A 67,987-nucleotide genomic window follows, 5' to 3' on the forward strand; every position below is an offset into this window, starting at 1 on the left:
TGAGCTAAATCCCCGGCCCTACCCAGTGCAGTTTAACAAGACATTAACGTCTTCTTGTCTTACAAATTGCACATAATCTTCCTGGGGGAGAAGTGACACAGGGCGGTTCCCTGTCACTAGACCCCTTTGTCCTCCTCCTAGTGTCTGAGGATGCACCCAGCCAAGCCCTTAAATTGAATCCGGAGGTTCGCTTGAGCCACGCCCTGTCCGGTGTGGTCATGTGACCCAGTTCTCACCTATCAGGCCCAGCGATTGGCTCACTGCTGGACAAATGGCCAGGGTGGTCCCAATCAGAGTGAGCTTTAGGGGCTGCAGAGGTAGCTCCCCGGGAGTGATGCCCCTTTCATTTCTAAGGGACTTAGGTCTGGCCGGAGCTCAGCTCCTGGAAGCTGAGCCTCAGGCCCCTACCTGAGCCGGGAAGTCGGTCTTCTCCAGGTGCACTTCACAGTCGGCGTGTTAATCAGTGATCTGTTCACTCTGCCCGCCGCTCACACACCCCAGCCGCCGTCCTTGGAGAGTACCAGGCTGCGTGCAGGCACCTGTGTGCCTTTTTCTTAGGCACTGTGATCTATCTGCGCCATAATGTGTACTTCAAATGTTCCTTAGGATTAGATTCTTTCACCAAGTTTAAGGTAACTGCCTTCCCGGCAGTGGGCCCTTTCACACATGATTGTTATCTTGTTGATTCCTTCCCATGCTTTGGTTATGGGAGTGTTATGGCTTAGATCTAGGATGTTCCCCCAAAAGCCTCATGGGTCTGGAGTCTGGGCTGAGCTTTTGGAAAGTGACTAGACCACGGGGTGCCGTACTCATCAGGGGATCAACCCGCCGCTGTATTCACAGCTGCTGAGAAGCGGCCTGGTAGCACAGGAGGGGCCCTGGGCTGTGCCTTGGGAGGGTACATTTCTCTGGTTTTCTGCTTTCCTCTCTTGCTGGCTGCCATGGTTGAGCAGCTCCACCTGCTGTGCCATTTCTGCTTGGGGCCCTGTGACACTGTGAACCAGAATGAACCTCTCCTTCTTAAAGTTGGGGATGTCAAGTGCTTTATCCTAGTAACAAGAGCTGACCATGACATGTAGGTTTGTTTTTTCTTTTGCTGACCAGGCGCAATTTTTCAATCCATCTTTTTCAGTTTATAATACATTTTATCCTGTGTGTTTTGCTGTTTCCTTTATTTATGTTTGGTACTAGGATTCGAACTCAGGACCTTGCACTTGCCAGGCAGGCACCCTGCCACTGAGCTACACCCTTGGCCCAGGATTTGCTGTTTTAAAAGTTGTGTGTCATTTCTGAGAATAACAAACATTACAAGTTTGTTAAATACTCAAGATATGTTATTTGCTGTTTATGGTTTGTCAGGCTGATAGCAGTTCTAGAAGAACTGACGACTTAAAACTGGAAATTCACAGCTTTTAAACTTGAAAACTTTATTCCCACCACTTCACAGAGGGAAGAACTCGGGTATGGGGCAGGAATCTCTTAAGTTATAAAGACAAGAAATACAAGAATGCATAGCCAACTCTGAACACCCAAATGTGTGCCTGTGTGTGGGTGATATCCTGCAGTCCCTGGTCACAACAGTGAGCACACAGACTAAGCACTCTCCTGGGCATACTCAGAAGTGCTTGCTTCAGGTCTGCAATCTGTTGTCTGCGTCCGTACTCGTAGCAGTGGGTCAGGGCTGCTTCTTTCTAGGTGAGGAAACTGTCAAGGATATTTACTGGTTTGCACAAGCCCCGGATGTTGGTTTCAGGTGATGCTCAGCTGCTGTGTCCAGGGCCACCTCCTCCTTTAAAAAAATACCCACTCAATTTTACTTCCTTCATATTAATTTCATTCTCAGACAAGTTCTGCATAGTTTTCTCCCACCTTACAGGCTATGGTCAAAACAGGGAATTTGTTGGTTTTTGATACAGGTCTCTCTGGCCTCGAATTCATGGTGATCTACTGGGGTCTGTCCCAGATCCCCAGTCTCCCAAACGAGTGCACGGTGAAGGCCCAAACCAATGAGACAAGTGGTGTGATCTTTAGGGCCCCGGGAGGACCAGAACCCTTTGCAGAGTTCTCAACTTTGGTGGCTGAGACAGACAAGGTCTCTGGGTGGCCTGTAATTATTCAAACAAGAGGGATTAGAGTGGAAAATGCAGGAAACCTGAGCGGGACCAAGGGGTTCAAGGATCCCTGGAGCAACAGATGATGCTAATTAAGGAGAACTATCCAGGAGAAAGTCTCCAGCTGTGGTCTATCTCCCCTTCCCCCAGGCAACTCCTCGTTCTCAGTTCAGCCATGCCTGAGGCAAGCCACAGCCCTGCACGTGTAATCAGCTTCAATGGCTCCAACAGGGATCCTCCTGCCTCAGCCTCCTGTGCGCTGTGAGAACAGGCGTGTGCCACCACGCCTGGCCAAAATGGAGAATTTTTGTTCAACCTACATGCATGAAATAGGGTTTTAACTGATGAACAAACCTCACAATGATGAAGTAGGAGGGGGCAAATCTGCCCCAGCACACCCAAAGTGGTCTCTCCCGGCTGTCCTGGTCTCAGCGTCCCTGGTCCTTCCTGTGGCCTGAACTCTGTCCCCCTGCAGAGTCCTCTGCCGAAGGTGGGAGGCCTGTCTGCACGGTGCCGATGGAGCAGACCGCCGTCCCGGGCGTGGCCTCTGCACTGACCCGGAGGCCTCGGCCAGCCTGCCCCGCCCCCTCACGCAGCGGCTACAGCGGGAGGAGGAGGCCGCTGGCCGGCCAGCCCCGCCTCTCCCCTGTCCCTCTCCGCCCCGCCCCGCCCTTGCCCCGCCCCTTCCCGGCCAGGCCCCGCCCCTCCCGAGGCGCCTCTGTGGGGTGGGGCTTGTGAGCGCGTCGCGCATGCGCAGCGCGGGCGCTCGGTTGCCGTGGCAGCGCCGCCGGAGGGAGGGCGCGGCCGGCCGGGACAGTGGCGCGCTGAGGCAGCGACGCGGCCACTGAAAGCCCGCGGCCGGGCCAGAGGCGGCGCCGGACAGGCCTGAGTGGAGGGGCGCGCCGCCCGGCCGGCGGGGATGCGGGACCGGCTGCCGGACCTGACGGCGGTGAGCGGCCGCGGAGGGGGCGCGGGGATGGGGAGGGGGCCCTGGGCGGGGTCCCGGGCGGGGCTGCGGCAGGGGCGGAGGCTGCTGGGGCTGGGGTCCCCCGGGGTGCCCGGGCAGGCGAGGTCCCAGGGCGCAGGATCCTGGGCCGGGATCCTGGGGGGGGTCTGGGGAGGGGCGTCTTGAGGATCCCGGGGTGCGGCCTGTTGAGCTCCCCTTGCTGGCTGGGGGGCGCCACGCGAGGGCCCCTGACACCGCGGTGGCTCCCGTGTGACCGTGGGCATTTCCACGGTGGGGCAAGGCGCGGCCCACAGTCTCCTGGGAGCAGCAGGGCTGATGCTGCCTGGGTCTTCGCTGTTATCACAGCCAGAAAGGGCTGTGCCACTGCCCGCCCCACCCTGGAGAGTCCCCTGCCCGTGTCCCAGGTCTGACCCAGGTTCTGCACCGTGCAGTGGACGCAGACCAGCGTAGGCCCGTGACCCCTGTGCTTCCAGGAGCGGGTGTGCTGGGGAAGTTAGGCCTCTGTGCGCCCACCTTGTCCCAGCCCACCCTGGGTGGCTGCAGGCCTTGCCCAGGGCCGGGAACCTGGGGCTTGTGGCCTGCTGTACCCTGAGCCACACCTCCCGTCCCGGGGTATTTTTCGTGTTTAATTGACACTTAGCAGCTGTGCCTGTTTGTGGGGTGCAGAGTGACCTTTCAGTGCATAGGCACTTGGATCAGATCAGGATGGTGGCGGTGTCTGTCACCTTGGTTTATCAGCTGTGTAGGGCCACTCAGCATCCTCTGAGCTGCTGGGAAGCATGCAGTGAGCTGTTGTCCACTCTGGTCCTGTCGTGTTGCTGCAGTGCACGGGGAGTGCTCCCTGCTGTCCGGCGGCACCTGAGTCCTGTTAAGTCTTTTCCCGTGGTGCCCGGTGGACCCTGTTCTCCTGGCCTCTTCTGTGCGATCAGCTTCTCCTCAGGATGAGGGCCCTTAGCGCTGCCCTTTCTAGGCCTGGCTTCTCTCCCTCGCGAGAAGGGCCTCCAGTTCCGTCCACTTTTCTGCAGATGGCAGAATTTCATTCTTCTTGAGTTCTGTTAAAAGCAGAACGACTTCCCGTGCATTCCACGTGTGCCGAAAGATGCCAGTCCCGTGACTGAGGCTGTGAAACTGGGGGGGGGGGAGGTGCTTATGGGCAGTGTAAGAGTTAAAACTTTTTAGGCCAACAGACGTAATTGTGTGTTTTCCGTCTCTGGGAAGACCCAGCACGGATGTGTGCTGGCTGTTCACTGGTTTATTCTTCCAAAACACAGCCGCAGCCCTCCCTGGCCGCCACTGAGGCCGCCCGGGCCTGCAGTGAGTCACCCTTGCTCCCTGCCTTCTAGAACGGGGCTGGTCGAGCCCCCGGGTTGGGAGAACAGAGCTAGTAGCCGTTGGCCTTCTCTGGTCTGCCGGTCTGGCGAGGATCCTGGGGAAGGCAGCTGACCCTTGGGACTGGGAATGAGGCGTGGACCCTTCCTAAGGAGGCTCCTCCACCCGCTGCTTCCTTCCCTCTGTTCATGGCGAACATTTCCACGCTCCCAGCAGAGGGACAAGCAGTGTTTCCTGAATCGGCGTCACCGTCACCTTTGTGTCCTCCAGGCCCTTGGAAATCTCCCATGCGGCAGGGTGGGGGTCCCGCCTGTGAATATCACACAGCTGAGAGCTGTCGCTGTCCTGCGGAAGGACAGCAAGGTGGGCGTGCCACAGGGAAGCAGGAAGACAGACTGTCAGTGAGAGATGTTCCCTGCTCCGTTCGCAGATTCGCAGATAGCGCTCGGGGTGTTTATCAGTCACTTCCCAGCCCCCGCTTCCTGAACCACCGCGGGAGGACTGGAAGGGAAATGGGTTAGCTCCAGAGCTGGGCCCAGCCGAGACCGTGTGGGTCCCGGGCCTCTGCTGCAATGGAGGAGCTGCCCAGGCGGGAAACAGCTGCGGAGGGTGCTTCCGGGCAGTCTGACCTGCATGGGTGTTTGTTTTTGGGGGGGGTCACGGAGAGGCAGGTCTCGAGATGTAGTTCAAGGCTGGCCTTGAACTTGAGGCGATCGTCCTGCCTCAGCCTCCCGGGTGCTGGGGTGACAGGCGTGCGCCATCGCGCCCCTCCTGTCCTGCACTTAAGCAGAGATGACAGTGCCTCTCTTGTACCTCATAAAGGGAGTTTTGAAGCAGCATTATTTAACATGCAGAGCTCCGTGAGAAGGTGGTAGAGGACGTGGTGCGCAGTTACACGCACTGTTAACATTCACTACTCTTCACGTCTTCAGGAAAGTCTCAGAGCAGCCCTCTGTGTGCGAATAGTTAGCCCTGGCTTCACATCCTTCATGTTTGATCGCTTTAACGTTTAAAAGGCTGCCTTGATGCCACCAGTTGTCATATCCTTTCCCGATATGTCATTTCCAAGTGGTTGGGAGTCACTGAGTGCCGATTAACGGCCAGGTTTCTCTGTGGCTGGTATTTCTGTGAATTTAATGTTTGACTTTGAAAGTCAAAGTGGCTCATCTGCAGTGACCAATGCCTCGAGATGCCGCCAGAGAAGCTTTCTTTCCTGGGCTTCCGTGCGTCCTGCTGAAAGACAGGCACCACCGAGAACTGCTTGGGAAGGAGAGAGCTGCGTTTGTCTGACGCGGTTTGCATTTGCACGTTTTGCACTGACAGGTTTAGTTTCTGGGTGCAGACAGCTTCTGGGCGGTGCCTGCGGCCCCCGGACTCCGCAGCCAGCTGGGGTGGTTGCTGCTTCTGGTGTACAGAAAGTGGGGCGAATCCATGGAGCAGACACCTGGAGCACGGGGTCCCTGCCGGGTCCCCGCCAGGCCCTGAGTACCCAGGCAGAGGGAGGCTCAGAGAGGAACCAAGCACTCGGGGCAGCAGCCAGGGTGGGGGCCAGGACCACAGTTGGGGGAGGAATTGAGAGCAGGTAGCCGGTCCGCAAGCAAAGGGGCCCGGGTGGCCTTCTGGTCACCTTTCCAAAACAAGTTCATCACTGCAGATGGTTATGTCTGTTAAAGTCGAGCAGATTTCAGCCATGGGAATGGTTTGTCTGAGAATAAACAAATACTCTAGCTGAGTGGCATTCATTCAGAGACCTATGACAAGTGAAATGTTGCTTTTCCTCCTCGGGATCAGGTGGTGAATCACAAGCAGTCTTTTTGAGAGCAGGAAACACTACTCAGATGGTTCTATTTTTTGTAGCTTAAAAAAAGTTTTTTTTTTTTTCCTTTTGGTGCCGAGACTGAACCCAAGGCTTCCTGCTTGCCTGACAAGTGTTCTACCACTGAGCTAAATCCCCAGCCGGTTTCTATTTTTTGACAGCTCATATTTGTACAATCGGTGCAGAGTGTTGTCAAGATTGTAATTCATGCAATAGGAACCTTTGAGCAGGTACTTGGGAGGCTGACGCAGGAGGATCGTAAGTTCAAGGCCAGCCTGGACAACTAACTTAGCGACTTAGTGAAACCCTGTCTCGGAATAAAACAGTGAAAAGGGCTGGGAGTGTAGCTCAGCCCTCCTTGGGCTCCATCCCCAGTGTGACGGGAAAGAAAGGGGCGTTTGGAAACGTCACACTTACCATTTCATGTCTAAATACGAGACTTTATTTGTGGATGTACTTACGGTTTAAAATATGCTATTCAGTGCGGAACTGTTTTATGTTTAATTTTTTTTTGAACAGCCTTGGTATTTGATGTTTAATTCTTTCTCAGCTCCTCCTGTGGCAGCCAGCAGGTTCTCTGTGATTAACAGTCATACGTACCTGTTTGCATGCTCGCTTCTTGCTCTGACATTAGATTTGCTCGAGCAGAACAGCCAGGCTCTGAGAAGGGCTGAGCCCCGGAGCCTCTGCCGGCTCCCGGGCTGTGGAAGGGCGCTGCCTGCCCTGCTGCCTCGTGCCTCTGCCCAGCTGCTCCTGCACCTGCCCTCTGCTGGCCTGGCACCTCCCTCCGTGCCTGGAGGTGGCTACTGTCTGGAGCGTGGGCCCAGGAGGCCGATGCTGAGGGGCACTTCTCCCCCGGCCTCTCGGATCTGGGATGGACTTGGTGCCTGCACCGTAGCCCAGCAGCCGGGGAGGCAGGAAGGTGGAGAGGCTGTGGGAGCGGCGCCTGTGGGCTTCCTGTGCTCCCGGTGACCCTGTGGGCGCAGCTATCCCTGCCCTGCATCTACAGGCTCCTGTCAGGCCCTCTTGTCCTCCTCTGTCCCTCCCAGGTCTGGTCCTGGGACCAACATGATCGCCCCATAGGGGTGCAGCCCAGTAGGCCCCGCCTCCGCCCCTCGACCTTGCTGGGTTTAGGCTGAGGCAGCGGAACCGGGTGCTGTGCAGCGGCCCTGAGCCCAGCCGGGTCTGTGGTGCCCGGGGAGGGTGGCGTGGGCATGGTGTGTGTGGTACTGTGACCCCTGCGGCTTGGTGCTTGCGTGGAGGCCAGTGGGCATGGGGGACTCTAGGTCTCTGGGCCTGTCAGAAGACGGGAGCACAGCGTGACACCGTGCACAGGATGCAGGGGGTGGGCATGGGGAGCAGAGAAAGCTGACCATAGCTTTGTGAGAGAAAGGAGTGTCCCAGGGGCCAGCCACACCCTGACAGCGGCCCCCAGGCCTTCGTCTGCCTGAGTAATTGTGTTTGAGAAAGCACTCAGTGCACCCGGTAGGATGAGACCGTTTACTCCCAACTGCTGCCTATGCAAAGCCCCGCCCCATGTGGCACTGGAAGGATGGCCGTCCCCAGGGCCCCACCTGGGTTCCGCCTGTGCTCTGCGACTCCTGGCTCAGTGCGCACAGCACATGCATATGTCCATGTCCCAGGCTGGCCTCAAACTCGAGGTGATCCTCCTGCCTCATCCTCCCGAGTGCTGTGGTGTGTGCCACGAGCCTGGCTTGTCATGCTGTTTTTAAGAGTTTTTCTTTTGGTCTTTTTCTTTAAGACAGGTCTCCCTACGCAGCTCAGGCTGGCCTTGAGCTTACTCTGTAGCTCAGGCTGGTCTGGAACTTGCAGTGATTCTCCTGCCTCAGCCTCCCGAGTGCTGGGATTACAGGCATATGCCACCATGCCTGGTTTCCATAAATTTTTTTTGAGGAGAAATCTTTGATATTTAGATGAAATGGAAAGTTGAATCTTGAAGGCTTTTTTATCTGACTCTGGGGGTGAACCAGGACTCCCGCTAGGGAAATGCTGCCTCAAGGCCTGGCACTGAACGCAGCCCTCGATGTGGCACTGGAGGACTGGGCAAGGCCCTGTCATAGCACAGCTGTCCCGTGATCGTCACCCGTGTGGGAATGAGGGATGGGACAACAGGAAGCAGCCCGGGGCAGGCCCAGGACGGCACCTGGCGTTTCCTGCTGTCTGAGACCGGAGAATCTCAGGTGGGAAGAGCCGGAGGAGGGAGGCTTGGCAGACCTGTGTGCAGGCCATGGAGAGGTCACCTTCCCTGTCTCGAGGCCTCAGGGTGACAGGCTCTTCCTGGCCAGGGGGGCTTGGTGCTGTGTGCCTGAGTTCCGCCCCTGGAGGAGGCGCAGGGTCCCTGATGGCTGCCACTGCCCTGAGGGACCTGCAGTGCCCGTGCCCCCTGGGACTGACGGGTGAGATTCTCTCCTGGCTGCCGGGATAGCACAGGCTCCCCGAGTCCATCCTGTGGGTGGCTTCGCTTGCTGACTGCTGTGTGGTGTGGCTAGGGACTGATAGGTTGTGGCCATGGGGACCCCGGGCTCCTTATGGCAGCCCCCAGGCTCTGCATGGGTCTGTGAATTCCCTGACAGGGAGAGGGCACAGCTGGCACCTATGGGCCCGGAGCTTCCCTGAGCTGAGAGCCAGGTGGTAGCAGCTGCTAGGTGTGGTCCCTGTCTCATGGTCCTTGGGGTCCAGGAGCAGCCACCTACAGGACTGCAGTGTCATGTGCATGCCGTGTAATGACCGCACGTGACAGCTGCTGCTGCTGAGTGACAGTGTCATGTGCTGGGGCTGGCCCTGAGCCTTGAGTGCCAAAGCCAAGCAGCTGACCCCAGGCCCAGCTGAAGTCTATGTCCAGCCAGGATGTGGAGGCCCGTGGAACAAGAGGGGCCAGGGCAGCAGGCAGGGTCTGCAGGGCCGTTCTTCCTCCCCGGGGGTGGAGGTGGAGATGGAGAGCAGGTCGTGCAGGCAGAGCAGCCCCTCTCTGCTGCCCCAGCGTGGCCTGACGCAGCCTGGTATCGGCATCTGCATGTGGTCACTCAGAGTGGGCTCCTGCGGGTGGGTGGATGTGTGTGTCCAGGACCAGGGAGCAAGGCAGGGCTGTGAGGTCCTGGCCTCCATCCGCAGCTGTCCAAAGCTGTCCTCTGGGCTACTCCTCTCCTGCGGCTGGCCTGGCGGTGCCCCACGCTGCAACCCAGGGAGGAAGGACGCGGCACGCCTCTCCCTGGCTATCTCTGAGCAGCAGCAGCATCCTGTCTCCCGTAAGGGGCGGGACCCCTTATCTCCGGCGGTGGCCTGGGTGCCTGAGGAGGTTGCCAGCCTGGGGGCCGGAAGAGGCTGCTGGGATTCTTGGGCCAGGTTCCTTTCGTCCTGGTGAGAGGTGGTGGCCCGGGAGGGGGAGGGTTTGTTCTCCTTCCTGAGCACGTGTAGTTGCTGTCGCTGGGCTCGAGGTAGTGGGCTCCAGCAGTGTGTTGGGCTCGCACAGAGGTTAGAGGCCGATGGGCTCCTGCACCTGCCCTCTGCTGGCCTGGCACCTCCCTCCGTGCCTGGAGGTGGCTACTGTCTGGAGCGTGGGCTGACTCACAGGGGCCCTGGGGAGCGATCTGGCAGGTCCCCAAGCCCACTGTGTGGCAGGACGCACAGTGAGTGCCATCCCAGGGCTCTGGTGGCCTCGGGTGAGTCCTCTAGTACCTGCCCCTCTGCCCTGTCGCTGGGCACAGAGCTTCTCCCCTGTTGCTTTAACTTCCGGTCAGGTGCCTCGGCCTGCCAGTGTCTGGGGTCCATCCGTCCCGGGCCCTGCTCACAGCATGGTGGCGGCTCTGGCCCAAGGCAGCGCCTGGGTTTGTGTCCCCTGATGGTTTCTTGAGCTGATTTCTGATGAGCAGCACCTTTCCAGCTCTTGCTGGGGGTCCTCGGGGTGCTTTTGTCCTCTGTGGTGTCGCCCGGTCCTCTGTAAGATCCCGGCATCATTAGATGGTGTGTAGCAGGGCTGAGGCTGTTCCCCAGGGAGAGTGGGGTGCCTCGGGGACTTGGGAAGCTCTGAGTGTCACTGTGTGCTCCCAGGAGTCGGTGGCGCGGTCAGCAGTGTTAGTGTTGCTTGGAAGATGTGAGTACGCAGCCCCAGTGATTTCCTGCACAGGATGACACAGGTCCAGGGGACCAAGAGCAGAGGGCAGGTCTGGAATCAGGCACCGTGCCCTGGGTTTCCCTCCAGCCCCCCTCAGCTGTCGTGGGCCAGTCGGGGTCCCAGTCCTCGGCTGGGTCTGGCCAGCCTGTGCTCCGTCGGGCCATCCCCGGTCCCCTGCTGCTGTCTCCCAGCCCGGCGGGTGCGCCTGTGTGAGAATGACTTCCGGGTGACGCCTCCTGGTCTCCATTCAGTGTAGGAGAAACGACGATGGAGACACGGCCGTGGCTGTCGACGACCATTTCATGGATGATTTCTTCCACCAGGTGAGAGCGCCCGGGGGCTGTCGTAGATGTTCTGTACCGTCGCAGCCACCGCGTTGAAAACGATGCTGGGTGGACACGGCAGCCCTCGGTGCCCTGCCGCAGGGGCCCGTGCTGTCGCAGTGCCCGGTGCCCCAGTGGTCTCTTGAGTGTCCAGGCACGTGCTGTGACATTTGCGGGACGGAGGTGCAGTGACGCGCCCCTCAGCACGTTCCTGGGGGTCAGGGGGTGTGACTGGGTTCTAGGACTCGCTGCCCAGCTGAGGTGGCCTCTCCAGGCTGTGGGTGCCACCAGGCAGGGCTCTTACCAGGGAGGAGGCAGCCACTGTCAGCTGCGGCTGTGGCCTCCCGGGGCCCTGGGACCCGGCTGCTGGCGCCATCCTCAGCCGGAGGGAGCCGTGGTTCCTGGGAGACCTGCTGGCATGGGCTGACTGGCGCCTGCCCGGGGCGTGGCAGGGGGCTCTGGTGGGCAGGGACCTGCGGGACGAGGTGAAGGCTCCTCCTTGGAAGTCGCCGCTCAGCCGCATCCCTCAGACTGCGCGGTGCAGGGTGAGCTCCGACGACCGCTGTTCCCCAGGTGGAGGAGATCAGAAGCAGCACGGCCAGGATAGCGCAGTACGTGGAGGACGTGAAGAAGAACCACAGCATTATCCTGTCCGCACCCAACCCCGAAGGAAGTAAGCCTCGGGCCGGGGCGGGTCTGTGTGTGTCTGTCTGTGTCTGTGTTACTGTCTGCATGTTTGTATGTCTGTTGGCTTGTATGCCTGTCTGCGTGTTTATTGACTTGTCTGTGTTACTGTCTGCATGTTTGTATGTCTGTTGGCTTGTACGCCTGTCTGCGTGTTTATTGACTTGTCTGTGTGTCTGTAACTCTTGTCTGCCTGTCTGCCTGTGTGTGTCTGTCTGTTTATGTGTCTACCTGTACGTCTGTCCATCTGGCACTTTGCACCAGCTGCTGTCGTCTGCCCTCACTTTGCACCGACGGTGCTAGCATTGCACAAGCAATGCCGAGTCAGCCCTTGTGCCGGCCTCTGGGTGCCGCCTGCAGGCTCCCGAGTGGCCCAGTGCACAGCTGGGCCTTGTGAGCGGTTCCCGAGGACACACAGCTGAGGTCTGCCTGTGTGCAGCCCGAGAGCTCGGTGTCCGTGCATGGCTGTGCCATGTAAGCTGTGCAAGGCTGGTGTGAGGGTGTGGGCGAAGCGTGCCCTGGGTGTGAGTGCGTGTGCCAGGGTGAGGAATGTGAGGCCCTCCGCCGGGGTGAGGAGCCGCGCGAGCTGGGGGTGCTGCCGGGCTGCACTGGGCTGTGGGAGTCACCCCACTCTGCCTTGAGAGGCCGGGTCCCCCTGCGCAGGCGCTGTTCCTCGGGGCTGAGCCCCGCCAGCCCCCCACCCTCCCTCGTGACCTGTGCTCCCGGCAGGTGGGGTTCACGCTAAGGAAGCGGCCCTGCGTCACTTCTCACCTCTTGTCCCTTTGCTGGGCGGGTATAGAAATAGGGCTCTCCTCCCGTCACCCTGCCGAGTGGCGCCTGCTGATTGCTTTCTGTGAAGAGGGAGGTTCCCCTCCTCGTACTGTTCTTTCTTGCTTGCTTTGTTTTGTTTGGAGGAGGGTCTCCCTGCGTAGTCCAGGCTGGCCCAGAACTTGCAGCGACTGTCCTGCCTCAGCCTCCTGAGTGCTGGGTGACAGGCGTGCCCAGCGGCTCCGGCTGTTTGTCCTGACCGTGCTGAGCTTAGTCCCCGATTGCAGCCTGGGCGCTGGGGAGACGTGGAGAAGGGCACTCATTCTCAGCCCTGGAGGAAAGCGTGAGCCAAGGCTTGGGCTCTGTGTCTGAAGGAGTCAGCGGGTGGCACTGAAGTGGGGAGGCGCGCACCGGGCTGCCGGCCCGTTGGGGGCCTGCTGTGGAAGGGGGTGTCCGCCCCGGTCCAGCCCCTGCTCTGGCACAGTCTTTCGCAGCCTGAGGGCCTGGCCACTCCTAGCTGGCCTCTGTGGCCAGCCCGCCTGGCCCTGCCCTGCGTAGGCTTCCTCGGTGCTCCCCGGGGAGCCCCGCGTCCTGCAGCTCTGGAAACCCTGCACGAGGACGCCTTTTAACCCGGGAGCATAGGTCTAGGAGCGCAGCGGTCCTCTGGCCGGCGCAGGCGCTCAGGTCCCAGCGAGGCTTGTGGAGAGGGAGGTCCGGTGGCTTCTGCTGAGGAGTTCGCGGCCAGAGCACAGGCCTGTGGTCTGGGGAACTGAGAGTGGTTAGCGTCTCACCGAGGCCTTGTGGCCCTGAGGTGCAGCTGTTGCTTGTGTCTTTTGTGAGCCGTGGAGTAGGATGTGGGGTCTGGCTGCCCACCCTGTGTGCCCAAAGAAACAGGTTTCCTGTTTGGGCCATGGCGCAGGAGAGCACAGGGTGGCTCTCCAGCGGTCAGCGGGCTCTGCACGCGGTTCCTGTGGGCGGCACAGGTGGTCCCTTACCTCGCAGACACTGCAGATGCTGCTTCTTCCTGCGAGCGGGTGGATGGGTGAGGGCTTCCTCCCTTCCCGGCCGGTGCTATCCTGGATCATAGCGTCTGGATGTGGGGGCTCCCCTGGCCCTGCCATGGGTCCAGGAGACCCCTGGGGGGCTGCTCGCCCCATCACTCCTCCCCAGCCCCCTCCGCTGCAACAGCTCCGATCGATCAGCTGCCTGTTTTTGCTTATAAATGGCAGAGCCGACTTGTACTGCAGGAAATGCAGCAGAGCCTCCATGTGAGCGCAGCTGCAGGTCCCCACCGTCCGTGGTCGCCTGGGCCACCGGGCTGTGCTCCACCTCCCCCGAGGCTGTCGAGCTCTGTGCGTCTCTGCCCAGTCAGACTTAGAGGGCCCCGGGCGTGGTCTGCACGCCCCGTGGGGGACGCGGTCCGCACACGGCAGGTCTGGATGGTGCTGTGGGACCACAAGACTGCTCCTCAGTCACTGCTGTGACTCACAGGAGCCCAGGCCCGTGTGGTTCCAGAGCTCGAGAGTGGCACAGGTGTCAGGGGGCCTGGCAGCCCTGCTTCGGGTGTGGCTGGGTGGGGTCGGGGGCGTTTAGCCTTGTCTTACCTACCCGCACTGCTCACTCGAGTGTGTGCACAGAGGCCACTGCAGGGCCGTGGCCACGTGGCATCCACCTAGCAGCGCCACCAAGGCCTTCCACGGGGAGGGTGGAGGTAAGAGGGGACTCAGGTGTCCACGGAGACCGCTGTGTCCCTTAACCAATCAGCCTTGCTTGAGTGTTGTAGCTCAGATGTCTTATTTTAAATTTTTAAAGAAATCAAAGAAGAACTCGAAGACCTGAACAAAGAAATCAAGAAAACTGCTAACAAAATTCGGACGAAGCTAAAATGTAAGTCTAAGGCTTGAGCATCCGTGGTGGGAATGTGGGTAACTTCTTTGCTCTTTTCGGCTTTTTTACCCTCTTACGTTTCCAAAAGCTATGACTGTATCATAACAAACTGTTTGTGTGCATTTGGAAGGAGCACTACCCATCCAGTAAGAGGAGGCATTGCTTGGTAAATTCCTAGGCTTTTACATCACTTTAAATAGTTCTTGTTTATGTTATTTTGGTGTAAGTTAACTTGATGTATACTTCGTTTTCTTTTTCTCTTTCTCTCTTTATCTCTCTCTCTCTTTCTTTCTTTTAAAATAGGATCTAAATGTGTAGCCTTCAACTCAGTAGGTAGCCCAGCTGTCTCAGACTTGTGGTGTTGCTCCTGGCTCAGCCTCCTGGTTCTGGGATTGCAGGCATGTGCACTGTGTCTGGTTGCTTTTTAATTTTGGTGACTGCTTTATTTATTGATCTTGTTGAGACCGGGTCACTTGGGCTCACTTTGTAGCCCAGGCTGGTCTTGAAGCTGCAGCAGTCCTCCTGCCTCAGCCTCCCTAAGGCTGGGATGACGGCAGTGTGCCACCACGCCCGGCCTGTTTGTTTTTGAGGTGGGTGTCACCCTGTTGCCCAGGTGGCTTTGAGCCTGAGAGCTCTTCCTGTCTCTGCTTTTGACCGCTGGGACTGCTAGCGGCCCTGGGCCTGGTGAGAGGTTGCTTTGGAGCAGTGTGACATCCCTGGCAGGCGTCTCAGGCCAGACCTAACTTGGGACCTGTCACGGCTTCTGGCTCCCCTCCGCCCTGTCCCCACGTGACGCCCCTGGCCCCTTCGCCTCCTTGCGGTCCCTGGCTCTGAAGTTCACGGGAGTGTGTGTGTGGGCAGGGAAGGGCTCCCGGCCAGTGTTTCCTGTCGTGGGGAGATGTGCTTGGAAGACGCCAGGAGGGCAGCCTGAGGTTTGACCGAGGACCCCGGGCGTCACCCTGAAAGCCCCGACCCGTTTCCTTCCAGCCATCGAGCAGACCTTTGATCAGGATGAGAGCGGGAGCCGGACCTCAGTGGACCTGCGCATCCGCAGAACCCAGGTCTGCCTTCGGGCCTCCGTTTGACGGAAGCGACTCGGGAGGGCCGGGCTCTGCTTCCCCCGCCCCAGGTGCTGCCATGTCGGGCTGTGCACACGTGGGCTGTACACACGCATGTGTTCCCAGCCCAGGGTCTGAATCTGTCTCTCGGGAGCGGAGTCCCTGGGTCCTGTCTGTGCCACGGGGCGTGGAATGTGGGGTGGCAGAGCAGTACGCGGGGGCCCTGGCCCGGTGTTCAGTGCCTGCGTCGCAGCTGCCCGTGGCCAGGGCATGGATGTGATGCTGTGGCCCGCAGGTCGCTGTGAAGTTCAGTGCTGGGAGGCTGTGCCCCAGTGTGTCCGACGCGCAGGCCCGGGTGGGGATCCCTTGGACAGCCGAGAGCGGCCCTTCTTCTTCCCTCCACCCAGCTGCGCCTCTCCCGGGCGTCTCCCCGCTGGTGTGTGTGGGGTCGGGCGCGGCAGGTTTACGGCAGCCAGCTCCTAGTCAGGCCCTGAGATCGGCCTGTGTTCGCCAGCCCTAGAATGGGTGAGGGAGCCTGAGACCCCCCCGGCTTGAGGTCGCCCGGGACCAGGCACAGACCCCGCCCCAAGCCCCCCAGCCCCTCACTGGGGCGCACTCCGCTCTCTGAGCTCTTGCTGATTCTGCCCGAGACCCCTTTGGTGCCAGGCCAGGACAGAGGTAGTGCGCACGATGTTCTCGGTGCTGCTCTGTCCCCGGCTGGGCTCTGCCCGATCTCCCCCTGCAGGAGGAGCGTGCTGGCCTGGTGTCCTGGGCGCTGGGCACTGCTGTGTTATGAGGCCGCGTGGTGCTCTAACGCCACCCTTTCCTGCCCGCAGCATTCCGTGCTGTCTCGGAAGTTCGTGGAGGTCATGACAGAGTACAATGAAGCTCAGACTCTGTTTCGGGAGCGGAGCAAAGGCCGAATCCAGCGCCAGCTGGAAATCAGTGAGTCCCGGCGGGATGGCGGAGGGTCTCCCGGCTTGCTCGGGTTCCCGCCGTGGAGCACACCTGAAGGGGCGCCCCACGGTTGCTGTACCGCATACTACTGTCCTCTAAATAGATGCCCAGATTGTCGGCCTTGGGCCGGCAGAGCCAGTGAAACAATACTGGCACTAAACTGTTTCTAGCGTCAGTCGCCATCCGCCCAGCCCGTCCGGGTCCCTCCAAATCTGCTGTTGCTTACGGGGGTTGGGGAGGTGGGTCGTGCGTGTGGGTCTTTGGCTCCTGGTCCGTGCACCGCGGGCTCGTGGGAAGGGGAGCTGGCTCCCTGTTTCTCCTGCGGGGCCCACATGGCTGCTGCTGGCCTGTTCCATCAGCTTTTACAAGCCACACTTTTCCTAGCTCCCTTGTCTGGCCACCTACCAAATCTAGTATTTCCGTAAAACCCTCAAAAATTTTGTTTCTGTTGTATTTTTGAGACAAGGTCTCACTACGGAGTTCAGGGTGACCTTGAGCTCAAGTTGCTCCACCTGCCTCCACCTCCCACGTGCTAGCATTACAGGCCTGTGCCTTTGTACTTGGCCTTAGAAATTCTAAATGAGGGACTCGCAGCACTTGCAGTACCTTTGTGGTGCTGGAGAACCTGCTGTGATCTGTCTGCCAGTCCCTCTGTCTGGCTGCCCTGGACTGTAGGGACGCGTCCCTTAGCATAGGTGTGGTCACTTCCACCCTCAGCCGGACGCCCACCTGAGCTTGTGGGAACTGCAGCCTGGGGAGGGACCTGTTGGGAGTTTGGTGGCCCGGTCAGGTGGGTGCAGGGCGCTGAGTGCCTTTCTGTCCCCAGCCGGAAAGACCACCACGGACGAGGAGCTGGAGGAGATGCTGGAGAGCGGGAAGCCGTCCATCTTCACCTCGGATGTGAGTAGAGGCCGCGGCCCCTCCCGCGGTGGGACCCGTGCCGCCCGAGCGCCCTTACCGCGCCCTCTCCTTGTGTCTCTCCAAGATCATCTCAGATTCGCACATCACCAGGCAAGCGCTCAACGAGATCGAGTCCCGCCACAAGGACATCCTGAAGCTGGAGACCAGCATCCGCGAGCTGCACGAGATGTTCATGGACATGGCCATGTTCGTGGAGACGCAGGTGAGGGCTGCCTGCCCAGGCCTGGCCACGGAGAGAACCGTGGGACGCGGGTGACCCCACAAACCCGGGGACAGGCGGGGCTTTCTGAGGAGGGGACTGGCCCAAGCCTGAGCTGTGGTCACAGCCATCGGCCCCCAGATGGCCGCCCACACAGGCTCTCGGTCCTCCAGGAGTCCTCAGTGGGGTGTGTTGCGGTTCTTGAGTGGCTGGAGGGAGAGGACCTGCGTACGGCGGATCCACCCGTGTGGCTTTGAGTGCAGAAACTTTCAGTGGGAACCTAGCCATGGGGCGTGGTGTTCCTAGTGGATGGATGTCCGCTGTGGCCCACGGGACGTGATGTTCTGGGCAGCGTGCGTCTCCTGCCGGGGCCGTGTGGCAGCTGTCCCTGGAGAGGGGCTGAGAACTCAGGCTGCCAGGATGCAGCTGATGTCTGTCTAGACACCCCAGGCTGGTGGCCGCTTGCCCCTTGGCCCTTGACATGTGGAGCCCAGCAGGCTCCCACAGGTGGCACCAGCTGTCCACGTGCCCTGGGGATGCTGGCCAGGGATCATCACCATGGAGAACGCTGCTGACCAGGAGCGCCTCCATCACCTGTGGGTGGAGCTTGTGCCAGCCAGCGGGGACTCACAGCCTTGGGGACGGGGCCAGGCACGCGAAGCTGTCGGTGCTGTGAGGACAGTGGGGGCTGGGATGGTAGCAGCTTCCTTCCGGGCAGCAGCCGAGGGGAGCTAGCTTTGGAGTAAGTCCATCCTGTAGAGACTTAAACAACCCCAGAGCTTCTGGTTCCCCGTTCCGCGCCCAGGGCGCCACGCTGGGGCCCAGCTCCCATTTCCTTTGAGAAGTCCCTGCGTTGCTGCTCTCCGAATCCACGGCAGTGCCCGGTAGGGAGTGACCTTCAGCCTGTCAGTCACCTGTCCTCCTTCTTTACTGCTTCCTCTTTGCGGCCAGACTTTGTCTCCCGGTGGACAGAGCCCAGGTAACGTTTGTGCCACGCACTCCTCCTCCTGGGCACCGAGGCAGCCCCGCCCTGCCTCCGTCCACTGCTGCTCTGGGGGCAGCGGGCAGTAGCCGTACTTGGTTTGCCGATACTTTAAGAAGCAGCAGTGGTTTGCCCATCGCGAGAGCTGTCGTCCTCCGTCCTTTGTGTGCAATGTTTTGCGTGGTCGTGAAACATTGGTGGGTCCTGGGGGCTTGCGGTGGCATGTCCCTGAGCCTGCCGTCCCGTGTCCCTGTGCCAGTGCTACTTCAGCCTCCATCACATGCATTGGCGCACAGACGACGGCCTCACCGCCCACCCGCTGCTCCGTGTCCGTGACGCGCACGTCCTGTCCGCTCCAAGGCTCTGTCACCTGTGGGGGGACCGTGTCCTGCACCGATAGCATCTCAGGCTGCTTCCTCTTGTTTTTAGGGTGAAATGATCAACAACATCGAGAAGAACGTCATGAGCGCCACGGACTACGTGGAGCACGCCAAGGAGGAGACCAAGAAGGCCATCCGCTACCAGAGCAAGGCCCGGAGGGTGAGTGGCGCCGTCTCCCGTGCTTTCCAACGTTAGACCCCGGGATCACCTGCGGGAAGTGTAGCCTGAAGTCGGAGTCCTTCAATAAAGTGCTGTCTGCAAACCCAAGCTGTTCTCATTGCTAAGGAGCTGAGAGCTCGCTAGGCAAGCTGAAGCAAGCTGTTTTAAGTGCTGAAAAGGTTTCCAGCCTCCCACTGGGGCTGTTTCCCTTTGCGGGATGCCTGGCTTGGCGTACTGCATTGTTTCTGGGCCTTCCTTACTGGGACGGTGGCCTCAGGACGTCCCCCGAGAGCGTGGGTTCAGTGTGCTGTGTGCGAGCATTTGTACACAGTGCTGGCCGTGTGCTGCTCCCCGCCTCGTGGGGAGGGCTCCTCTCCAGCTGCATGCCCCTGCCACCCCCTCCTGCTTCCTCATGCCTGCTGCCACCTTCCACCAGACGGGGTCAGGTCCAGCCTTGTGACCTGGCCGAGCCCCAGAGCTCAGCCGACTTGGCTCTCAGGTTGGGCCTTGGCGCTCCCGGCCTGGAGCTGGGGGTGCGGTACATTTCTGCCTGAGCCACACCATGCATGTGTGTGCACTGCTGAGGAGACCCCGGAGCTGCACAGCCACCTTCCCGCCTGGTAGGAGGGTGTGGGTCCTTCCGGGTTCTCTGGGAGACTGACTCCATGTCAGATGCGGGGGTGCACGCCTGTGACCCCACCACATGGAGGCTGAGGCAGGAGGATCGCACTTTGAGCCCAGCCTGGACCCCTGAGCCACTTAGCGAGAGCTGGTCTCAAAGTCAAAAGTGGAAAAGGACTGTGGATGGAGCTCAGTGTGCAGGCCCTGGGTTCAGGCCCGGTACCTCGAACTAAAGAGGGGAGAGCATTCGCAGAGGGATGGCTGACCACAGGACCGGGCTCCATGGGTGCCGAACTCTCCCTGCTGCTCTGATGCAGCCCTGCGCTCTCCACCCTGCTCCAGGGCCAGGGGAGCTGCTGGCCGCAGAGGCCGGGCAGGGCCGTGGACGGCTTTCCCCTGGTGGGGAGCTGGGAAGGCGCCACTGCCAGCGAGAAGTGAGGAGAAGCAGAGGGCGGGAGGCCAACCTGACCGCAAGGTGGAGCAGCGAGGGACAGAAGAGGATGGACGGACACACCCAGGTCCCCTCAGGACACCTCCGGGCAGGCTGGCAGGCCAGGGAGAGGGGAGCCCGGTGTCACCAGAAATGGCTCCTGACCTTCTGCCGTCTCCTCCGGGAAGGACACAGCGGGTACATGTTTGCGGCCAGGGCATCGGTGACACTGGAGGCTGGCGAGTGTGAGAGGGCCCTCGGGGAGGAGGCTGGGCTGGCCCTGCTGCAGCCACCACCTGGCTCTTCTCGTGCTGGAGTGTGCACATCGCAGGATGCCAGCCTGCTGCTGTCCACTGCGGGGAGCTGCCTGCAGGGCCTGGGAAGCCAGCGGGAATGAGGCAGGTGGATGGCTATGCCCGGCCTGGGGCTGCCACAGTGCCAACCTCAGGAGGAAGGAGGAGGCCACTGCAGGGTTTGCTGTGGGGAAGGGAGCCGGGATCCAGGCAGGGAGTGGGGAGCCCACAGGGCCCAGCACCCACCCTCCAATCATCAACAGGATGGCCAGGCCCAGAGCCTCCGGGACTCAGAGGCCGCTGCAGCCTGGGAGGCGAGAGGAGGCAAACTGGGGGCCCAGTGAGGGGCACTGGGGCCAGGCCCCGTCTCCGTCCAGGCGCGAGGGCAGGTCCCGGCTGCACCATGTGAGAGGACTCAGGGCTGAGCTCAGACTCCAGCAAAGACAGGACCGTGACAGAGCCCGGGGCTTCGCACCCAGCAGGTTTTGGCGATTTCCTGTTCCTTCCCGGTGTCATCTCCTGTCATCCTCCTCCTCATCCTCCCGCTCCTCCTGCCGGCTCCGTCTAGCACGTGTGCACACAGGAAGCATCTTTGGGCTCCAGAGGAGAACTAGCCTGCAGTCCATGCAGCCAGGCGGCTCTCGCCACCCTGTGTGTGTGTATCCAGGGGGCCGGCCGGCCTTCCCGGGGTCCCAGCGGTGTGTCCCTCCCCAGCGCTGCACGCCGGCCCTGCTCTGGCCGTGAAGCCCCCTCCGGAGTGTGTGTGGGGGGATCTGGTGTGATTTCCGGCCATTGCCGTTTCTCTTCTCACCCCGCTGACAGACTCACCCTCCCTCCTCCTCTTCTTTGGTCTCCCGAGGCTTCCCAGGCTCCTGTGAGGAGTGGCGTGGCCCGACCTGTGCGCTCTGGGAGTGGGGTGAGGGTCTCTGGCAGAGCGGTGCACTGGACGGTGCTCGGGGAGTCGGGGACCTGATGCGGGTTTGGGTTTCTCCTGGCAACACAGTTGAAGAGGTGGACGTGGCTGCCAGAGCTGAGATCGGTGTCCAGGGTATCAGACGCCACCTGCAGAGCCATCCACGCCGGTGGCAGTCTCTCTGCCATGACTGAGCTCCACTGTCGGTGTGTGTGTGCGCACACACACACACTAACAACCAACGGAAGTGTGTGCGAAGAAGGCAAGCTCCCAAAGCTTCTCTCCCCCCGAGCTGGTCCAGTGGGCACTGACCAGGAGGAGAAAACCCCGATGGCTGAGTCCACACGGGGGTAAGAGAAGCAGCCAGAGAACAAAACGAAACACAACTGCAGACGCCCGTCTTCCACCATGCGCCGAGCTAGAACTGAAACGGGCAGAGATCTAAACAGTGAGGCAGGGACAGGGCGGAGTGGGGTGGGGGGAGCCGCAGAGGACCCTGGAGCCGGCGGAGACCTCAGAACAAAGCCCTGGCCGCACGGGAGCTGTCCCAAAGAATCGCACCCGCCACCTCCTCTCAGGGAGATGCTTTTGCTCAGCAAGAAACCACCAGCAGAGCGAAGAGACAACCCACACAATGGGAAAAACTTTGCCAGCATTCCTCAAACAAAGGACTAATATCTAGAACAGACTGAGTCAAAAATAAAAAACCTCATCCCCTAAATTCAAAGACCCGATCCAGAAATGGACTCAAGATGAACACACTTCACAGATGAAGAAATAGAAACCACAAATAAATGTATGGAAAAATGTTCAGCAGGGCCAGGGATTTAGCTCAGTGGCCTGAGCGCCAGCTAGCAAGTGTGAGGTCATGAATTCGATCCCCAGTACCAAAAAATAAAAAAGATAAAAATAAAAAATGTTCAGCATCACTGGTCACTCAAGAGATGTAAATTAAAACCACTCACTCTAAGTGAGGTTTCATCTCACTTAGAAGAATGGCTTTTATAAAGAAATCAACCGATAACAAATGCTGGCGAGGCTACGGGGGGAAAAGGAACCCTTTTTTACTCTTGGTGAGAGTGTGGACTGGTTTCCACTTTGGAAATAAAATCAGTGTGGTGATTTCTCAAAAAACTATTTAAGCTAGAAGATGTGACTTTTATACAGTGGAGTACTACTCTGCCGTAAAGAGTGATAAGCTGGGGACATTTCTAGGTAAGCGGATTCCCCTCGAGGCCGTGGACGCGTGTGGAAGATGCTGCATTGTTTCTGAGTGTAAGAAACCAAAAGTGTAAATCAGGACCAAAATGTATAATAGATACTGTGAAACAGGAAGAAATGTTCAAATGGGGAGGGAGCCAGGGAGGGCAGAGCGGAAAGTGAAAAAGAGAGAGAGGAAGCAGGGAAACGGGGAAATGAAACTTGTGCAAATGCGGAGGCACGTGGAGGAGGAAGAAGCAGCAGCCCCCACGCGCAGGGCCACGGCCTCTGCGCTGAGTGTGCTCGCCGTGTGCGTCTAAGCCGTGCCTCGGGAGACCCGGCTGAGGGCAGTGTGTGGAGGAGCCTGCACAGCCCTGCCCCGAGCCGGAGCGTCTCAGCGACCTCGGGAACGCCCATCCCTGGTCCCTCGGCCTGATCAGAGCCCCTCGCGGCCAGGCTGCTGCCAGCACCGCACAGCTGTGGAACACTGAGGCTCTCCCGAAATCAGGAAGGAGGCCGGGTGCAGCTCCCCACCGGCACCGCTCCCCGCACAGTACTCCGGGGGAGGGCGAGGAAAAGGGTGCACAGGGCAGGGGAGAATTCACAGTGACCCTGCACACAGCGGTCCCCAAAGCCCCTGACAGGAGCCCCAGAATCCCACCAGCTGTGGGATGGGGCAGGATAGAAAATCACACACAAAATGAAAAGCATGTCTGTACAGCAACAGTGAACACAGAGAAAAAACTCAACAATGGCATTCACGGTATCCTCCAGGAAATCAAATACCTAGACGTTCATCCAGAGAATGAAGTTCCCTGCAGTCACTGCGGTGCTCTGAGGAAGGAGATCAAACAGAGAGAAGATGGAGAGCTGCCCCGGCCTGGACAGGCAGAGCCAATACTGTCCCAGTGGCCGTGCTGCCAAACCAGTTTGTAGTTAAACCGACAGGGGCGTCTTCACAGAATTGGAAAAATAAATGCTCAAATCCATGTGGACTCAGAAGAGACCCTGCATGGCAAAAGCATTTGTGGGCAACAAGAGCAAAGCAGGAGGCGTCACAGCCTCGGATTTCAAATTGTATCCCGCGGCTGCTGTAATAGGAACAGCGCGGTCCTGGCTCAGAAACAGATGCGGATCAGCAGCATAGAATCCAGGATGCAGAAACGGCCCAGGCACACTCAGCCTCTTGATTTCTACGGAGGGGCTCAGAGCACACGGGGAGAAGGACAGCCCCTGCCTGTGTAGACGGCCGAAGGCTGACCCTAGATGCGTATCTCACCGTGCACTGGACTAAAATCAGAGTGGATCAAAGACCTGGATACTAACCCAGAGAGGATCTGATGGGAGACGGTAAGACACGGGCGAGCAAAGCCGCTCGGGACGGGACCCCAGCGCTGAGAAATAGCCCAAAGGGGCGGGCAGTGGGAGGGCATGGCGGTCACACATCCCTCCAGCAGGGCACCCGGCCCTGCCCCAGGGCCACGCTCCAGGGCTCTGCGCAAGCAGTCCATTCTGTGGTGAGTAAGTCTGATGGGACTGATTTATGTTTTCTGTTATAAAGTTAATGAAAAATACGCAGCTTTTTTGTCCTTCTGTATTTAAATAATTTACATGAGTGAAAAGTGATAAAAGCTCCTGTACGACAAAGGAAACCATCAGGAGACAACCTGGAGAGGGGAAAAAGTTTGCCAGCTACTCCCCAGCTAAGACGGAAATCTAGAAAATTCACAAATTCACAGAACTTAGAGCTCCTGCTGAGCGCGTGGCGCACAGCTGTGTCTCCGGCACTCGGGAGGCTGAGGCAGGAGGACTGCTGTGGGTTCAAGGCCAGGCTGAACTCGGTAGTGAAACCCTGTCCTAGACAACAACTCCAAAACTGAAAGACCCTGTCAGTAAGTGAGCAGCCGAAAAGAGCGGATCCCTCCAGCCCTGGTTACAAACAGCCAATACAGACCTGAAGCCGTGCTTGGCATGCAGGGCCGCGAGGGAGATGGAGGTTGGAACAGTGCTGCTGTTTGACCTGTGTTGGGCCTGTCTCCCGACGGCCGGAGGTGGGGCTCTGCGGAGTGGCCGGGCCCAGCGTGAGAGGCCCTGGTGCCCGGCGGGCGGGCTCGTGCGGGTGCTGCTGGTGCACCTCAGCCTGCTGTGAGTGCTGCCCCGCTGAGGGCGTGCGGTAAGGAAAGCTGTGAGGGGCAGAAGGGGGCTGCTGTGCTGGCTGCTGGCCGCCTGGCCTGCCGTGGACTGTCCTCCTCCACGATGCCCCTCTGCCACGCCCCCCTGCCAAGGGCCAGCCGACTGCGGGCTGCAACACACTGCGAGCCAGGAAACCTCTCCGCCTCCAGCTCTGGGCGCCGGGCATTTTCTTCAGCGGTGAGAGAGCGACTGAGGCAGCACCTGAGTCCAGAAGGAGAGCGCAGCCAGTCTGCGGTGGGACAGCCGCCTGCCGGGCTGGTGGCGGGGACCCAGGGCGGCCGTGCGGAGCTCAGTGTGAGAGGCCTGGGAGCACGGAGCTCGGGCCCCGGGTCGGCTGCTCCCTCTAGGCCTCTCCTGGGACAGTCTGGGGCAGCCCAGTGCAGTGACCACATGCACCCTAGCCCGTCGCAGCACAGGTCACAGTGGCTAAGGCACAGTGGCCTCTGTCCACCCCAGACAGAAACGCATTTCCATGCAGTGGAGGCCAGTTCACCCGTGCAGGGGCACAGGCTGAGTCACCTGCGGGAAACGGGGTGCCCGGAGGCCCCAGTTAGTGAGGCAGACAGATGCACACTAGAGAAAGCCGGGTGTAAGCAGTTTAAAGAGCAAACGAAGGTTACATTACTGGAGGCGGAGGTGGGCGCTCTGCAGACGGGCCCCGAGAGGAGGGGAGCAGCCTGTCCCAGGTTTGCAGACCAAACGCTGCCACCGAGGGCGTCTGCAGTGGGTGTCATCAACTCGCCTTGCTCTGATAATTGGGGCCGTGTTGGGTGCTGGTGGCTGTGCCAGGCTGACTGTCGGCCGTGGGTTGGCTGGTGAGGGTGTGGGTGGCACTGGATGCCACCTGTCTGCGGGGTGGCAGTAAGCAACTAACCAACTGATGGACTGTGCCACTGGCTGACAGTCGTGTTTTCCTGGCTTCAATCTTCTTAAAAACCCTAAAAGCTGGTGCTGAGCGAGCGCTGTGTCCTGTCCTCTGCCGATGCGTCTGCCGAGGGGAGCACAGCCTGGTGGCCCCGCGGTGCTGCAGAGCCACTGGCCCCTGGGGTGTCAGCGCCGTGGGAACCCCGTCTCCGCACGCAGGCCCTGGTTCTGAGCTGTGCGGGGTGACCCGCTGTCCCTTACCGAGCTGATGTGGCCGTCGCATTGCAGTTTGTGCCGCACGCTGTCACCTCTCGGGTCTCTGCAGGTGTGGAATTAATTCACAGCACGAACCCGGGCACCACTTCTGGGTGGCACTGGGAGTGGGGGGGAGCTGGTGCTGAAGGCGGAACCCTCCCCGGACCTCTCCCACCTTTCAGAAGGAGCTTCTGGACTTCTCTGGTACCAGGGACCGAACTCCTGACCTTGCGCTTGCTAGGCAGGTGCTTGTGCTGCTGACCTGAATCCCTGGCCTTGTTTCCTTTAAAATTCTGCCCTGTTGAAGCGGAAGCTGCATGTGGTCGGCAGGCCGCTCCCTCCAGCTCTGACGTCAGTCTTCGGTTTATTCAGGGTGTCGCTGTCTCTGTGGTCTGTAGTGCCTGCCTGAGCCCCGCTCCCAAGGCCTGGGCTCCACATGTCCTGGACTGCGGTCCTCCCTCCCTTCCACGCTGACCCTGGCTCCTGTGCCCCTGATGCAGGGCCTGCTCCCAGGGCTGATGAAACCCCTCGCCCACAGGGCTCCCTGCAGCTATAGTGCTGACCAGGGCTGGGCACTCAACCCAGGGCCTTTGCACTCACCGACCCCTTCTTAGTTTAAAAAAATTTTTTTGTTGTTTTAAAGAGAATAAAATGAAAGAGAACAGAACAAAGCAAATTAGAACAGAACAATGCAAGCAAATTAGAACAGAATAATGCAAGCAAATTAGAACAGCAAATCAGAACAGAACAATGCAAGCAATACAGCACTTCACAAGACAGGCAGACATCAACAGTGGCTGCGTAATGTTTCTTTCATCTCACTTTCCTCAAAAAATTTGTTCATACTATCACACATAATAAAATCAAATCAACCACAATAGGACAGAACCAATCAAAACAGAAGAACTGAAGCATGGTTGGACTTCAAAGCAAGATGATAGTAAATCAGCACTGGCTGCCATGATGTCTTGTTTTCTTCAGAGTAGCGGTTCATACCATCACGCATGATAAAATCAAACAGAATAAAACCAACCCAGCCCATGAATGAAAGCATTATAAGACTTCAGAGCAATAGGAAACCATGATTACCGTAATACATCCCATTGTATTCAAAGTAGCTGCCCCTACCGTCTGACAGCACAGAATCTAACAGGACAAGACAGAACAACAACTGCGTGAACAAGGCAGGATCTCAGACGAGAGCATTTCCTGCCCTTTGTCTTACATGAACTGTTTCGCTTTTGGGTTCACGCATGTAAGCTCCGTCCTGGCCGTGATCGTGCTCTCCAGGGGCGTCCATTTGCCTACAGAAGCCCTGGGTGCTGCTGCGGATGGGCAAGCTGCTCTTTTTGCCTCCTGTCACATGGAACAATCGTTTCCTCTCCTTTGGTTGCAGTCTGTGAGTCTCCTTTCCAGTTAGATGTGTTTCTGGTATGCAGAAGTTGGAGGATCTTGATTCCTGGTCCCTTCTCCCTGTGTTTCTTTCTCTGGCTGACCTGAGGCCATCTACGTTCGTGGCCACAACCAGCACACGCGGCTTGTCCCTGCCCTGCTGTCCTCCCGTTGCCGACCCTCCACTTTCCCCTTCCTTCAGTCGCTCGTCCTGTCTGGAGGTCCTCCTCTGCTGCTGTTCCTGGAACCATGCTCGGCTTTCTCTCTCTAGAACAGCCTTCAGCTCTCTAGGGTTGGTCTGGTGGTGATGAATCCCTTCAGTTGTTCTTTATCATGATGCATCTTATGTTTCCACCAGTTTTTTTTTTTATCGGTACTGGGGATCAAACTCACGACTGCCTGCTTGCAAGGCAGGCGCTTAAATCCCCAGCCCTTTCCACCAGTTTTGAAAGATAGTTTTTCTGGGTAGCTCAGTCTGGGTTGGAAGGTGTATTCTTTCAGGGTTTGAAATACTTCACTCCAAACTCTTCTTGACTCGATGGTTTGTGTGGACAAGTCTGTTGGTTGGTTTCCCTTACAGGTGACCTGTAGCTTTTACTATCCTGTCCTTGTGCTGCATTTCTGGGTCTGGATTGTTATACGTCCGGGTGTGCACTGACTTTGGCTACGGCTGGTTGGAGTCCTTAGGCCTCTGTGTCTGCGTGCCGCACCCACTTCCCGTGTTTGGCAAGTTTTCTGCCGTTACTTCTGTGAACGCCCCTTTAATGTCATTAGCGCTGACCCTGCGACCTCACCTACACCTGTCACTCTTGAGCTTTGATTCTTTGCCTCGTCTTGCAGCCACTGAGTTGTCATTTCGTGATGCCGTGCTGTTTTAAGAGTTTTCCTTTCATGCTCACTGGTGCAGTCCTGTCTTAGGTTTGGCAGTCGTCTTCAGTCTCTTTCGAGCGGTTTGGCCAGCTTTGGATTGAACTTTGACTCTCCTGCGTCTCCCTTTGAAGCTGTCTCATCTTTCTACCTTCGTTCACGGCTTCCCTCATGCTCCTGTGCTCCTCCTGATGGTCCGTGTCCTCTTAGACCTGCTGAGCAGTCCCTTTACCCGAGTCAGCATTCCTGACCCGACTGCTTTACCGTCTCATGGAGTGTTTCCCTACCTCAGCTGCCGTCCCCTCAGAGGTTTCAGGGGAGTGTCTTCCGTTTCCTTCCATGGCTGGGCCTCCTGCACTTGTTCCGTGTGGGCTGGGGGTCTCAGTTTGCCCTTTGCTCCTCCTCTTGACATTCTCCTGGTCCCTCCCAACAGGCTGGTGCGGGCCCAGGCACTTCCCGTGTTGGCTGCCCCGAGGCGGTGTAGAGGAAGGGACACGCACCTGGGTTCCTCTAATTCAGATTTACCGGGAGGTAGCAGGAGGTGGAGCGGGCTTCTCCAGAGCTGTGCAGCTACACTGGGGCTTTGCTGATGATCAGGGGTGCATGAATATGGGGCTGCTTCTCAGCCTGTGTGTCGACATGGGACTCCCACGATGGTGGCAGACACACAGAAGGTGTTTGTCTGATTCTGCTAGTGGGTGATGGCTGCCTGAGGGCACCAGGGGCCTCCAGTGGTGGCCTGCAGATGCCCGGGGCTTCCCTGGCTGTGTGTCCCACTCCTGCTGGCTGCCTGTAGGAAGGAGCCTTCCGGTGGCAGTTCCCTGAGATGAAGGTGGATCTGCTGGTTCTCTCTGCCCACACTGGCCGCCTGTAGGACGTGGCCTTTTGGTGGCAGCGTGCAGCGGGCAGAGGTGGATCTGTCTGTCTCCTCCAGCCCGTGCTGGGCGCGTGGAGGAAAGGGCTAGTTCTGTATTTTGAGCAGGGCCTCCCTAAATGCTGAGCTTCCCTGGCTGCTTGAGCTTGCTGCCCTGCTGCCTCAGCCTCCTCAGGTGCTGAGATTCCAGGCGCGGTTTCTTTGACGTGAGCAGCCCGTGTCGTGCGTGGTGGCAGCGAGGGGGCGAGGCCTCGTGGTTTGTGAGTTTTCACCACCAGCGCCACGCTCCTCCTTTGTGAACATGCTGGGATGCGGTCAGAGCAGTGCAGCCTCCGTGTTCGGGCCTCAGCTGGGCCCAGCGAGATGCTTTGCCTTGTCCAGCGGGCCTGAGGGAAGGAGGCCCTCTGGGTGACCTTGGGTGCGGTCCCTGCGGGACACTGCCAACACCGCTCGGGCTCTGCACCCTAGGCCTGTTGGACAGCCCCACATCTGGGCACCATGCTGCCCGCAGCCAGAGCAGGAGACACGAGCCCGCCCGGAGGAGCGGGAGTGGTCGGCCAGCCTGGGGCGGCTGGGCGCAGGTGACGCCTGGTGCCTGCCCCTCGGTGCTGTGTGTCCTGCTGTTCTGATGGCCCAAGTGGCGGAGGACACAGTGGCCCCTGCTCCTTGACCAGCACTGCTGCAGCAGATGCTCCTGGAGCTGTGCAGGGCAGGATGGGTGAGGGGCTGTGGGGCAGGGGCTGCGGGCCCCGAGTGGAGCCAGGGAGCCGGGAGAGGTCCCGGGAGGCTGAAGCTGCCGCACTCCTCTGTGTGTTCTGCTGGCCTGGTGGTGGCAGCCCCCACCTCGGGTGCTGAGGACCATGTGGCTCCACCCGCAGACAGGCCGCACTTGGCTGCGTTGTCACTGTGTCTGTGATGCCCGGGCTGCAGCCTGCACTCGCCAGGGCCACGCGGGCTGTGCCTCCCACCTGCTTCCCCCGGCCAGGTCCCCATGGAGCAGACAGTGGTTCAGCCGACTTGGGGTCCTGAGGGCTCTGGCTTCCGAAAGAGAAAAAAGGGCGCTGGCCCGGGTGCCGGTGCCCGAGGGCTATTGGTGCTGGCCACGCCAGGACTAGGCTGGGGACCGGGCACTGCCTGGGGCCGGGGTTGGGCAGGGCTGGGCGGGGCTGAGCGGAGCTGGGCAGAGCGCCTTCCCTGTGCCCGCCTGGGCTGGTGCGTCCTGCCTGCCGGGGCCTCTGAAGTTTGTGGGGTGACCCCGCCCAGAGCTCGGATCGGGGTGTGTTAGGCAGGGACGCTGCTGATCACTTTCCTCTGATGCACAACGAATTCATGTCTCTCCTTTGTTTTGCAGAAAATGATGTTCATTATGATTTGTGTAGTTATCTTGCTTGTGACCCTTGGGATTATCCTCGCAGCAACGTTGTCATAGCGACCGCATCCCACAGCTTCCCTGGAGACGCAGACCACGCCCGTTGCAGTGTCCCAGCTCCGCTCTCCGTGGACCAAGGCCAGTGTGGTGGCCAGTGCTGACCATTTGTTTCCAGGAGCTTCGGGGAGCATGCCCGGGCACTGGGGCCTCGGACAGCGGCTGCCCGTGCTGGGCCCTCCCAGCCCGGGTTCCGGAGCCCCGCAGAGGCAGTGGCTGGGCATCAGGAACGGACGACCACTTCGGCTACAGAACTCCTGTGCTCGGCGGGGACACTCGGTGCTGCGAAGCCATGCGGTCGGTCGCACACAGGCGGGAGGTCCCCAGCTCTCGTGCTAATGAAGAGGCCTTTTGTATTATGCGTCATTTTGTGTTATGGCTTGCTTGCGGAAATAATTTTTATTACTGCAGAGCTGTTTTGTACAATATCTATGATTTTAATGTGTGTGAACTAATTGTTTAATATATTAGCAACCGTACTCCATTCTGTGTGCTCGGTTCTGGCCTCCGAAGGACTGGGCAGCACCCCAGACGCTGGCCGGGCACCCGGCTCTGCACGGAATTCGCTGCCCTCAGAGACGCTGGCTACGGCCCCTCGCCCCTCCCGGACGCTGAGCCAGGAAGCCTGGCACCTCCAGACCTTAACCTGTCTCTGCCCACCTTCTCCAAGATAATAAATTGGTTCCCGCACCACAGCCGCAGCGCACTCCTGCTCATTTAAAGCACAAGCGGGACTGGGCAGGACCCTGCTCAGATCGCAGCCCTGAGAGGGGGCCGCTGGGGGCAGGGCGTCGCTTCTGTTCGTGTTGACAAAGTCTGAGTTTAAGGTGGTGGCAGAAGGGAGCCAGTAGTCTCTAAGCTCCGGGAGGTTATTCCCGGACGTTCGGGGTGTTTCTGCTTTTTCAGGTTTGTTTTTGTCTTTTTGAGACAGGGTCTTGTACGTAGTTCGGATGGGTCTTGAGCTCACTTTGTAGCCTTGGCTGGCCCTGGTTTTGTAGCCAGCCTCCTGCCTCAGTCTCCTGAGTGTTGGGATACAGGTGTGTGCCCCCACGCCCAGCCTTTAAAACACTGTGTTTATACCGGCACCGAACTCAGGACCTTGTGCTGGCCGGGCAGGCGCTGTGCCTCTGAGCGCACCCCTGCAGGGAGCCCTGGCGACCTGGAACTCCTGCGGGTCTCTTCAGGGCTCTTCCGTAGCGATGTTCTGCCAAACTCTAAAGTTTAATTCCCAACCAGAAGCGTCAGTGCTTGCAGTCCAGCACTCGAGAGGCTGAGGCAGGAGGATCACCATGAGTCTGAGGCCACCTTGGGCTACAGGCTGAGTTCAAGTCCTGCTGAACTATAGAGAGACCCTGTCTCAAAACAAACCAACCAGCCAAACAAACAAACAGAAATCTCAGAGTTGATAAGAATATATGATACGTGATAAACCTTTTTATTTTTTATTGGTGTCTTGAGTATGAAAAGTGTTTTTAGGCTTATAAACTGTGCAAGCAGATGGATCAGCCCGTAGTGAGGGCTCAGTAGTCACGGTGTAGCTGGCTGTCAGCACTGGACCTGCAGGACGCTAAGCAGTAGACACTGGGTTCCTGCCCCCTGGCAGCTGGTCACAGCCCCGCTGCTGGCTGGGCCAAAGGTGGGGCTCCCTGGTGCCCATCGCCTTGGGAGGCCTGGAGCACGTGCAGTCTCTGGGGTCCTGGCTGTGTGACGTGTGGGGCTGTCACTGTGTCCGGCCCTGGAGGACCTCGCTGCCCACCCCCTGGGCCACCCTGGTCCCCGTCTGCCCTTGCCTGCCCGGGCAGGTCCCTGTGTGCCCCGAGTGAGAGACAGTGGCCACATCCACTGTGTGTGGGTATTGTGTCCTGGCCAGGTATCTCCACGACGTTGCATGAATCAGGGCGGACACAGCAGGTGACAGGTTGACTTGTTACCCTGCTCGGGTCTGCGGAGAGTCTGTGTGTACACTGTGTTTCCAGGGGAACAAAGGGAACTTTCGTTCTGTCGGGTCTTTTCTGGAAATGCTGGGGGTGTTTCCTTGTAGGTCCAGTGGTGGCCTGTCCCGCTGAGATGGTCACTCCTGGCCCTTGTGGTTATACTGAGTAATGTAAACTGATCATCCTAGGTGTTTTTCATAAAACTAGTTTTCCTTTTCGGTACTGGTGATTGAACCCAGAGAGTGCTGAGCTACAACCCTGGGCTTTATTATTATTATTTTTTAAATTTTGAGACAGAACCTTGTTAAATTGCTCAGGCTGGCCTTTAATTCACGAGCCTCCTGCCTCAGCCTCCCAGTAGCTAAGGTTACAGGCTTGTGCCACCGTGCCCAGCTCAAAGGTATTTTTTTGTTTGTTGTGGTTACATGCTTCTGTTGTCTGTGTCTCGGATGTGGAGGATCATTACTAGGGAGCCGCTGACCCCTGGAGCTTATAGCAAATACTAATTCCATGCTTTCGGGCTCCACCTCGAGGTCACTTGTTTGAACTTTGATGGGGTTTCCGGGTCCTGGTGATAGGTCCTCACCTTGGGTCTGAGCTGTGCTGCCTCTTCCTCCCTAACGTCCTGTGAGAGCTCGCCATGGACAGTGTGCCCTTGGTCCCTTAGTGCTTCCCGAACTCAAACCACGTTAGCAGGTGGCTTTCGTCTCCGGGAACCTCAGCGCCACCATCATGGGCCGAAAGCCTGGGTTCGCAGAGGTGGGTGGGCAGCGGGGCCTCTGTGGCAGTGACTGTGCAGCCCTGAGGATGGCTTCCTTCCTGCAGATGTGCTGGGAGGTGGAGCCACAAATCCACCAGCTCTAGAACCCTCCCGGGCTGCGGACTGCGGGGCTGGGAGCCACCCTGGGGGAGCCGGTCGGGTCCCTGCCCGAGCTTTCCTGAGTTTGGTGCCTTCCAGCTGAGCTGTGGCCCCGGAGCGGGAGCGGGGGCTTCCTCCCTGGTCTGGGGCTCCTGGGCAGCAGCACTGCCCCTGCCCCGAGGCTGCCTGTGGTCTGCTCGGCCTCAGGCTCTGACCTCCCTGCTGCATGATCTGGGAAGCCCTGTGTCTCAGAGCCCAGCCCTGGAGGTCACCAGGGCCTCTCGGGGACAAGCTGGCAGTGTGTGTCCAGCCTCCGGAGGATGACTCCCAACACCGGCACCCCTGGGGCCGCTGCTGACACACTGCAGTGTGGGACCCTGCATGTGAACAGGAAGCACCAAGAGCTGAAAAGTCCTTTCAGAGTCCCGGATGGCGATTGGTGTGCCCTTGCCTGGCACAGGCTTGCTGTCTCTTGTGGGGTGTGGGTGGAAGCTGCTCCCCACCCCACCCTACCCCGCTGCCCACTGAGCCGCACGACCTCCCCAGCCACTTTTGTGGTCTGGTCCCTGCTCTGCCTATGTGGCTTCTTTCACACGTCCCGAGCGTGCGCTCCTGGGGGAGGGATGAGCCGGCTCCCCCGGGTTGTCCCTAAATGTGTGAGCGGCCACGGTGACCTGTGTCACCGCCTAGAGCTGCTGTGGGCTGTCGTGCCTGCAGGGCACCTGACGGGCAGCAGAGGGCGCTGTCAGCTCAGGCCCGCGCGCACCCATCTCCATGACTGACTCAGTCTGACCGGCTTGTAGCTGCCCTGTGCCCCGGGTCTGCTTATCCAGAGGCAGCAGCACATCGATGGTCACCTGGGGTGGCTCCTGGGGACCCTTGCCAGGGACACCGCCGACCAATGGAGGCCTGGAGCCCTGTGCAGGCCGGGACTCCCAGGGCTGGGAGGGACGGCACACGCTGGCCCGGCAGGTGGTGAGGGGCCTGCTGGCCAGGGGAAGGGTTTTATTCTCAGGTCACACAGAGAAGAGGTGGCTGCAGGGTCATGGTGCTGCTCTGCCCTGCTCAGTGCCGGGGGCTTGGTGGCCGTGGGACAGGGTGGCTGCAGGGACACTGGGTCCTCGAGCCTGGAGGACTGCAGTGGCAGCTGCCATGGTGGGTCAGACCCAGGCGTGCGGGCACCGGGGGGCACCTATGGGGGTCCCCAGGACACAGAGCTGGAAAAGGTGGGGGCCGGGTGGGGCAGGAGCCAGCGGTGGCAGTGAGATGTTGCGGTGAGTGGCTCCCCTCAAAGTCCCTGTTACCTCATTTCTCACCAGCCCGCGCTCCCAGCCCACGCGTTGGCGGGCCTTGAGGTAGTGGAGTGTGGACATGGCCGGCTCCGCTCTCATCCCCTCCCCTCCTCTGCTCTCTCCCCTGCCCGCCCCTCCCCTCCCCTCCCCTCCCCTCCCCTCCCCTCCCCTCCCCTGCCCTCCCCTCCCCTCCCCTGCCCTCCCCTCCTCTGCTCTCTCCCCTGCCCTCCCCTCCCCTCCCCTCCCCTGCCCTCCCCTCCCCTGCCCTCCCCTCCCCTCCCTTCCCCTGCCCTGCCCTCCCCCCCTCCCCTCCCCCTTCCCGTCTGAGAACCGCCTCTCCTGCTTCTTACCTGTGGTTCACTCTACTCTATAATTTGCGTTTCTCTTCTAAGAGAAGCTCTGTGATCCCTAAGCCTCCATCGCCGAGCGTCTTGAGGACAGGCCCGCAAAGGACTGGTTTCTGCTTCTCTGGCCGCGGCGGCCGGCTGAGCCCCGCGCTTCCTTCTGTGCTCACCTGCAGTGGACACGACGGCTGCTGCCCAGGCCTGGCCGTCGCGGGCTGAGCTGCCAGGATGCCCTCTGCTCCCCCGGAGGACACCTAGGAGGACAGTGGGGCCTGGCCGGAGCGAAGGGCTAGGCCGCGGGGCAGAGGCGCACAGGGTGCAGGGTGCGAGCCCAGGGTTAGAGCACGGACGCTGGGATCGGTGAGCACCCGCTCTCTCCTGGACAGACGGACAGACGGGACAGCCCGAGCGGCTCCGCATTCCCGTCAGCTGCTCCTCTGCACCGAGTTCTAAGTGGAACCCGAGAGGCCTCTGCTGGGCAGCTTCCTTCTCCCAGGTCCCTGACGGCCAGCCGGGGCGCCCTGTTGAGAAGTCGCCCCGGCCCTCAGCAGCCGAGCTGACCCTGGTCTCCAGGCGCCTTCGTCCTCCGTGTCCCCCACTGTCACCCCCAGGACCCGGCTGGCTGTGCAGGAGGGTGAGCGGGGTTCCCTCCCGCAGCCGCCAGGGGGCGCCGCCCCTCCCGGGTGAGCGCAGTCTTGGGGATGTTTGCACTTCTCTGGTGCAGTCATGCTGAAGACATTTTCCCCCCGTCTTTTGGCTTTTTGTATTACTTTCTACAAAATGGCCATCCCTTTTGCTTGCCTGTTAAAAAGAGAACAACTTTATTGAACCCAAACTTTGTATACCTCACCATTGACAGAACATAAGATTTAGTAATTTTAGTAATCCACAGAGGTGTCTGATTGTAACCACTAGGTCACTCTCGTCCTGAATCCAACCCCGCCCCAGCTCTCACCTCCCGGACCTGCCCCCAAATCCAGGGAGCGCTGTGCTCTTCTCCATCTTCCCAGATTTTCCTGGTCTGGCAATTTAGAGATAAATTCAAAATAGAGAAGCTTAGCCGAGCATGGTGGCACATGTCTGTAATCCCAGCACTCGAAGGCTGAGGCCGGAGGATCATTGTGAGTTCAAGACCAGCCTGAACTGCATGGCAAGACCCCGTCTCAAAAACAAACAAACATAATGGGTGGCGCTCACCACAGCAGTTGGACCCTGGCCTTTTATTTCAGTGGCCTGGCTTTGGGAGTCCTCCCCTGTGGAGGAGCGGTGGCCACACGTCCCCGGCCCGGCGGCGGCAGTGACTGAGCCCTGTCCCCTGGTTCCTGTTCCCTCTTATGGTGTGGGGCCGTGGCCGCCTGAGTCCTGGTCCTCCAGGGATCACAGTGTTGGGACACTGCCGTCTGCCTGGCCGGGCTCCTCCTTTCCCACTGCACTCTGGTCCCGGCCTCCCTGCCCCTGCCTGGCCTCTGCTGTCTGTGGATATCCCCACCTCCTCCGGCTCTGTCAGGGACAAGGACCTGCATGCGGGCTGGGCCTCTGTGCCCGGCTGTGTGCCCCACCCGTGTCTCCAGGGGTCCCTGAGGTGCACTGCATAGGGACCCAGTGCCGAAGAGGGCCACAGTGGGTTAGGTGTGTCCCTTGAGCCCTGGACTGTGGCCGCACCGTCCTTGCAGCCATGTGGTCAGATGAGATGGTGCTGGGCTCAGTCCTGTCCCTGTCCCTTTCCCCTGGGGGTGCAGGGCCAGCAGATGGCGTCACAGGGTGGCTGCATTGCCTCCAGACCCTGGGTGAGTCCAGGGCTGTGGGCCCTGGAGCCCAAGGAGCTGTGCCGGTCATGGCCTGTGTGGGCCTGGGCCTCCTTGGCTGGGGTCAGCTCAGGCCACGTGATGACAAATTACTGCCACCGAGATTCTGCAGCTGTGAGGATGGGGCGCAGGTGAACTCCACGCCAAGGGTGACCCAGGGCTGGCAGCCCCTGCACATCCTGTGCTGCCGCAGCCCTTCCTCCTGCCTGCAGCTTCTCGGGGTGCAGATGCCCGCAGGGTCATCGTGGGCAGAGGGGTGATGGTGAGGATCCCCAGCATCCTCTGCATGGGGAGGGACGTGAGGCCTGGTGCCACTGAAGAGCCACGGTAGAGCTGCCCGAGCACGGTGATCACCAGGCAGGGACCGGAGAGCCCGGCTGCTCGGGGGCTCCAGCCGGGTCCCCCGGAGTCCCACACTCACGACAGCGCTCAAGACTTAAGGTACCAGAAAAAGGCCCAGACAGGGCTCAGCAGCTTGGCACCCGCCTGGCAAGGGTGAGGCGGTGAGTTTGATCCCAGAACAACAACAGAAAATACTAGAAAATACTAGAAAATACTAGAAAAGCAAATGGAGCTCCAGCATGCCCCGGGGCAGCTGCAGACTGTGCTTCTCCCGAGCCCCAGGAGTCAGAGGCCGGGCGTGGGGCGAGGCTCCCACAGGCTGGATTCTGACCTCTAAGAGCACACACAGGGCCCGCCCGGCCTAGGTGTGGTGTGGGCCACTTGTGGACACTCCCCATCGCCCAGCCCCATGCCGCACTTCTGTTCGGTGCCAGGCCACGTCCAGGCCACGTGCACATCCCCTGTGGCAGAGGGTGGCTGGCTCGGGAGCAGGACGCCCCTCACCCCGAGAGCTGTGCTTTGGGCTGCAGTCCTGCTGTGTCTGTCAGGAGCGGAGGCGATGCATGACTGACTAACCGTGACCTGGACAGGCGGGGCTTTATTTTTCTCCATGAGAAGAATTTTGAGTGCAGGCAGCGACTCAAGTAGCTCATGGTCAAGCGTTTAAGGGGCGCTGCGCTTCCACTGACCTTCCTTCATGGGTACAAGATAGATGCCACAGCTCCAGCCATCATACCCATATTCAGGATGGGGACTAAGAAAAATGAATTCACCTCACCGGTTCCTCTATTTAATGCTTGTTTTTCATCGGGGTTCACTGTGGGGTTATGCATGTGCATAACACATATGGTGCCCTCGTTGCCCAGCCCTTCCCCTTGTCTGATTGTCTCCCTTACTTCACTGTCTTGGTTACTTTTCTCTTGGGACAAAGCATCTGACCCTCAAATGAAGGAAGGAGAGGTTTACTTAGCTCCCAGCTTGTGGAGGTTTCCGTCCATACTTGGCGAGCTCCGAGGCAGGGTGCCATGGCACCAGGGCAGCACTTCAAGGCAGCAGCCAGCAGAAATAGCCAGAGCAAAACTCGGGAAGAGGAAGCCTCCTCTCCCCCCGTGACGCTGAGCACGGGCCGCCCTGCTCTCCAGGGCGGGTGCAGCACTCACCCGTCTTCTGCCCTCCTCTTGCCCAGGCTGAGGACATTTACAAAGTGAGGGCCTGGCTCCCTGCTGAGCCTCTCAGTTAAACTGCTCAAGTGGACACAATGTGTCACCCGTGACGCCCTCCTACCTGGAAGAGCCCGTGGGGTACTTGTCCCTGGACCCCCAAACACGTCCCCTGCTGGGGGGCTCCTGCGCTGTCAGGGCTGAGCAGGGACCCAGGGTCCTCGAGGCTGAGGGAGGTCTGTGGGACTGTGCAGCTCCGCCTGGAGGGCGTGAGGACAGCGGGGCTGTCTGCCGGGTCCTCTGCACCTATCGGGGGCCTCTGTCAGGGCCCAGCCGGGGCGCCCGAGTCCCTCTGGTTTTCCAATGGAAGACCAGAGCGTCCTCAGCACTGCCCCTGGCCTCCTCTGCTCGAAGCCACGTCCTGCGGGCCCCAGGCCACCTTCCTCCCCAAGCCTCTGTCCTCGGTGGCCCCAGGATGCTTCGTCCTGGAGGAAAACCGGCCAAACCCGGTTTCTAGCTGGTGCCCCAGTTAGCCACGCTCCAGGCTCTCTGAGGACGCAGTCGCCAGCCTGGTGTGTTGGGTTCTGCAGACGGACGGACACACGGACACGGTGACCTGACCTGCACCGGATCAGCTGGGTCTGCCAGGCCCAGCCTGGAGTGGGTCCCGTGGGGGCGCCCAGGTGGCTGGGCCCACGCGCGTGGGGACGGCCCGAGAGCCAGCATCGGGGCCCATGTGGCTCCATCTGGCCGGTGGGCGGAGGGCTGGGTGGGGCCATCTGGTGCCTGCTTGTTCTGGGGCTTAGCCGTGGAAGATTCCATGGCCAGAGGCCTGGGGACCCCGGCAGTGCTCCGCCCGCGGGTCCCACAGAGAGCGCTGTCCCTGTCGGTGGCTGGGACTTCCTTGGCCTTCACCGAGGGGCACAGGGCAGGGGCGCAGCTTGGGAGCTCCTGTGTGCGCACCCTCCCCACAGGGGCGGAAGTCCTCAGGCCTCTTGTCCTGTCTGTCTGCGGCTCTGAGCTCAACCAGCAGTACCGGACCCCCTGAAAATCCAGCCACAGCCCGCAGAGTGATGTAGGCTCCCCCTACTTGGGAGGCTGAGGCGGGAGGATCACAGGTTCTAGCTCAGCCTGGGCAATTTAGTGAGACCCTGTCTCAAAATAAAAGAGCGTGGGGTGGCTGGGGTACAGCTCAGTGTAAGGGCTTGGGGTTCCATCCCCAGAACCACACACACTAAAAAGTCCCGTGGTACTGGGGCCGAGGTGGCAGCTTCTTGGGGGGGGGCGCGAGTCTACCCCCAGGACCCCCAGTGTCCTGTGAGCCGGACGGGCAGGGAGGCATCTGCGGCATGGGTGTCACTGCTGGGAGGACAGGACTCAGGAGACACACGCTGTGCCCACCCACCCTGCTTGAGAGCAGCCCACTCTACTGCTTGGCGTCTGAGGGTGGTGATCAGGATCCGTGTCCACTCCCCGGACCCCTGGACAGCTGGGTAACTGCGGCCGCTCCTGAGCCCCGTGGCATCAGGACCCGCACTCTGCTTCCTGTGTAGTTCTGGGACATTCCAAAGATGCCATCAGCTCTGTACTCAGGCCCCAGGGGGTTCAGGAAATGCTCACCCTGTGCAGAGGGAAACTGAGGCAGAAGAGCCAGCTCCCAGGGCATGGGCAGCGCCCGTGTGGATGTGCCGGCTGCCCGTGCTGGGCCCCGGAGCCAGGCTGGGACACGCTGGCTCTGCCACCCAGGGCTCAGGCCCTCCAGCCCTCCCACCCGACCTGCACCTTCCTGTCGCAAGGTCCCCCGTGTTGACCACCTGGGACCGGACAGAGATGCCTGGCCTGGTGCCCTCTGTGTGGGCACTGCTCACTGTTGCTTCTGGGGAGCTGACCCCTGGACTCTCTCTGGTCCTGGTCCTCCCATGCCCTGTGTGGGTGCAGCACAGTGAGTGCATGCCACAGCGCCCCTTGGCGCCTCCATAGGTGGGCGGCTCGGTCACCCTGGGCTCCCACTGTCCCAGGAGGACTGTGACTGTCCCCGGCAGGAAGGGCGGCTGGACCCGGTGTCCCGTCTGCATGTGGTCAGGTGGGGAAAGGTCCAGGAGGCAGGCGGTGGGCAGCAGACGGTGGGCAGGTCCACCTGAGACCCCTGGAGGCCAGGGGAACACAGCACGGCAAGAGCCAGGTGGGCCGGAACGGACAGGGAGGCCCACACGTACCGAGCGGCACGGTGCGGCCACACGCTGTCTGGTTCCTGGCAAAGATGTGCAGTGTTGCGAAGGCTTTTGTACGGTGTTTGGGGCAGACACCGGGCGGCTTCCCCGTATGGGGTGACAACCATCTAGGACGTGAAGCAGAAGAAAAAATCCACCTCCGACAGCCAGCGTGCGAAGAGGAAGAGGTCACCACACCTGACCCCTGGGAAGGGTGCTTAGTGGTTTTTACAAATCCACTTTATTTCAAGGAGCAAAAGAAAAATATTAAAAATTTCAAAGCTCGTCAGTCGGGGACAGCAATGGAACAGATATTGCGCGTTGTCACCCCCAAATCATTCGCCCAGAGTGTAAGACATCAGCATTTCATTGTCCGAACAACACGGTTCTCTCCGTGAACGCAGAGAAATCAGTGCTGTAACTATCTTAGCTAGTTTCTGACTACATACACGTACATCTACACATGTACACACGCATGCGTGTCTCTTTCAGAGACAATATGATGTTTATGAGTGTGTCTCATTTATTTCACTTAGGAGGAGGGGCTCAAGTTGCATCTGTTTACTGTTGTAACCCCCCAAAAAACAAGGCCCGGAGATGAAAAACGGGCACGATGACGTCTTTTTTTTTTTTTTTTTTTTTTTTTTTTTTTTTTTTTTGTCTTTTTCCTTTTTATCGGTACCGGGGATCGAACTCGCGACTGCCTGCTTGCAAGGCAGGTGTTTATGCCACTGAGCTAAACCTCCAGCCCCGCGATGACGTCTTTTAAAAGAAGCGCTTTTATTTTACTGGCCCAGCGACACGGTGCAGATGGAATTTGCAAAGCTGTGGGACTGAGTCAGAATTTTGACTGATTCTTATAGTTCATTTATGATTAGCTCATTGATCATTAAGTACATAGTGATGAGAAACAGAAACAAGGTGGGCCTTTGTTCCCCTTTGCTTGAGGTCAGAGGCATTTCACAGGGGGTGGTTAGCCAATTCATAGCCCTTGGTCTGCCAATTCCAGGAACATTTGTCTCTCATAAAGGGAATGATGGCTGACACAGCAAACAGGTTACTAAGGTGATGACACATACCGAACAGCATGATGACGCGGTCAGTTAATCTATGACTCTGTGTTGGTGCTTGCTTACTAGGGTAACAAACAGCACAGAATGACAATACTGCTAATAACTATCCTTTTAACTAACTATTTTTGTTAATAGCTATTTTAATTTTTCAGCATCTTAGCATCACATTTACCTGTAAAAATCTCCAGTTTATCCTTCTTTACGACTGAGTAGTACTCCCTGTATAATACCACATCTTTTTTATCCATTTCTCAGTGGATGGGCATTTAGGTTGTTTCCAAGATCTGACTATTACAGATTGTGCTGCTATAAACAGGGGTGACACAACACTGTGACATGATGTTTTAAATTATTTTGGGAACGTACCCAGAGGGGGAATAGCTGGGTTGAAAGGGACCTCTAGTCCCAGTTTTTTTTTTTTTTGTCTTTTTCATTTTTATTGATACCAGGGATCGAACTCATGACTGCCTGCTTGCAAGGCAGGTGCTTATGCCACTGAGCTAAATCCCCAGCCCTAGTCCCAGTTTTTTTTAAGAGCAGAAATGTTTATTGAGCAAAATAAATCTTCTGTCTGAGAGAGAGCCAGAAGGGGTACCGAGTGGGTTACCCTAGTCCTAGTTTTTTTTTAGCAATCTCCACGCTGATTCCCACACTGACTGCACCAGTCTGCACTCCTGCCAACAGTGGAGAAGGCTCTTTTCCCCCACAGCCTCTCCAGCATTTGTTATTGGTTGATTTCTTCACAGTAGCCATTCTTTCTGGGATGAGGTGGAATCTCAGTGCTTGCAGGATGGGTACATCTTACAAAACCTTCTAAGTTAAAAGCATCATACGACAGTGATCCACGCACACCCAATTCATAATAGTTGGAGCGTGGCCGTGGCCACTGTGTCAGTGGACAGTGGGAGTGTGGCATTTCCACACGGGAGCGCTACTCTGGCGTGGTATGAAGGATGGACGATGCAGACAGTGGATGCGCCTCGGGACCACGGCGTTCAGGGAAACAGTCAGACACGCGCTTCCCCAGGCTGGCTCCTCCCCCGTGTAAACACAGGGCAAGCAGGGACAGCAGACAGGTAACAGGAGATGGGGAGTGGACCTTTGGCAGGCTGGACACTGACTGGGATGGCAGTTAACGAGCCAGCGGGATGTCCAGCCCTCCAAACGCTGAAGCCAAACAGAATGAGCAGCAAATACAACCCGGATTTGCCTGTTTTCTTTTTGGTACCGGAGGTCCAGTGTAGGACCTGGTGCTGTTAGAGGCGCTTGCACCACTGAGCTAAACCCCCAACTGTGTTTCTTACAAAGAGAGGGGGGTAATGGGAAGATAAGGGCCTGCCTGAGCTGACCTGGGTCACGGTGAGGCCACCACGGCACAGACCAGTCCACGGCAAGCCTGGCAAGCGAGGCTCAGGTGTGCAACACGGTGGTGCTTTGGTCTCTGGGTGCAGCTCGGGGCTCTGCTCGCAGTCAGGCGCTGCAGAGAGAGGGGGAGGGGAGACGGTGGGCTGTTCAGTACGCCATGGGCCATGGCAATGGGCGCAGTGGCCGCATTGGAGTCCACGTCTGGATTCCAGAAGCTCCTGGGTCTTGGACCTGGATCTGGGACCCAGCCGATGGGACCTACAGATCCGATTTCAACACAGACAGGGGTCGGCCAGAAGTCAGGGCAGAAATCCAGGCCTATGGGTCGTTTCTCGCCAAATTTAGCACATGGGCCTGTTCTGCAGGGGGACAGCGGGCCTCTTTGCAGTCACCCGGGGCTCAGGGTTGGCCTGGGGCCTGCAGGCCTGGTTCCTGTGACACTGAAGGCACCGTGACCTAACAGTGCCAAGGGCCACGAAGTCGTCCCCACCCTGGAGTAAACTCTGAGTCCATTGAAGAGCGACCTCATCTCCCTGTGCTGCCCCCTGTGGGTGCATCTCTCCCAGAGCGCTATGCCCTCAAGGTCCACCCCAGTGCCTGTGACTGGACCCTGCCACTTTTTGTGGCAGAGCACGACTTCCCTCGTGGACAGACCACATCTTGTTGGTCACTTGTGGCTCGGTGGACCCGGGTTGCTCCTGCTTCTGGCTGTGTGACCGGTGCTGCTGCAGGTCAGGGGACTCTGCTAGATGCTGCCCGCCCACTGCCATGGCTCTCATGGCCCTGCCTACAGGCACAGGGGAGCACAGGCCCTTTGCCCAAGCTGCTCGGTGTTGGGGTGAATGTGCTCCATGGGTGAGTCGGGACCCAGAGAGCCCAGGCTTAGGGGAGGCCTCCATCCAGCAGGTGAACCCAGAGGCAAAATGCATCTGGACTAGGAAAGCCATGCACCTGCAGGTGCCGGGGGTCAGCCGAGCTGTGTCACGGTGTGGTCAGGTCTGGAGCTGCAGAACAGCTGCGATTTGGGGAAGTGCATGCCCACGTGTGTGACATATGCAGGTGTATGTGTGTGTGCACGCGGGTGTGTGTATGAATGTGTGTGCGTGTGCAGGCCACACACGCACTCCTCCAGCGCTCCCCTCGCCGGTTGCTAGGCAGCTGGTGCATCTGGGGCGTGCAGTTCGGGGGAGGGGCGGCGGCCAGGTGGTGGACAGTGAGGGGGCCGCTGACCTGACCAGGAGGGAGGCCGGGCCTGGCCGGCTGCAGGGCGGACCTGCGCCCTCTGCCGGCCGCCCGGCTCCTGACCGCGGCTCCGAGGGGCAGAGCCATCTTGGCGTGTGCGTGCGCGCATGTGGGCGCCGACACCCCGCGGCCGCTGCACGGCGCGCGCCCCGCCTCCCCGCTCGGTCTGCGGGCGGTGAGTGAGTCGTTTCTAGCCGGGTCGGCGCGGAGCGGACTCGCCGATGCCCGCGGAGGTAGCCGGACGCCGCCGCCCGGGCCTGGAGCTGGGCCGAGGTGAGCCGCGGTGCGCGCGCCCCGAGCGCAACGGAACGGAAGGCTCCCCGCGCCCCCTGCCGCTGCAGCTGCGCGTCCCCGCAGAGCGCAAACTTGGCCCCGGCGAAGTTGCTCGGCCGCGGGCTGCGGTGCCCTTCAGCGGGCGCCGGCCTCCGAGAGGCTCGGCGGTGGGGCTGGAGGCCGGGCCACCGCTCCGTCCCCGGCCCCGGCCCCGGCCCGCTGCAGCCTCCTGCTCCTCGGAAGCCCCCACCCCGGTGGAGTTGGACCCGCGTCGGCCGCAAAGCCTTCCTGGCCCGGCAGGCGCAGGGCACCGGCGACCCCGGATCTGCAGCAGGGAGGCCCAGCTGCAGGCCTGGGGTGGGCCGGTCAGTCCGCGTCCCACTCTGGCGGTTTGTCAGGATAGGTGTTCCGGCGGGCAGGGGTACGTGCCCATGTGTGTGCATTGCTGGATGTGTGCACGCGTGCAAGCCCACACGCGGCTCCACAGGGAGATTCTTCCCTCAGGAGCTGTTTCCACCTGGAGCTGTGGGGCCCGGGTGACCTGCCGGGGACCTGGGCAGGGCCTGGCAGGCCTCCGTGACAGGAAGCTGTGGCTGGCCTGGTCCGCCGGGAGCCCGCACTGGCTGTCCCTGGAGCTGGTGGCTCCAGAGGACCGGAGAGGGATGCAGTCAGGCAGAGGGTGGGGCAGGGTGGCTCTTGGTGGCGCTTGCTGGTTCTGAGGATGCTGGGGGGCCAGGAGGGCAGAGGGGGTGGGATGAGGGGCAGAGGCCCCTCCTGCTGCCCTGTCCCATCGCTCTTTGGGATCCTGGGGACTGTCGGTGAGAGACTGTCCCGGGCATGTCGGGGAAGTTGAGTGTCACCCAGGGCTGTGAGAGAGGGGAGCTGACCTGAGAAAGGGGCCAGTGGCATTGGACGCCAGCCGGTCCCAGAGCAGCCTCATTGGGTCTCTCTGTCAGATCCTGTCTGGGAGTGGCCAGTTGCAGAGGGTTGACCATCAGGCCGGGCAGAGGAGGACGGCAGCCCGGGCCTGCATGGACTTCCTCCTGCCCTACTGGTACCAGGTGGGTTCAGACATTGACCACTGGGCAGCCGTGTGGGCGGAGCGGCTGGTCAGGCCATGGCAGCAGCTTTCCGGGTCACTCCTGGAAGGCGCTGGAGGCTGACCATCCCCTACCCTGGGGAGTGGCTGTGCGGGCAGGAGAGGTGGCTGGAGGGCAGCTTCCCTGTCCCCATCTGTATGTACCCCAGCCCGGAAGCCTTGGGTGTGGGGGATGCTTGGGGTGTGGGTGGGCCACAGGCCAGGCGGGTGTAGGCTGTGGGGAGGGGCCAGCCAGGGCTTGCTTCCCATGCTGCAGTCCACTGACTTGGGGTGAGCTTGGGGTTAGGGTTCGGCAGCAGCACCGTCCCTAGACTATGGGCTGCACCTGAGTTTGGGTGGCACTGGGGACCTCATCCCAACAAGTTCCCATCCTGAGGCCCTGGCTCACAGCGTGGCTGTGGGAGCACAGCCTCTTTGGGAGGTGCGTCCTTGCCTGGGGCCTCGGTCTGGGGTCGCCATGGTGATATGTGACAAGGCAGAGATGGCTCGGGAGGCAGGTGACCCCGTCTCAGGGAGGGCAGGTTGGGATTTGTGTGTCTGGGAACCTGAGGAACTGGCTAAGCCCCGTCCTGTGGCCCTGACCGTGTGGCTGAGATGGTGGCGTTCTGAAATGTGTTGCTTCCGCCCACTGGGGAGTCGTCTGACCTTGGTCTCCTGCCTGGCCTCGGCCAGCAGAGGAGGAGGTGACAGCTGGGCCCGTCTGTACCCTCCTACTCCCTGTCCACTCCCTCTGGCCCATTTGCTGTCCCCCTGAGAAAGGGGGATCTGGGGTCTGCTGGGAGCCCCTGGTGCAGGAGCCTTACTTCTGGGGACAGAGCCCCGTGTGCTGGTTTTTGTGCCCTGGTCCCTGCATGGCCCTTGACTGTGCCAGGCGTGTTTCTGTGTGGCCACTTCTGACCGTGGCTGTGTGGCTGCCACTCCTTGGGGATCCTGCTGTGGGCTGCACCTCCCTCCACGCCACAGGAGAGAGGGCCCCTCGCCCTGCCTTGGAGCAGGGTCACCAGGCAGGACTAGACTTTGGGAGCTCTGGGGGACCCCATGGGTCACATACCCTCAGGCTGTATGTGGAGTCCACGAGCACCAGGGTGTGGGTGCTGGGCGTCACCGGCAGTGGTGGGGGTGTCAGGTTTGGGTCACCATGTCCTGTGGCTCCCCTGGAGCAGGGCAGAGGGGCTGCGGCCCAGGTGCCAGGTTCCAGTCCCTAGGCCCAGGGTCAGCATCTGTGCTGGGTTCGGCCCCAGGCCCTGGCTCCAGGTGACCATCCCTCCTCATGAGGGAGCCCCGAGGTGGAGCTGGTGGGCACTGAGCATGGGAACGGGGATTCGTGGTCACTGCCAAGCTTTCCCAGGCTGGGAGAGAAGCAGGGTCCCGGCCGGCTGGGGTGGCGCTGGGCTGCAGGGCTGGGTCGCCCCTGAGCAGCCTCTGGGATGCGAGGATGTGTGTGGTGCACACACATGTGTGAGTGTGTAAGCATGTGGTGAGCGGCCAGTGCGTGGGGCTCACTCCAGTGGGTGGGGACAGCTGCGGGATGGCACAGTGCGCGTGACCATCTGACACGGGGACCTGTGGGGACAGTGACATGGAGGCCAGGCCCTGGCCATGAGCCGGACGGGGGGGGGGGCAGACAGGGCAGACTGGGGCGCCTCTGTCACCATCAGTCTCTCCCGAAGTGACCCCCAGCGGTGGACCCTGTGGAGTGGCCACAAACCGCAGTCCCGTCTATTCCCGCCCTCCCGCTTGCTGCTGTCCAGGGCTCTGCTCAGGCCTCCTCCTCCGAGAAGCCCTCCTCTGCCTGTGTGACCCTCACCCCGTCCTCCTCCCCTGGGCCCTGCCTCTCTCCACCCCTTACCCCAGGGCTGCTGTGGCCTCCTCAACCCTCGCAGGGTGCTGGCTGGTTTTGCCCCAGTGCTGCCCTCCGGGGCTGGCCCAGCCCTGGTGAGTCCTCACCACCTCACCCCTGCTCCCAGCACAAGTGACAGAAGTCACCGTTACCATGTCCTTCCTGCCCTAACTTTCTCCTGACCCTAACGGTCATTTGCTTACCTCCAGTGATGGTCCCTGAACTCCGCTGCAGTCCTCAGAGAGCCAGGATGTGCCACTGTCTTGCAGAACCTGGCCCAGGCCTGTTCCCCAGGCAGGGTCCAGGGCTGCACCCGGTGAGCCTGTGTGCCCCGTGCCTGTCCTTGTGAGCACCTCCTCCAGCCTTTCGGGGACCTGGATGCCTCCAGTTCACAGCACAGAGCCCCAGAGAGAGGGTCTGGGGCTGCGACCAGAACTGGCCGCTGGTTCTGTCACCAGGCTCCTGTCCAGCGGAGGGCCATCTGGACCAGTAGGGATAGGGAGGGACATCTGAGACCCCGCGACCACCCTGGGCCTGCTGTGCAGCTGGGTGCTGCCTGGTTCACGGGTGAGCTCGGGCCACACAGCCCTAAGGGCCCCAGCTGATGCAGCCCCCAGTGTGTGGGTCCCAGCTGCTGACCTCAGCCTCCCCGGGGTGTGGAGAATGACCTTGTCCTTGGCAGGTGGCAGGGTGGACTTGTCCTGGCCCAGCTTGGCGTGGACTGAGTGGCTGGGACCCCACCACTGTGGCTGCTTGCTGCTGTCCTGGACTCCAGGAGGGAGGCCCACTAAGAGGACAATGGAATAACTCAGAAACTATCAGGGCCCCCCGGGTGTCCTGATCTGTAGAGGAGAGAGGGCCTCTCAGCGCCTGTTTGGGGTGATGCGGGGTTTGTTAGGGTTCGGGGCTGCTCTGCTGAGGTAGCGCCCAGCCCTGCAGCCTGAAGGAGGAGGTGGACACAGGCGTAGCAATCTTCGTGTGGTTGGGGTCTGGTGGAGAGGCCTGGCCTGCTCGCCTCACGGCGGCCAGGAAGTGGAGAACAGAGGAACTGGACATGGAGGGACTGGCCTGGCCACGTCCTGGGATGGCCCCTCTCCTGCCCGCCTCCCCAGAGGTCAGCCCTCCCGCCTGGGCACAGCGGTCCTGTCCCTTTGGGCTCCAGCACAGGCCTCAGATGAGCTCAGTGACGCATGACGTCCACCAGCAGTCATGACGGGCGGGGACCCTGGCCATGGCACTGTCCCGGAGCCCTGGCCTGCACCCTCCTAGCTGGATTGGGTCCTCGTGTTGCCCAGTGACGATGATCTGAGGGCCTGGGTGCCCACCATGCCTCTCACACCCATCACATGCGCCCCGGGCACCAGCAGCTCTCTGGGCGGGGTGCGGGCAGGGGCACCCTCGAGTTAGATCCGCCCCCTCCTCACAGTGTGGGGACTCTGGCCTGCTGGCTCTGGGGTCCCCAGAGGAGACGCTGGGAAGGTGATGTCGGGCACAGAACGGTGGGCATAGCTGGGCCTGGAAGCTTGGGCGAGGCGGGGGTCTCCTGGGCTGGCCAAACTCCACAGTGTCAGACCTCGGCTCCCCACGCAGGGACAGAGGAGAGAACGGGGTTGTGAGTTTTTTCCTTCCTGGTGCTGGAGAGTGAACCCCAGGCTTCACACTGAGCCACAGCCCAGCATTTTAAATACTCCATCTGGAGACAGGGTTTTGCTGAGTTTCTACTTTGCACTGACAAGTGAGCCTCCTGCCTCAGCCTCCCAGAGTGCGGGGATCACAGGTGTGCACCACCATGCCCGGCTGGTGCCTGTGGTTTCTCTGTTTGTTCTGTTTTTGCTTTGGCAGCTTGCAGTGGGCTGTGCCCATTGTCCCCACCGTGAAGGCAAAGAATCTGCCCCAGAGGGGCCCGGTGACCAGCTGAGACTTGCGGCTGGAAGCTGTGATGCTGGGTCTGAGCTCCCAGAATTTGAACCGAAGCCCGCCCTGCTTTTGGGGCCGGGGCTCCCTCCACCCTGGGGAAGCCGAGCGGGGACCTCCCTAGTGCCCGTGGCCCAGGGTCACTTCTGAGATTAAACACTACCTTAGGGGCTGTGTGCGGCCTGAGGAGAGGACCAGGAGGCACTGGGCTGGTGGGCGTCCAGGTCACAGGACCTCCTCCTCATGGATCTCCGGGCCCCGCAGGTGCTGAGCTGCCCCAGAGCCAGTTCTGTCTCCTTTGTCCCCAGGAAGCTCGGGTGACAGGCCCCTGGACTGCCTGCCCGATCTGGGCCTGTGGGATTCAGATGCCGCCACCCCAGGTGGGTGCTGAGCAGGCGTCAGGTCCAGTGGGTGATGGCTCTGTCAGATTAGGACAGCCTAGTGGGACAGAGCAGTCCTGCTGAGTGGCCCGGGAGCCGCTGTGGGAAATGTCTCGTGGGCTCTCGGGGAAGGTAATGTTTAATGCCTGCTTGGGGAGGTCAGTCTCTCTCAGCAAAGCAATGCGGGGCTGGTGGGAGCAAGGTTCTGGCTCTGTGTCCCCGCAGAGGAGCTGGGCATCGGGCACTGGGTCAGCAGCTGCTCCTGCCCGGCTTGCGGGTAAGGAGAGGGCCAAGCATCGGTTCTCCTGGGGGAGCCCTGCCGTTGTGACCCAGAGCCTGCACCAGGGTCTCCATGTGAGCCAGGAAGGAAGGAAGCTGGGGGCCGCTCCCGCTCCCTGTGGTGGGGAGCTGGTGATTTTGGGCTCCCCAAATCACTGCAGAGCTTCACCTACAGATGAGCTTGGGGTCCCCAAGGAGCCATGGGGGCACTCCTTTGTGGAGGAGACGCCAGTCCCTGAGGAGCAGGTTCCAGGGGGACCCCCAGGTGGTGCTGTCCCAAAGGTCCCCCTCTCCTTCATGGAGGTATTTGGGGGACCCTGATCCCGCAGTGCCCATCCTGCCAGAGTAGACTTGGTCATGTGTCCCTGCACAGCAGCCTGGCGTGGTGGTGCTCCTGTGATCCCAGCTCTCACAGGAGGCTGAGGCAGGAGGGTGGCAACTTGGAGCCTCGAGTGGGCAACTTACGGAGACATTGTCTCAAGACCGTAAAGAGCTGGGGGTGTGGTGTGGCCCAAGGTGAGGCCGTTCCCTGACCATGTGTTTGTGGTGTCTTGGGCCTGTCCCCCACCGGCCCTCGGTCCCCCACCGGCTAGGGAGCTGATACAGCTCAGGGCTTGACCTGGGCTCCCTCGAGGTGGGGTGGCGCTGCTGATCCTCAGGTCCTTGGGGTCTCCCGTCTTTTTGGGGCTGCAGACTTCTGGTTCAGGGCAACCTTTGCCTGTGCGTGGGGTGCTGACTCTGCCCTGGGTGAGGCCTGTGGCTGAGTCCTTTTTCCCTTTGTGGTTAATTCCCAACCCGAAGCCCAGATTTCTGACAGTTTTCTTGGGAATTAAACTGGAGGCTCTGGCAGCCTCCCCTGGTTCTGGGTGGCCCCTGCCGCCCGCGCCTACCCCAGCACCCTGCATCCTGCGCCTGCACGGTCCCTGCTGGCTCTGAGTGAGCAGTGTGGGAGGCAGGAGCCCTGTCCCCCTGCCCTAGCTGCAGGAGGTCTCGAGGGGTCGGGGCCCAAGGACGAACGCCTGGCCAGCTTTCTTCCTCCTCTGAGCAGCTGGGGTGAGGGCGGGACCAGCTCTGGAGCCGAGCATGGCACCAGGCCCTGCGACTCGCCGAGGCAGACGGCTGCTCATTTCCATAAATAATCCTGCCAGGCCTCGGAGTTAACTGACTTAACGAGGCACAGCGTGAGAGTCAGACCTGGCCCGGAGCGCGTCCATTCCAGCACCATCTGTGGAGATTTCTTCACAGAGTCCCGTCTGCGGCTGAGCCGCTCGGGCACCAACTAGTACTGAGGTGCTGAGCACAGAACTCTGCCATGGTGAGGGACCCTTGAGGGGGCCCCAGCCCCGGCAGCATCTCGCAGGAGTCCCGTTGCCATGGCTGCGGGGTGGCTGCTCTCTCCCTGTGTGGCCGCCGCCTCTGCCCCTCGTGCCCAGGTGCCCGTGGACGTGCTGCACACGCTGGGCCCTGTGGCGGGTGGAAGTCTTAGTCGTGACCTCTGCCTGTGCTCATTCTGCGTCATTCCTGGCTTCCGTTCTTTTCTGTGCTGGGCTCTCAGGGCCCGGAGGTCCTCTGCCCTGGGCCCTGGGCCTGCCCCCGTGTGACGCAGGGTCTATTCCCGAGCGCACCGTGTCCTCTCGGGACCACGCACTTTCCCTCTGCTGCCTCCTCGGTGGAAGCTCGGCCTCTGCTTCCAGGCAGCAGTGACCTTAGGAACCAAGCTCTGGGTGCGAAGTTTGCGCCCAGGGCTCCTGCACCCGGGAGTCACAGTGGACGGAGCCTGGACGGGGGCCGCGTGCTTCCTGCCTGCGTCCACCTCTGACCCATGCAGATCCGTCCCCTCAGCGCATGCCCGGCCCCGTCTGAGCCCGGGATGCCCGTGGCCACTCCTCTGGGCGTCGGCTCCCTCCTCAGGTTGGCAAGACCTGCACATCGAGCACCTGGTCCTGGAAAAGCCCTTGGCTCTTGCCCACAGGTGGTTTCTCTTTAGCCTGGGGCTGCCCAATGCCAGCACTGCCCTCAGGAGCCCAGTGCACTTAGGGCGGGCATGGTGGCCACGCCTCAGCACCCAGCACTCGCCACACTCAGGAGGCTGAGGCAGGAGAGTCATCTTGCATTTGAGGCCAGCTGGACTACACAGCCAGACCCTGCCTCAAAAAACCAACCCACCCAACCAGCCATCAACGGCCCAGCGCACCGCCATGCACTTTCGTGTTCACACACTCTGTGACCCTTTCTGTCCAACTTCTCCCCCTATCCCCAGGCCCTCAGGCCGCCACCCCTGGTCTCCCACCCCCATCCCCATGTGCCCTTCCACACTGACTGTGCCAGGTGGGCCCTGTGACCGCGGCACCCAGGAAAGGAAACGCCCTGTGTTTGCGGCTTGGTTGTGAAGGCCACGGCTTCTCCGGTGCTGTCCTGCTCCGAGCGCTGGCCCTCAGCCATCAGTGGGAGCCCCCTGCAGAGCTGCTCCGGGATGCCGGACCTCAGCGGCCAGCTCAGAGTCAGTGTGGGTCACGTCAAGCTGCTGACTTTCGAGGGTGATTTCCACGCCAGAGGTCCACAGCCCGTGACAGCGCAGGAGGACTCTGTGCTTTCACACTCCCCCCTGCCGCCTCCCACCCCGCACCCCTGCAGCCTGGAGCAGCCCAGCACCTCACTCCGGGCTCCGCTGTCCCCGTCTCTTTGCACCCCTAAGCACCTGTGTGTGTGTGTGTGTGTGTGTGTGTGTGTGTACTTCCATCCGTTCCCTCACACCAACATTGCTTGTGCTGAAGTCTCCGCGAGCTCCTTTTCTGTCTAAGGGTGCGCCCCGAGTTAGACGGGAGCGTGCGGGGGATTCACTGTGCGCTTGGTGACGGCAGCTGGCAGCGTGTTGTGTTCCTGAAAACTGTCAGGATTTCCAGAGCTCTGACCGCAGCGAGGTGAAAGATCCATGCGGTCCTGCTGCGTTACACAGCCCCGCTCAGCCATCCACATTCGTCTCGAAACCCGGGGGTCCCCAGCGCTCCCACAGAGTGGACGGCTCGATGGCCCAGGAGCTCTCCCGGAAGTTCCGTGGGGCTCCGGCTTGGGAAGCAGGGGTCCGGGCCAGCTCCTAGGTGCAGGGCTGAGCCTTGCTGGTCTTTCGTGGTTCCTCCCCGATCTTTGGCAACATCGGCCGAGTCTTTGCATTTTCCTACATCTTCTTGGCATGGGGCTGATCACACAGGGCACTCTCGCATTGGGGACACTGGCAGAAATATGCGGCCCAAGCTGTGTTTCTGGTCACCGCACTGATCCGCCTGGAGCTGGGTACTGTGAGCTGACCATGTGTCCTTGCACAAGTGTCATCCTGTGCCCACTCTGAACCTGCTGAAGTGTCACAGGGGCTGTGGGTTTGCTTGTCAGTGACGCTGGTGGCAGTTTCTGTAGTTCATGCAGAGGCAGCGTGGCCTCCAGGGTGGAGGGTGACGGCAGATCTGTGGTTTGTGTGCCCCTCAGTGAGATGTGCCTACCTCCTGTACGTCCCTGAGGGCACCTCTGTCTCAGCCCCTCCAGGAACAGGTGCAGGACCGTGGCCAGTTGCCTGGTTCTCCTGCCCTGCTCTGTGACTGTCCCTGTGCCTGAGAGGTCAATGCTGAGGGTGGAATCCAGGGCTGACCCGAGTGCCGAGGGTCCCGAGATCATGACTCAGATCTGTCTCTGAGGGAAGCCGGAGAGTCGACTTCAGGCTGGGGGGATGTAGCCTGGCCCCTGCCCCAGTGCAGAGAGGAGCCCCTTGGGGCCTGAGGTCTGCATGGCTCCCCACACCGCGTGGCGGTCAGTGAGCACAGCAACACATCTGAGCCCTGGCCTCCCTGCCCCGGCTCCTCTCTCCCACTGTGGCCTTGTACGGAGCCCGTGGGCTTTGTGTGGAGTCCCCTGTGGATTCGCCCTTGCTCTCGGCATCTTAACCTTAATACTGAGTCAGAGACTCTGCTCAGCCGAGCTTCCTGGCCACGGAGTGGCCTCTCTGGCTCTGGGACAGGGTGGCCCTGCAGGGCTGGCTCTGCTGTGGACCCTTGCATGTGGTGGGCAGTGAGCAGCCCCTGCATCTGGCCTGGAGAGGAGTAGTGGAATCTGGGCCACCATCGTAAAGACTGAGACCTCTTTTGGCCCAGAGCGCTGAGACACTGTTGCCCCAGCGTGGACCTCGCCTCTGGTGGCACCTGCCCCCTCTATCTCTTTACATAGATTCCCTGAGCCTCAAACCCATTCTTGGGTGCTCCCTCAGCTCCACCCGTGCTGGTCACCTTGGCCCTGAGTGAGAGGTTCCCAGGAGGTTCTGCGGAGGAGCAATGTCCAGGAGGCACAGTCCGGGCTGTGTTTCCGTCCCAGCTGCCACAGAGGCCAGGGCCTTCCTGCTCCATGGTGTCGGTCAGCGCTGCCCTCCTCCCTCTCAGCCCTGCTGCCCTGCGTGGCCTCGGGTGTGGAGCCCAGAAGGGACACCGATCTGAACAGAGAGGCACAGGCATCACACGTGCGCTGGCTCCTGATGATGCGTGAATCATTTTTATGTTGGTTTCATCGCAATGCTGCTAGCTCAGATCTATCCAGTTGAATTAACTTTATCTGTCACTTTTAACTTCCCTTAGGGTGGCCCTGGCCAGCGTGGGGCTGGGCACACGGCTCTCCATGAATTCTCTGGGTGGCTGAATTCTCTGGTGGCCCCCTCCTGCCACCCAGCAACACAGCCTTGCTGCTCTCCCGGGGCCCCCTGCGGACCGTGCAAAGGTCTTAGCACTGTGGGGCACAAATGCTAGGGACTGGGCTGTGGGGGCCACACTGGGGGGCATCCGGGATGTGCCACACAGCCGGGAGGTGCTGTCTTCACCTTGTGTGGCACCTGCCCTGATCTCCAGAGCCGAGACAGGACAGGGCTCTCATTCCTGTGGGACTGCAGCCCTGCAGGGCCCCTCCAGGGCTGAGCGCACCCCTCCCTGCCCAGGACCTTGCCCAGAAGGGAAGCTGCCTGGTCACTTCCCATAAAGGGCCTCAGCTGCACTTCCCCGCGGGCCCCAGGGGACGTCAGGCTGCGGCTCCAGGCTCGCCCATAAATATTTAAATGGCAGTTTAGCTTTCAGACCAAGCACGTTGGTGCTGAGATCAAGCTTTTTGACCTTTTGTCAATTTACTCAGTGAAATATGATCCCACCGGTCTCCTGTTTACAGAATGTTGTGCGGCGGCTCCCTTTTCCTGGTTCAAACAGCCACATTTTCCCCAAACTCAGAACACAGAATCCATGCGATGGCAGGGGTATCAGTGCAGAAAATAAAACCAGTGTTCTTAGGCCCAGAAGCGGAAGTCGTTCCGGGCAGCGCAGTTTCAGCACCGGGGTGCTGGACAGCGCCACACCCAGCCCTCTCCTCTAGGAAAGGGGTGGGGTCTGGGCACTCAGCGATCCCTGGCAGCCAGACAGCTCCTGGGCTCGGCCCACCTGCCTCCGCGGGCAGCGCTGACCTTATCGGACCGCCGCGGGCTCTCCATCAGCGTGGCCTTTCTAATTTCCATCAGGAGCTGTGGCGTTGTGCAGACAAGACAGGAAAAAATCAGGTGCCTTGGGAGTAAACAAGCTCTCCATCTCCAGACAAGGCAACACGGGTCCAGCCGCCCCCCTCGGGTCTGACAGCAAGGTGAATACTTCGTTTCAAGCCTGGCTTGCTGCAACAGTAGGGCGAATAGCAGGGACTCGTGGGTGTCACAAAATAGAACTTGTGGTCGGTTTCCCTGCCCCTCAGAGCCCTCGCCGTGCCAGGGTCCCTCCAGCACCCGGGTGCCGTCGGTTTGGCTCAGATAGGAGCTGTCCTCTGGAACACATCAGTGCAGTTATAAGAATATCCGCTCCACTGTGTATAAATATCACATCTTCGTTAGCCGTTCATCTGTTGATGGGCACATGGGCCGTTTCCAAGATGCAGCTCTTATAAACCGTGCTGCTGCGTTCATGGGCATGCGTAGGTCCCTGTGGCGTGATGCTCTTAACTCTTTCGGGAAGATACCTGGGAGAATAGCTGGTTTCCATGCTGATCTCCACAGTGGTTGTTCTCAAGTACGCTCCCACCAGCAGTGGAGAAGGGACCCTTGTGCCCCGCAGCCCTGCCAGCGTTTGTTACTGGCTGATTTCTTGATTACAGCCATTCTTTCTGGAGTGCAAAGCAGTCAAATATACTGTACACTAAACTGGGCGTGGTGGCTCACCCCTGTAATCCCAGCACTCGGGAGGCTGAAGCAAGGAGGATTGTTGCGAGTTCGAGACCAGCCTGGATACAAAGTGAGCTCAAGGCCAGCCTGAACTGCACAGAGAGACCTTGTCTAAAAAAAAAAAAAAAAAGATATACTATATACAGGAAAAATCCTCTATGATGAATGTGACCATTAGGCCCAGGGAACATATGCTAATAGAAAAGTCCATTCGTCATCTGTCCCCCTCTGGATCTGGAACCCCTCACTCCTGGCTGGGGCTTGCTCTGGGATGGGAGCCCGTGGGGTGTGCATGGGCTCACTTCTTATCTTCTGGTGGTTGTGAGCTGAATTTTGTCCCTCTCCCAAAAGATCCTGGAGTTCTTACCCTGGCACCTGTCCAAGTGGTCTCATTTGATTACATGGTCTTTGCAAGGTCGTTAGGGTCCCCTAATCCATGTGAGTGTTGTCTTTATACAAAAGGGAAAACTGGACCCAGAGTCAGATGGACGTGGATGCAGAGCAAGCAGCTGCCAGCCAGGGGATTCCCAAGGAGAGGCTGGAGGCAGAGTCCCCCTGCAGCCTGTGTGATGTGAGTTGGCTTTCTGCTATAGGGCAAAATCCCTGACACACATCGCTTAAGGGAAAAAGGGCCCAGAGGGTTCAGTCCATGGCCCGCTGGCCCCAAGACAGAGGCGCCATGGCAGAAGGGTGTGGAGGAGGGAGCTGCTCGCCTCATGGTGGCTGGAAACAGAGAGCAGGGAAGAGCCAGAAGGGAAGGGCAGGGACCTGATCTAATCCACAAGGTCGTGCCCCAGGGCCCACCATACACACCCAGAAGTGTGCTTTCCAGTCTCCTCAGAGCCAGTCGGCCATTGTGATCAACTATCACCGTCCTCATAAGGAAGCCACACTGCCGCCATCTTGACCTTCAGCTCCAAAACCCCGAAACAAATTTCTTTGGCTAGAGTCCCCATCAGTCCTTGAACATGAACACTTCATCTTAAGAAGGAAATACAGGGCACAGTCCAGCTTGTCTGGTGCTAGAAGTACAGGACAGGCAAAATTTTAAATCCTGGCAGCTTCAGGTCCCTGCAGACTCCACCTCCTTCTGTGGCCCTGTGACTCCAGCTGGCATCCTCACCAGGGGACCTGGTCCTGTTGAAGGGAGGTGGCATTGTGGGGTTCTTGCTTCCCTAGAAAGGACCCACGCATGCTCTTCCTTCCATAACCCCATTCTCTTGCTACAGAGGGAGACCCCACTGGGCACTACTGATGGGCAACTCTGGTGACTCTCCATCTGGACATATCTGGCCTAATGTGAGAATCCAGGGCCTGGTGAGGCCACAGAGGGGCCAGTGCCACCAAGAAAGGAGAAATAGGCATCAAGGTGACCCACTGAGATGTCAATAGAGACACCCCTCCATGTGATTCCTGGGCGCTAGAGAGCATCTGAATGCCGTCTATTAAAAATGGGGCAGCACAGAGCTGTTGGATTATTTGGAAACCGAGAACAACAGGACCCCATGGAGTAAGGATCAGAAACCTGCTTCCTGCAGAGGAACTCGTGGTGAACATGATCAGGTTTGCAAGCTGTCTGGTTTCTGTGACAACGACTGAACTTTGCAGTGGTGCCCACAGCAGCCGTGGAAAATACGTGAATCAGTGGGTGTGGCCGTGAGCCGATAAAACTTTATTTAGTGGAACAGATGGTGGGGGACAGATTTGGCTTACAGGTCATTATGTCCTGGCTCCTGCCATGTGCTAATACCTAAGATTTGGGGAAAGTGATACCTGATAAAATATACAGCTTTAGATTCTCTTACAGAGCGTACTGAAGACATGTTAATCCAAACAGTCAACACTGGCAAGAAGAAAGCCCTAAAACAAAGCAGAGGCAGAGGAGAGGAGTGATTAAATCATGAATAAATCACAAAATAGCAAGACCAACAGAGTCCTTCTGCCCTTCACTGGGGCTTGAACCTGAGCCTCGCCAGGTCATGAGCAAACATGACCTCCTCCCCAGGCAGTATGCTTCAGTTTGTCAGTTGCCTAGGGTATAGATCCTGATGCTTTTGTCTCCTAGAAGTGTCTAGTCACTGTGATACGTAGCTGCCCTCTGTGATGCAAATTGTAAGAACCATCAAGGACAGCCAGGTATTACACTTCTGTGCTTTACACACCATGAAAACCTACCTCCTGGGCCTTTGGGGGCCTGATGTTCTGGGAATGATCCTGCTCAGTGCCTGTTAACATAAATAAGGGTGTCTCCAAGTCCTAGATTCTGTTTGGGTGTTTCTGCTCATGGTTGTATCCGGTGCATTGGCTTGGAAGACTGACCATGCTGACCTCTTTGGTCACTGGTCATGGCCCTTGTGAATGGAGCAAGGACCTCTCCAGATCCTGATGGGAACGTGCACTCTTGAGATTCCTTGAGTGCCCTCAGAGGTCTGGAGAAGGATTCCTGGCTTTCTGCTCAACTGGCTCACACTGGACCCCAAAGGGAGGAGAATATGATCCATCGGTGTCATGGTTTATGTTTGTGTCCCCCAGGCCTCATGAGTTTGCATTGTGCATTTGTGATGGTTCATTGTCTAGTGCTTGGATTGATGGTGTCAGTGCTCCACCCACATAGGGGTGGAGCCAGGATGTGATGTAATGGCAGGAAGAAGGTGTGTCTTGCTCTTTGCTGGTTCCTGTTTGGGGTTTGCAGCCACCATGAACTGTGGCCCAGCCATGCCCACCTGCCTTGGAGCCAACTGAGTGTGGACTGAAACCTCCAAAAACTGTAAGAAATAATCCTTTCTTTTCCCAACTTGGGCTTCAGGTATTTTGTCTCAGCAACGAGTAAAAAGTAACTAACACAATTGGTGAGGCTGTCTGCCTTCCTAATCCCAGTAAGACCCCTGGGGGCACCCCAGTTCGTCTATCAACCCTGCTCAGCTTGAGCAGAAAGGGAGTCTGGGGCCTGGGGATTTAGCTCAGCGGCATAAGCACCTGCCTTGCAAGCAGGCGGTTGTGAGTTCGATCCCCAGTACCGATAAAAATGAAAAAGACGGGGAAAAAAAAAAAAGAAAGAAAGACAGAAAGGGAGTCTGATCAGCTCTCATCAGGACCACCCTCAAGGGAAGGGGAGTGGAATGTTTAACCTCTGAGTGCTGCTGAGGATTGGGCCCCTGAGAACCTGCGGTCATTGTAAAAATCAGGGGAAAACTATGACTTTGCCGGGACAGAATGGGACAGAACACTCTGCCTTCAAAAGTTCCCTCTGTCCAAAAGCTGCCAGCACCAGAGCAACTGGGACTTTTTCTCTCATCGCTCCTGCTGAGCATGAGCTTGCATCCAGGAGGATTCCTGTCACCAAGTCAGCCAGCCTCCCTCTCCTTTAACCCTGCACTTTCCCTGAGAGGAAGATGATGCGTGCATCCACCTGAAATTCTGAAAAGCCTACCACCCACCCTGCCCCAGCCACACCTCAGCCACCCAAAGCGGTTCGGACTCGATGGATGGTTCGTCTCCTTGGAACACTCCTGTCCTCCTGGTAAAGATGCCCAGCAGGGATTACTGACCAACGCGAGATCTCTGTGGGGTCAGCACCGTGGCCATCACTGTGTACTCTGTGGTTCCTGACCCAGACACCCTTCTGGACTGTTGTGGATTTGAAAGATGCCTTCTCAGCTTGTGAGTTGTTCCCATGAGCCCCGGCAGTGAGGAGACCCTCAGACAAAGGCCAGCTCACTTGGACTCAGTTGCCCCAAGGGGCTAAGAACTCTCTCCCTATTTGGGGGAGGCTCTGGTGACACATTTGGCCAAGCCACCAGCACCTTTTCTCTGGGGCAGCCTGTTTCTCTGTCCTTTCTGGCTCTGCCACGGTCCCCTGAGAAAACTATCAATGTTGAACTGCTAAAACACATCTCTGTCTGCTGGCTGTAAAAGCTCAGGATCTCTTGGCTGCCGGTGGTGCCCGCCATATACGTTGCCTCTGACTTCTGCCGCCTACAGCCTGCTGGCACAAGTGTCTGGACCTAAAGAATGCCTTCTTTGGGCTGGGGATTTAGCTGAGCGGCAAAAGCACCTGCCTGGTAAGTGCAAGATCATGATTTGGATACCTGGTACAAAAAAAGAAAAAACAAAACAAAAGCCTTCTTCTGCCTTTGGCTGGCTCCTATTAACCAGCCCCTCTTTTTTTTTTTTTGGGTACCAGGAATCGAACTCAGGACTTTGCACTTGCCAGGCAGCCCCTCTATGCAAAGACCCCAGTTCTGGACTCAAAAGTCAACTGGCCTGCACTCAACCTCCCAGAGGTTTAAAAACTGGTTTTGCTAGTTTGCCAACTGCTTAATGACACCCAAGCTACCCGCTAAAAAGACACAAAAGCTCAGCTCTGATATCTGACAGGAACTAGTTATGAGAAAGAAATGCCTCAAATTTCTCGGTGCTCCTGGCTTCTACAGAACCTGGGTCCTCGAGTTCACAGAATCACTGATGCTCACTCAGGCTGTCAGCCTCTGCTGGACCCACCTGTACAAACTTGGCTCTGGTCACTAAGGCTGCCCCCCCTTTGCCTCTGTGCTCTGGCAGCCACTGTCTTTCCCATCAAGAAAGCTGATAAGCCACCTTAGGCCAAGACCTAACCGTCCAGGTCCCACATGCTGTGCTGTACCTCTAGATATGCTGTGGTCACTTTGGACAAAGCTTCTTTGGCCAAACCTGCTCTCAAAACAACCAGTCCAGAGGCCTAAGCTCTGACTGAAATGTTAACTCCAGCTAGAAGAACTGTACCAGGTCCACCCGGAAGGTCCATCTCAGCCAGAGCCAGACCAGTCCCCACCAGGTGTTCTGCAAACTCCAGCCACAGCAGTGGCACCTATACCCCTGCAGCCAGCACAGGCTTCGTGTCTGCGTCACTGGCCCTGACGTCCACCTGGTGTGACTTGGTGCTCCTCTGCACCTACTCAGGTTGGCCGGAACAGCAGAAGTCTGTAGGGTCCTGTTGTGAGAAGTCACCCCTCGGTGTGACCTTGATTACTGGCAGTGACGATGGGCCTGCACTGTAACAGAGGTAATCCAAAAATTGGCAGAGCTATTAAAGGCTGAATAAAAATTACATATGGCATACGGGCCATCAAGTTCACCTTCAGGTTGTGGAAGAGTTTCCTATAGGAACAACTTGTGACAGTTTAGCTGGTCGTTGAGCTATACCTGCAGACGCCTCTGCGCGTGCCATATTAACAGCTCTTAACATTTCAGAAACCCGCCTTAGAGCCACCATTCCAGAACCCTGCTGAGTTTCTGAAAAATTTACCTGGACCAGACTGCTCCTCTGAAGCTCCCTCTAAAGAGGCGCACACGTGGCCGGAGCCTGAGGACCTTGTTCCCAAGACTGCCACAAAACAGATGACTCTAAATCAGAACTCTTCTTAAAAACCTTACAATGAGGGAGGCAAACCACAAACTCCTGTTGGGAAATTTTGGTCTTGCGGACCGTGGCTAGGCCCCTCCTAGGACACTGATGTTCTCAGTGATTCCAGTGAGACCTGGTCTCAGATTTGTCGGGGGAACCAGCGTGTGGGGAGTGATGGAACAGCCAGTACACACCGGTTTGTTGCTGGGCAACAGTTCCTGTTCCTCTTGTCTCCCAGGAACGGCTGGTCCCTGCCGTGCGTATTGTGAGAACCCATCAAAGACAGCCAAGTACTCTGCTCTGGATTTCTGCTTTCCCACCCCGTGAAAACCTCCCTCCCTGGGCCTTCGGGTCCTGGTATTGTGGGAGTGATCCTGACCCGTAAATCCACCTCCAGACCTGGGTGTCCCATCGGTGTTCCTGCCATCGCCACACATGTGAGGCACGTGTTTTCCCACAGAGAGGCACCCCAAGTTTTCAAACATTGTGTCTCGTTAAATTTGCCATTTTGGCCTCAAATGTGCAATCCTCTTGCCTCAGCCTCTGGGGTAGTTGAGGTTATAGGTGCATGCCAGCTCTTGTTTTAGATTTTGTGAAGTAAGATGTTTTGAATTCTTAGCATGCTATTTACAGTGAGAAGCTTTCCGGCAGCTGCCATGTAGTCCCCGTGAAGGCCCTGGTCCATGTTCGTTCTGATGGAGTGTACTCGGTGTAAGGGTCCTGCACACGTTTAAATCCTGCACACGACCCGTGGCACTAAATTCAACAGCACGAGCCACATGAAAGCCTCCATGTGAGTGGCTGCAGGGGCTGGTTCTTTGCCAGCCGTAACACAAAGGCAAGCGCTCAGCTCAGAGCTATTTTCAACCCTGTCAGGTGTTTTTCTGGGTCCTCCGCTGGGCCTTTCTGTGGTCTGGGACCTCCCCCTGGGCTGAGGGTGGACAGGTGGCTTGGCTGGTGCCTAGCTCCTCCTCTACTTGGTGCCCATCTGACGGTGACTGGGGAGCTCACCCTGGGGAGGCTCCAGGTGACTGGGGAGCTCACCCTGGGGAGGCTCCAGGCTGGTTCCTCCTCCAGGGAGCAGTGACAGCGTTTGGCTGAGCGGGAAGCTGGTGACCGGGTGCTCAGAGCTGGGCCAGCAGGTGGAAGGACCTGCCCTGTGGGATGGTGCCCGCGTCACTGCCACGTGGCGTCTGCCTCCCATCGTCCTTGGCCTTCATGCCCATGGTGGTTGTTGTGGTTATGTCTTCGGAGGCCCAGAGGGTGGAACCCACGGCCTGGGCTGCAACACCAAGCCCAGCAGCCAGTGTTGGACCCCTGCCTGCCCCAGCATGTGGCCGCTGCCCTCTACCTAGGGGGCATGGGTGTGACAGATGGGCTGAGGCGATCCCTGTAGGAGGGGGAAGCGTGGAGTGGAGCAAGAGGTGGAGGAGAGGACAGTGCTGCCCGGGCCTAAGGGCTCCCTCCTCACGGTCTGCACCCCCTGTGACGTTTACAAAGTGGCTTTGGCTGCATACATTTTTGTTCAGGAAAATGCTGCTCGAAATCCCTTTGCTCTTCCTCCCGACGTCTGCGGGCCTGCGGGCCTGACCAGCCCTTTTCTTCCAGGGCACAGGCCTGATTTACGCTGGGGACGCAGTCCTTTGCCTTGTGCACAAAGTCGCCTGTAGACCTGAGCTGCTCCCCAAATAGGCCAGAGAAAGGGGGCTGGGGCACCTGGCTGAGGGCAGAGCGGGGCTGGCCTTTGGGTCTGAGAGCAGAATTTCCCCTTTCCAGAGGGGCTGTGAGCCGAGACAGGAGCGAGCCTGTGGGGCAGAGACTCAGGCGGCAGCTGGGGCCCAAGGGCTCCCCGCTGAACCTGCAGATGGATGCGAGGTGCCTCCTCACGCAGGCAGCCTCCGGCATGGCTGACACCGCTCATTAGGGCCCTGCACCACAGCTCCTGCCTTGTCCTGGTCGCTCAGTCCTAGCCGAGTGCTAGGAACGGGGACTGGGGGAGGGAAGTGGGACCTGCGTGGTGTGGCTGGAACTGTGACCCTGCACTGTGGAAGGGACAGCTGGCTGCTCACCCCAGGCCTGTTCCTCCCACAGCGTGGTGTTTCTCAGCTGAGGACTACATTTCCCAGCAGCCTTTGGACATGGATGGGCCATGTGACTCATTCTGGCCAATGGGAGAGCATGGAGGTGAGCAGGGGAACTGGAGCCCTTGGCCCACCTGTGGCTGCATGCTGAGGATCTGGGCCCAAAAAAACAGATGGACCCAACTGGGTCTCTGGCTGCACCAAGGGATGCTGTCACCAAAGAGGAGGGCATGACGTGCGTTGCGGCGTGGCCCAAATCTGTGCTTGGTGCCAGTGTCCGCTCCTGCTGCCGCAGTGATGGTTCACGGTTCATCTCTTTCTGAAAGTCATTCAAACAGGCTTCGCTTGATTCACAGACCACTTACTATGCGCTCACTTCGGAAGCTCCTGAGAAGTGCAAGAGTAACTTATAAAACAAGCACCCATCAACCTGCCCACTGAGGTCGCTGCTGTTTGTGGCTTGGATGTCGTTTGACCACGGTGTTCATAAAATGTAAAAAGGTTCGGTGTGGTTTCAAAAGATATGGGTAGCTTTTTCTTTTGCTCCTTAGACTCACCATTTTCCTTTTCTTAACCAAGGACGATGTGTGTGTAATTCTAAAAGGCCGCTCAGTTGTGCCCCTGAAGGCCTTCAAATACACTCAGAAAAGTGGGGCTGCTGGGTCAAGATTTTGAGGCGCTTGGTATTACCTAGAAGAAGCCTGTGTGCACTTTTCTGCCTTAGCGGGTGTGAGACACATTCTTCCCTTCCCTCAGGCCTGCAACACATTACACCTGTCTACGACTCACCGCAGAGCTAAGCCGGGTGCACTCCGGGAGGCTGAGGCAGGAGGCTTGCACGTTCAGCCCAGCCTCGGTCCCTGTCTTGCTGGCTGATCTTGTTCTAGGAGGAGCAGACGCAGCAGCACTCGGTTCTCTGACCCGCTCTGGACTGGCTGGGGTCCTGTCCCTGCCCTGGTCATTTAACCCCAAACCTGTCACCAAAGACATTGTGGGCTCCAGGGTGCAGAGGGGCCAGTCCATAGCCCACCTGCCATAAGCCAGGGCTGATCTTCCCGTCTGGATGGCTCGCACCCCACATCCCGCGCTGTGTAGGGTGAGGCCGAGTGGCTTTAACAGCGAGGTTGTGGGACCTCAGCGTGGCCCTTGCCTCAGGCTGCCTTAGATTCCAATCGGTACTGTGGGGCTGTGGTGCCCTGTTCCCAGGACGGGGGCGAGGCTCAGTGGGCCCAGCTCTGAGGCACTGGGTAGCGGGGGGCTGGTGCTGGGGGATCAGGTGGTGGCTGCTGTCACTGTCACTGTAGTCAGAGGGGGCCACAGGTGCACTTGGGCTTCCCAGCCCCGTGCTCCAGCTGTGTGGGGACTCCAGGCTCCGTTCCCCGAGGGCTCCTTCACCGGCCCCTCTTCCACCACAGGCCAGGGACCAGCACTATCCAAGCCTGTGTCTGTACCCCGGGGACACAGATGACGTGGGCCCCGGGGCTGGCTGGCGACAGGGAAGGGTCTACACTGCTCTGTCCAGGGCTGCGGGGCTTTGCCCCAGCCCTGCGTTCTCCCTTTAAATGGCAGTGAGACAGGAGCAGTGACAGTGTTTCATTTCTGCCACCTGGAGTTAAGATTCCTGAGCTTGAGCTCCAGAGGTAGCTTTGGCCTGGAGTAGCAGGGACAGCACCGTGACACTGGGACAGGGAGGCCAAGTGGGGCTGACCATCCTGCATAGTGAGGGGATGCTGGGGCGGCCCTGTTGACCTCCTCTGCCTGGCTGGACCTCCTGCCCTCTGGTTCCTGACACCCTGGCAGTTTCTAGGGTTACAGTCCTGGACCAATCCCTTCAAAGGCCGCTTTGTAGAGCTGGGATTTCTCTCCTTGCTGCGGAGAGGGACTTCCTTCATATACGCTGGCCACTGGGCACAGTTACCCTTTCCCTGTGCTTTGTGCTGGTCGTGTCATTTACAGGGCTGTACGTGCTAGGGGTCTGGGTTCAAATCCTCGCTCTCACCTTTGGAGCTGTAGGGTCTCTGCAGTGACTGTTCTGTGCCTTAGTTTCTCCTCTTGTCACAGACATGGATGCCCCAGGTCTTGATTCCCCGTCACACTCTGAGATGCCTGGAGCTGTGCTTTGAGATAACAAGCCTGGAGCTGGCTGCTGCTATCAGCGCTAACAATGTCAGTAATTAGCGGAGGCAGAAATCAGATTCCCGAGGTCATTTTATTTTAGAAAGGGGCACAGTGCACCGGGCTTCAGCTAGGAGCGGAGCCCTTGGGCGGAAGGTAAGCTTAAGCCACACAGGATGGTTCCAGGCCTTTAGGAAGAGTAAAATTAATTTTCCCTTACGATGGTTAATCTGATGAAATTGCCCTGCGAGGTGAAGTGTTTAATTAAATACCAGGTGTTGCTGCTGGTGGCTGTGTTCAGCCATGCACGGGGTGGTCCCTGGAGTCCTGGTCCCTGCGGCTGGGCTCTCCGGGGAGGCAGTTCTGGGGAAATTCTGCCCTCATCTCCTTTGAGTTCATAAAACAAACTGAGGCCGGCAGAGACCCGGGCGGCCAGCCACCCCTCCTGAGAAGGGTTCTCTTCTGTCACCCAGGATCAAGAGGAGACTCAGGAGAGGAGACCCTTCCCTCAACAGTCCCCGCCCTCCCCCAAGAGCTGGCGCTGTCCCCGTGTGCCCGACCGCTGCTGGAGGTGTGCAGTCCTCGCAGACGCCTGGGTCGTCCTGGCTTGGCGGAGAGGCAGGCACCCCAAATCCGGGAAGGTGCAGATGAGCACTTGTACAGAAGAACAGGGGCTAAAACTGTTTTTGCTGTTTTTGTTTTTTTTTTTTTTTTATGAGCAGTTTTTTAAAGCAGCGGCGTCAAGTTTACAGGGAAATTCTCGGTGGTGCCCGAACCACGCTGCTGCTGGTCCGCACCCTTGCTGGGCAGTGTGTTCCTCTCCATTGCTGACCAGTGTTATAAATTTGTTTCTTTGTTGCTAATGGCCACCCGAGGCCTATCAGCTGGGTTACTTTGTCCCTAACCTTAGCCTCCAAGTGCTCCAGCGTGGACAGACCCTTCACCCATCCCCTGCCCCAGCCCGGCCCCTCACCCTGCGCCCTCTGCTCCAACGTTGTTGGAGTGTTCCCCTTTCCAGGGTGTGGCGGAGTTGGGGCACAGTGCACAGGGGCTTTTCAGAGTGACCAGTCCTCTTGGGCACGTGCAGTCACGATTCCGCCAGCTCTGCCTCCCTGGCAGCAGCTTGCGTTTCTTTTGCCCTGAATTCTCCAGGGCGGGCACCACCGTGCCAGGCTCACCGCTCACCACTGTCGGGGCCCTGGCACACAGAGCAGGCCTGCCTGGTGTCGCCCACCTGTGCAAGTGCTGCAGGCCCTGGAGGTCTGGCAGGCACCGCATTAGTGACCCCTGAAGGTCAGTTCTGACCCAGTCCTGGGACCTCCCCCGCAGTGGCCGTGCGGGGTGCTGCCCCAGACCCCCTCCCATCACGGCCTCCAGCTGCCGCCCCTCCCCCTGTTCTGGAGGAGGGCTTCTGCCAGGGTCTCGAGAGGGCCCACGGGAGATTAGGAACTGAAAGGGAGGCTGGGGCCGGGTGGGACCTGGCTTCTCACGGAGAGGGACAGCGGAGAGGGACAGCTCGTTTATCCGCCGGCCTCTGGCACTCTGCTCTCTCCAGTCTCCAGGAATTTGCTGTCCTCTGGCTCAGCCTCGGTTCAACCGCTCCCCATTTTTATTTGCTTTTTCTGTCTAAGCTCAGGGAGGGGCGGCTCACAGGGGCACCGTGGCTTCTCCAGGGCAACACACTTGCCACGTTGTGGGTGCTGTCCGGGCCCCAGTGCGTGGACAGGACAGCCGGTGACAGGCGATTAGGAAGCGTGGCGTGTTTTCTGTGTGATGACACCTTCCCTTTTGTGTCCTGGGGCAGACGCTTAGCAGGTGTGGTGTCCCGGCCCGGACCCCCCTGAAACTCAAGCTCATCCACGGGGCTCCCGACGCTGTGCTGGCTGCTTGGCCAGAGTCCCTGTCCTCTCTGAGCTCCCAGCAGCCGGGACAGGGGCAGGCAGAGGCCTGGGTCACTGGGGAGCTGGATCACCAATGGCAGTGATCAGCAAACCACCCAGCGGCCTGCGGCTGCTGTGGGAGGGGCTCAGCCAGGCCCCTCTGAGTGGAGACAAAGGACTCCAGCCAGGACACTCAGCAGGAGGCCATTTATTAACTGACTGACCACATTTCCTCATGTCATGCACGCCACTATCTGGGGCTTGGAGTGGTTCTAACTAATTAACAAATGCCTTGCCTTGCATGGTTATTTTTGTGGTGAGGTCACACAACATCCAGTCTCTACGTTTTTCAAGAATGCAATGTGGCATCGTTAGCCAAGCATGCATAATTACAACCAGGTGGGAGGCATGTGGGTCCAGAGGGGGAGGGGCCGCATGGGGCCACAGGAGAGGAGGACCTCGAGGTGGGGACGGGAGCTTCACCTCTGGAACCTCAGCCCTCTCTTCCTGTGACCAGCTCTGGTCTCAGGGTCTTCTGGAGCCTTGGACTCCCGGATTTTAAACTGTGTCATTGTCTGCAGGCGGGACTCCCGGATTTTAAACTGTGTCATTGTCTGCAGGCGCACAGAGCCGGCTGCACAGCGGTGTGTTAGGGCAGAGTGGGCTCTCAGGACAGGCCTGGTCTCTCTTTGCTGGACACCGTGGTGAGGCTGCTGCCTCGCTGGACCAGAGCTATGAAGGCATTGTAGTTGTCGGTGGGTTGATTGGACGAGCTCAGGGGCTCCCGGTAGGATTAGGAACCTCTGGGGCCGAGAGAGGACAGAGGAGGCCCTGAGACAGAGCTCACCACGGGGAAGCACAGTAAACACTTGAGAGAGATTAACTCCTGGATGGC

General features: G+C 59.2%; 2 protein-coding genes and 1 long non-coding RNA gene across 8 annotated transcripts in view; 2 read left to right on the forward strand and 1 right to left on the reverse strand.

The window, feature by feature from the left end:
- Positions 1-1,402: 1,402 nt before the first annotated feature.
- On the reverse strand, positions 1,403-2,750 carry LOC134470594 (uncharacterized). The gene is made up of 2 exons (XR_010039540.1): positions 2,466-2,750; positions 1,403-1,789 (listed from the first exon to the last, which is right to left on the reverse strand). It is a non-coding gene; the product is annotated as an uncharacterized LOC134470594 (long non-coding RNA).
- Positions 2,751-2,879: 129 nt separating this feature from the next.
- On the forward strand, positions 2,880-30,697 carry Stx2 (syntaxin 2). 3 transcript variants are annotated; one of them, XM_063225445.1, is made up of 11 exons: positions 2,880-3,060; positions 10,607-10,678; positions 11,252-11,351; positions 13,943-14,017; positions 15,005-15,078; positions 15,912-16,020; positions 16,859-16,932; positions 17,018-17,155; positions 18,564-18,674; positions 19,638-19,923; positions 29,928-30,697. In XM_063225445.1, the coding sequence occupies exons 1-10, from the start codon at positions 3,031-3,033 to the stop codon at positions 19,731-19,733; spliced, it is 879 nt and encodes a 292-aa protein (XP_063081515.1). In that variant the 5' UTR covers positions 2,880-3,030; the 3' UTR covers positions 19,734-19,923; positions 29,928-30,697. The 3 variants fall into 3 exon arrangements, with proteins under 3 accessions (XP_063081515.1, XP_013004441.2, XP_003461210.3); XM_013148987.2 differs by lacking the exons at positions 19,638-19,923; positions 29,928-30,697 and adding an exon at positions 18,104-18,131 and having other exon boundaries at positions 2,881-3,060; positions 18,564-18,782; XM_003461162.4 differs by lacking the exon at positions 19,638-19,923 and having other exon boundaries at positions 2,882-3,060.
- Positions 30,698-43,711: 13,014 nt separating this feature from the next.
- Positions 43,712-67,987, forward strand: part of Rimbp2 (RIMS binding protein 2) — a 124,811-nt gene continuing 100,535 nt past the window's right edge. For 2 of the 4 annotated variants that reach the window (XM_063225447.1, XM_063225455.1), the window contains exon 1: positions 43,712-43,901. The gene's annotated coding sequence lies outside the window, so the exon portion shown is untranslated. Of the gene's footprint in view, positions 43,902-44,191; positions 44,323-67,987 lie in introns of those variants that run through there. The other 2 variants (XM_063225452.1, XM_063225449.1) reach the window with 2 other exon arrangements.

This window comes from Cavia porcellus, unplaced genomic scaffold (assembly GCF_034190915.1).
Source record: "Cavia porcellus strain 051 isolate PalLab524CR breed Dunkin Hartley unplaced genomic scaffold, mCavPor4.1 scaffold_16, whole genome shotgun sequence".
Lineage (NCBI taxonomy): Eukaryota > Metazoa > Chordata > Mammalia > Rodentia > Caviidae > Cavia > Cavia porcellus.

What these genes read in the sequence shown, in the direction of transcription:
- Stx2 (XM_063225445.1), top strand. Translation starts at nt 3,031, where the DNA reads ATGCGGGACCGGCTGCCGGACCTGACGGCG. An exon ending in CGCACCCAACCCCGAAGGAA is followed by an intron (nt 11,352 to 13,942) that starts GTAAGCCTCGGG and finishes AAATTTTTAAAG; the next exon opens with AAATCAAAGAAGAACTCGAA. An exon ending in TGCGCATCCGCAGAACCCAG is followed by an intron (nt 15,079 to 15,911) that starts GTCTGCCTTCGG and finishes TCCTGCCCGCAG; the next exon opens with CATTCCGTGCTGTCTCGGAA.